The sequence below is a fragment of the Coffea arabica genome, chromosome 11c (genome assembly GCF_036785885.1).
Source record: "Coffea arabica cultivar ET-39 chromosome 11c, Coffea Arabica ET-39 HiFi, whole genome shotgun sequence".
Classification (NCBI taxonomy): Eukaryota; Viridiplantae; Streptophyta; class Magnoliopsida; order Gentianales; family Rubiaceae; genus Coffea; species Coffea arabica.
In genome coordinates this window covers 30,394,378-30,465,917 of record NC_092330.1, presented here as the reverse complement: position 1 = coordinate 30,465,917, position 71,540 = coordinate 30,394,378, and the positions used below count along the sequence as shown (strand labels likewise).

The following is a 71,540-nucleotide window of genomic DNA, read 5'->3' as shown; positions in this document are numbered from 1 at the left end:
CATTCCTCATGAAATCGAGTTTAAAACAGTCTATCGATATCAAAAGAAAGTGACAAGTTCTTGAAAACTCATTTCCTAAGAAATCGGAAAATTTCAGTTTTACGCGACAAACTTGGCAAAATCAGATCTTGAGTTCAGCATGTCCAAAATTGAAAAACTTTATACCGTTGGAAACTAAATTTGGAGTACTAAAAGTTCTCAGAAAATACTTTTCCAAGATTTCAACTAGAAAGCATTCATAATTCAGCTCAAATTTATAGTTCCAAGAAGATAGGTTTGCACCAGTCTTCGTTTTTCAGCAATCTTCGGAAATTCGGCAAAATTCACAGGAAATGAATCAGCCTCTAAAATTTATAACACAATAATAGTTCGAAACCAAGTTTCAAACACAACAAGAGGAACTAAATTCAGAGTTTTCAGCAACAAGATATAACAGTTTGAATTCGGCTGACTTTTGCAAACTGATCAGTGGATTTCTAGATTTGTAGAACAATTTTTGGGTCATTATTTGGGTATCAAAATGATATTGAAATTACACCAAATTTGGTACACTTAAACTTCCATATATGGACTACCTCTCTGTCAAATTATAGGCAAAAACACACGTGGGAAGGTAGTCAACAAAATGACCAAAATTTGTGAAATTTTCAAAGCTAATCTGCCAACTCATTCTTTCTTTCTTTTCAAAAGTTTTGTCCAATGAAATCAAACCCAATTCTCTCCATTTTTTGAAATCAAGGTTCCAGAAACATTTAAAGAGCAATTGATGGAAGAGGAAGAGGAACCTGTGCAATGCGCTAGACAAAGGAGGAAGGGGTCGCGTGAAAACGACGAAGTCATGCATGAAACGACAAAACTCTTCGCTCTTTTATTACTTATGTAGATAAAAGGAGAAGATCGAAGAGAAAGGGAAAAAGATGAGACATAAAGAAAGGTTTTTAAAAACTTTTGATAGAGTAAGGGGAGGAGGAACTGGAGCAATAGAGCGATAGGTATAGGGAAAGTGAGAGAAAAGAAGAGGAAAGGAAGAGGAAGTTTGAAGAAGAGTGGTGGGACATGAGAGGCGGCTCTGACTTAGGATTAGAAAAAAGAAAAGGAAGAGGAACCCATGCAATATGCTAAACAAAGGAGGAAAGGGTCACGAGGACGATGAAATCACACGCAGAACATCGGAATTCTTCACTCTTTTATCACTTATGTAGATTATGTAAACAAAGGAATTAGCCTCTACACCTAGTATTGTATGTTTGGTCAATAATTTAAAAAGTGAATTACAATTCTGAATGGACCAGAATGATGGGTGAAGTCTTGGGCTGGGCCTAAAAGTTCCAAATCCAATTGCACTCTCCAACAGCTCGGATCCCAACCGGGTCAAATAACAAATCGGATCACAAAGTAAGTCCTATCCCGCGATGTTCTTTCCTTCACAAAAAATCAAAGCCTCTTCCAGACATTGCAAATATAGGGTTTTTTATCTCAAGCTAACAAGGTAACTTCCCCTAGTTCCCTTTTGGTTGTTTATCAATTCACAGATTTTGAGATTTTCTGGTTGGAAATTTTCATTTTTAACGTTCTAGGGTTTGCTTTATTGGTATTTTTCAGTCTCTGAAGATTTGGATTTTCTTTCTTTCACCAGAAAATCAAGCCTCTTCTCTTCTATTCAGACACTGCAAATTTAGGGTTTTTAATAGCAAGGTAACTTAGTTGCCTTTCGGTTATTTACCAGCTCACAGATTTTGCTGAAGATTTGAAGATTTTACGAGATTTTCTGATTGGGATTTTTCATTATAACTTCTAGGTTTAGTTTGATAGTATGTTTCAAAACCTTAATTTCTTTCTACCATATTTATGCAGTAACAAAAAAAGATAGCTAGTTGCATTAGGAAACGTTATTTTTGTTGAGAAATCGACCTCGGCACATGCATTAGATAACAGTTTAAATGTTGATTGTAGCAATTTCTGGTTGTTGTATTTAATTTATTAGGGTTAAATGACTAATTCGACTATGAAAGGGATCTTCCTTTTTTTTTGGATTAATTACGATGTGCAAATGCAGACCTTTGAGTTGGTCAGTTTTTGCAGAACATTTGCAGAGCAGTAATAGAAGGGCAGATTGAATCTTGATAAAGGAGTTTGGAAGACAGAAGAAAATGTCGGGTATGGGAGATGGGTATGTGGGCACTGCCCAAGATGCTGTGAGAATCCGAAGGCTTGAGAAGCAAAGAGAAGCGGAGAGGCGAAAGATTCAAGAGCTGAAGAACAAGAGTGCTTCCTCTAAAGGCCAACCTGGCCTCCTCCAATTTGGCTCCAGCACCTCTGAGGTTGGCCCAATTTTATGAACATATCCATGGTTCAACTTTTAGACTCTTTTTTTTTTTGTGCAGAAAAATATACTTAACCTTTAATGAAAATATATGTTTTTGCTGTATAGATACTCGAGACAGCATTTAAGAAGGAAACTGTTGGGTTGGTGAGTAGGGAAGAATATGTTGAGAAGGTAAATATGACCTGGATATCTAGTATTAGTTTTTTTCCAGCCTTGAACAATTTCATGTTGTAAAATTGTGTTTGTATTCATGCAGAGGGTTAATATTAGGAGTAAGATTGAAGAGGAAGAAAAAGAGAAGCTTCAGAAGTTGCAACAAGAGTGGGTGAAATTCATTTATAACTGTGTTTCATTTTCACAGAATGAGAATATTTTGAAATTAAAGCACCTTATTATACAAGTTATACTGAACGTGTTGTGTTCTTTCCTTGTATTTTAGGGAGGAGGAACTTCAGCTACAGAAGCTTAAGAAGAGAAAAGTGAAGGTGGACCCTCGGTTATCCTTTTGTGATGATATTGAGAATTCCAACACAGATGAAGATGTAGAAAAAGGTAGGCTTATTTGATTGCTTGAAACCTGTTTTTTATATGATTTATTCAGCAGTTGCACTTGAAGGGTTGATATCTTCTAGCAGTACAAGGTGGGATTCACTAGATAGAGGCATCTCTGGTTTTTGGGGCAAAATATTCCAATTCTGGCGCTGTCTCCGCTGAACTGTAGATTGTTAACATATGAACCAAAGTAATGTTTGTTGTTGTGAGTGAAGATTAGGTCATACTTAGTGGATTTGGTAGGTTTAGTGACTTTTGGCTTGTGAGGGTGTAGATCATTTAGGTCTTATCGACCCTTCTCTGTTTTCTGTTGATTGTTTTGGGAGGGGATATTTTAGGCTTACTGAATGGTGGTCTTAGAAGACTTATTGAGTGGAAATCTCTTTCTTTTTGCTATTTTGCAGCACACAAATGCCTTGGGGATTGATTACTAATTATGCCTTGGGAAGTGATTACTTACTGCTATGCTGTCAAAAAATTACATTGTAATTGGATAACACTATAAGTAAGATGCAGTGTCTCCATACAGCTTATTGGAAGAATCACTGGCCATGTGCTAATTCCAGAGTCCATTACCCAGAGCTTTAACCTTAAACAACTGTTTAACTTGCTTCATCATTTGCCAGACTGACAAAGATTTGATGCTTTTTAGAATTATTTACCTAGAAATAGCAGTATTTAAGCAATATATATCTTATTTAAGCACATCTAGCCATTCTTGCAGATACAAATTGAGTTGTGCAGAGGTACTCTTTTGCATTTTGGTCATACTTTACCATATATCACCCTCTTTCATTGCTTGTGCTCTGTCCACTTGCACCCTATGTTCAACATTTCTAAAGATAGCAGTATCCCATAGAATTGGAATTTGGAACTCGTAAGTAGTGGAGAAGATTCCATGAGTGGGGATTCATCTGGCCTTGAAATGTATAGTAGGGCTATGAGAGCAGAAATAATTCTCATATTGGTGCTTAACCTTGATGAAGCACTTTTTTTGGCTTGTCATACTAGTTAAATTTCATCCTTCCTTTTGTTAGCTTTTACACATTGGATCAAGCAATTGCTACTAAAGGCTCCTGTGGATGTGACTTTTCAAGAACTTGTAGTTGTTTACAAAATCTATGGGTCACGGGCCACTTCAAGTTTCATAGTTACTCAAGGATCAGGGATACCGCCTGAGTTATTTTTCATTTTTTTTTTTTTTGGGTGAGAATGGTGGCTGGTGGGGACTTTTTTCATGTTCTAGGTTTTGAAGACTTGATTTACAGTGTTAGTGTCTTGTATTTGCTGTATTTGCGTAGTGACATACTTGTTTATTTTATTCCTCAGTTGGAAGGAAAGAATCAGAAAGGCTTGGATGTTGGAAATTCGGGAAGGATCCAACTGTTGAAACTAGTTTTTTGCCTGATAGGTGTGGCATCTCTACTTCTCTGCTTAACATCCCTTCACTATTTGATTTCCTTCTTATGCTTGTCCGTTGGATATTGAAGCACACTCTTTCAGTGAGAGAGAGGCAGAGGAGCAAGCTGAGCGTGAAAGGCTACGGAAGCTGTGGCTTGTTGAACAAGAACGTATTAAAAGTAAGTCTTTGATTCTAATGTCATACAGTAATCTCACGTATGAAATTATCCAGACTAATAATTTTCCCTTTGTAATTTCAGATGAACCCCTTGAAATTACTTACAGCTACTGGGATGGGACAGGCCATAGACGGGTTATCCAGGTAATTAATCATTAAATAGGTCTGTGTTTCATATGTGTCTCTGCTGCTTTCCTCTAGATGTCTATATCTTTCCTTTTACCTTTTATGAAAGGTTTTCTTTATTTTCATTCAATTATATTCCTTTCCTTTGATATTTATTTCAGGTTCGGAAAGGAGATTCAATAGGGGAGTTCCTTCGAGCTGTACAACAGCAACTTGCACCTGAGTTTCGAGAGGTCCGGACAACATCAGTGGATAATCTGCTATATGTGAAAGAAGATCTTATCATTCCTCATGTATGATTGAAGCTGTCACCAATGTTTGAGTTTTCTGTTATATTCAGCAGAGTTAAAACTATTTTTCTGATTATCCGTCTGTTTGTCCTTTCAGCAACACAGTTTCTATGAGCTGATTGTTAACAAAGCTAGGGGAAAGAGTGGACCGGTAATACTCTGTTTCTTTGAGTTTGTAATGCGTTCCAAGTGTGTCTGTTGGTAAATGTGATTATCCACTATAACCTTTAGTAGACTAAAAGAGCAGGCAGGCATATAATATTTACTTGTTATTTGCTAAATCTTTCAGTTTACCATTTTATGATATATTTTCTGATTGTTGCAAAATAAGTACCTCCTGTCTCTACCAAGTTTTGATGAAATTGGTTTAAAACTTATTATTGGTTTGCAATTTAGAATAATGATTGTTACTTGTTTGTTTATTTATTTATTTATTTAACTTTAGAGGCATTCCTCTTTTTGGAAACTCGGTTTCTTCATTAGGTTAAGCCCATACCAGTGTCATGATGGTGCATTTAAGTAGCACAGCTTTTCTTATCATCACTGTCTCTCTTTATTTCTGTAAAAGATGTCATATTTGGACATGTGGCTCATGGTTGTTTTCATTTCTTTTCATTTTCTGAGTTTCTTGCATTCATCAATTTGCTTGCATGTTAAGGGGGAATATTTATTGCTCTACGTTATTTACTTTCTGCTAGTTTCTGATTGAAACTTTTCTGGCTTGTCAAACATCTGTAGCTTTTCCACTTTGATGTGCATGAGGATGTGAGGACAATAGCTGACGCAACAATAGAGAAGGATGAGGTAAGGATTCATAGACTAGGAAATAAGTACTTTATTTTCAAAGTGGTCTTCTGTTTAAAATTTTTGCATGAAGGTTTGTCTGGCAATTTATAACAATCTTGCACATTATCTTTGGGGGATACTGGAGTTATTGGACAATTCCTCTCAATTATTTTGTCCAGAAACAAAGCTGTGCACTTACCATTCCAAACCTATATTTGTTTAAACCATCAATTTAAATCAACTTTTAAAGCTCATGACATACTTCGACAGAAATAAGTACCTTTTCAGTTACATGCTTTCATAATTCTTTTCTTGGGACCATTGGTTTATTGACTAGACATTCTTTTACGTGTGATTTGGCATACTTTCTGTCATTTGGTCTCAAACTGATTTTCTACTTTTCTAACAGTCACATGCTGGGAAAGTTGTTGAAAGGCACTGGTATGAGAAGAATAAGCACATTTTTCCTGCTTCACGTTGGGAGGTTCTCTCTCTCTCTCTCTCTCTCTCTCTCTCTCTCTCTCTCTGTGTTGTGTTTGTGTGTCTAGGAGCACGCATGCGCAGGTCGCGGTATACTTCTATAATACAAGTATCTTGCAACTTATTTTGGTGTTCAGTACTGGTTAACTCATCTTGGCAGCGTGGTAAATGTTAGAAATGTTTCCATATTTCATGCCTGGCTTTACTGTGAGCTTTGAATAATTCATGCTTTGTTCATCTTTTTGTAGATATATGATCCAACAAAGAAGTGGGAAAGGTACACTATCCATGGGGATTGATATGTTGAAGCCAAAATTACCCCTTCAGTGTTATTTGATTGCAGAACAGAAGTGCCTTGTAAAGCTAGAAATGTATCTTATCAATTCGACCGATATGATATAGAAAAACTTGTGCTTTTGTTTATTATTGTGCTAGAAACGTATCTTACAAGATCTGGAGTTGTATGTTCTATGCATCGTTTTGGTTTTATGTGCTGTTGCAGCAGAATTTCTCTTTTTGTTTGATCAGACCAAACCTGAGTGAAAGTGTAATAGCTGATTAGTGACTGTTGATAGAGACATGCATGTTCAATTTTCTGATCAATTGCTAGCATCTATTTTTGTGCAAGTATCAATTCTGGAAAGAATGAAAACTGTAAAAAGATATGTTAAGAGACGTGAACTATTCTCTGGGCCATTATACTCTAGCCTTTTCTGCATACAACAATTCTTTAGTTTCTTACCCAAAAAAAAAAAAAACAATTCTTTAGTGAAGAGAAGATGAGCATGCTTCATCATAAGAAATCTCTCGAGTTCGTAGGGAAGAGTAAAAATGGGCCTCTTATAAGAGCTATTGAATCACCTATGGTGCTGCTTTCTGCTGAGCAACCTTGTATTGAAACTTTACACTCAAAAATTATGGCACGTGGCTGTGTCCATTTGCCTCTGGTGAAATACAGTTATTCGAAGGAGGTGGGAAAAGGAGCATTTGTTGTTTATGGTTCTTTTGGGGCAGGGAGGCTTTTGAGTGTTGGACAAAAGGTTGGTTCATTTATCAGCCCAAAATGGTTTCTTGCAAATGGTAGGCCAAATCTCTGGTTTGAATTTCGGGTCCGACGTTATTTAATATTTTGTGCTGTCTAATTTGACCCATTGGATCATTAGTTAGTACTTGATGACAATTTTCAACTGTTGGATGCTTTTTTTTTTAACTGATAAATTCAACTAAATACTTTGTTATGATCGAGGGGTTTGAAAAAATGAACCAAATTGATTCAGTAAAAACCCGTTTGAATTTGATTGGCCAACTAATCAAATTAAATTTTAACACTTTGATAGATTTTAAATCCGACTCATACTCGACTCAAATTAAATTATTCAAATCAAATTTGGACACGTCATAAACTTTAAATTCAACTCGAACTTAATTCAAATTAGTATATAAGTAAAAGGAAAAATTGCACAAATCATCCCTTACTTATTAACGATGTGAAAATTTAGTTCTTGAGAACGAAAAACAGCATTTTTAGTCTATTACAAACAAAAAAGATCAATTTTGGTCCCTGTTAGCTTTTCCGTGTGAATTCTTGACGGACCCAATCATGGGAACATCACGTGACCAACTTTTGAGGGACAAAAGGGGCAAGTCACTCAGATCTTGACCAAAATGTAGAGGATTAGTATCTCTCTTCCTTCAAAGCGCTTCAAATCCCTAAATTTCTTTGAAGTTGCCATGGGAGAACCACCAAACTGTAGCTGCGGTATACCAGCCACAGTGAAGACTTCGTGGACAGCTGAGAACCCAGGAAAGAATTTCTATGGATGTGCCTATTATGAAGTAAGTCTTTGCTTCAGAATATTTTGTTTTCCTTTTTTGGAGAATCTGAGCTCCGTTCTCCATGACCAGCATAATAATGGCGGAGGTGGCTGTGGGTACTTCAAGTGGCATGAAACAAGCGGCTGTGAGAGATGCGATAAACTGGTGAGGCACACACGGAGGTTAACAAAGAAGGTGAAAGATTTGGAGATTGATGTGGAGAAAAGAAAACAAAAAGAGCGCAGAATGAATTTGATGCTATTCATGGCCATTGTTACTGTAATCTATCAATGGCTTTGGAAAAAGTAATTTGGCACTGGTTACATATGTTTGTCTGGGTTGTGAATTAGGGGCCTCTGGTGTAGTAGCTATTAGGTAATGTATAAAGATAATGCAAGGGATTTAGATAATTGTTAGTTGTATGGTTATGAATGTATTGTTAAAGTAGCATTGGAATATAATGCTTTGTTTAGCAATCTGCAAATTACTTCAGAGTTTGCAATGTTGCATGTGTTGTCCAAATGCATCGACTAATTAAATTGAAACATCCTCCAATCAAACTAAAATAGCACTTTAGACAATGTAATGTTGATTCCTGCTTTAGTAAAAATTGAGAACAGGTCACATAATTCCTAACAAAACTGAACTAGCAAAACAGGTCACATAATTACCCAACATTGACTTCCCATTTGTCCATGTCTTTCATAAAATACAAGTCAAAAGTTGAACATAGTCTCCTGAGATCAATTCCATTGCTGTAATAACAAAAACTGAACCAGCAAAATAAGTCACATAATTACCCACCAACAATTACTTCTCATTTGTCCATGTCTTTCATAAAATACAAGTCAAAAGTTGAGCAAAGTCTTCTGAGATCAATCCTAGTTAAAAGACACTAATTATTTCCAAAAACCAAAAAGTGAACGACACAAAAGGATATGAGAGCTCTGTTTATGCAGCAGTAGCTTCTTTTAGCAGAATCATTCAAGCTTTTTTTGCAGCAGTAGTGGTCTTTGTTGTAGTAGCAGCTTTTGCATTCTTATGTCTCTGAGCATAAAAAAAAAAAAAATCAACAATGAGAAAAAGACCACTAGATAAAATAAAAAATGTGAAGTTTAATGGTTAGGCAACAAATAGAACATACAGCCAAACCACGTGGTTCATAAGGGGCCCTCTATAAAGAACAGCCAGTGTAGAGTCACAATTACTTCGAGTGTGTCCGAATTTTCGACATATCCCACATCTGTACTTCACTTTCTTACCCTAACCATGATCAAGAAGTAAGGAAAAAGCAACTAACATTAGTTAATAACCCAATAAATCTACAAACTGAATTGGTACAAAGAGAGAGAGTGTTAACTGGACAGGGGCCATCTCGGCTCTGGGTGGTTGAGTAGATGGCTGACTACTTGCTGGTTGACCAGGTATTTGATTAATGAGATCAAGCAGAACCTCATCAGTCAAGCAGGCACTTGTTTCATCCATTGGTTCAGTTTTGAAACAAGTACTTGCGTCTGTACCAACAGTAGAAAATTGAGGCCGGTATACACTCTCTTGTTGTTGTGGCTGAAACTCTTCATTTCTTGGACCACTTGCTATCTCATGTTGACCACATGTTGCCATGTGTGGACCACTTGCTGCCTCATATGTGTTTGCAGCATCTCTTTGTTGTGTAGCTTCCTGCTCAGGTGGATTAACAATGACATGGTGTGTACTTGCTGCTGCTCTTCTATTGCCATTTGCTGCATCTGCATTTTCTGGACACTTTCTGCTGTTGCGGCCTAATTTTTTGCACTTTCAGCATTTATACTCCATCAACCTAGCTCTAGACAGCTTTTTAAGTTGCCCTCGACTACTTGTTGAAGCTGGGGGCTCATCAGGCTCTCTCTTTCGAACTTTCTTTGGCCTACCTAGAAGCTTGATATGCTCGGGGGGTAGTACAGGCCCCTTTTTCAGATCTTTCCATAAGTGCTCACCATTAAGAGGATATATGATAGGATCATACGCCCTCATATATGCCTCCTTGGAGTAACATTCATGCACAAAACTCTCTGGAGGTTCCTTTGTCAATGCAATAGCACTCATTGCATGGGAGCAAGGAATGCCATTAAGTTCCCACCTCCTACAACTACATGTCCTACTAGCCAAATTAACAGAGTATCTATCCCCATACATGCACCTTCCCTCATAAAACCAGTCATCCGAGAATGTAGCTATACAACTACTTGCTGCATTTTTTACTTTTTCAAGTTTCTTTAAAATTTTTGGGCACACACTTCCACTATACTTTCTCATCCACTCCTTCTTGGTCTCCATTCTAGTCATTAAATATAGCCTAATAGTTTCTAACATGCCAAGTATGGGCCTCTCTCGTGCTTCTAAAATGCTAGAATTAAAACTCTCACAGAGGTTGTTTAACAGGATGTCACACTTAGGAGAAATGTGGAAGTATGCTCTAATCCAATGTTGAAGTGTTGTATTATCAACTAACCATTTAAAGGCCCCTTCATTGAATTCCTTTAAAGCCTCCATCAATGCAACAAATAGATTCTTGTAGGGTGCTCTTGCAAGCGACCAAATTCTATCCTTTAGTGCCAATCCACTATGCTGTTTCTTGAAATTGTTGTACATGTGTCGTACACACATTCTATGCTCCACATCTGGAAGAATCTCGTGCAAAGCTTGGATCAGCCCCTTCAAGAATAAAGCATAACAAATATATTAAAAGACAGCTTTGCATTAAAAATGGACAAAACATATAGCCACATAAAAATCAGCTTAGTAGTTCACCTTCTGCTTATCAGTCATAAAGGTCCATTTACCCTCATCCTTTATGTCAAGGTCAGTCACCAATTCAGTTACAAACCACTTCCAAGTAAGCTTATTTTCAACTTTACCCACATCAAATGCAATAGGATATAACTGATCATTTGGGTCAATTCCCACTGCTGCAAGTAAAACACCTTTATGGGAACCTCTTAAATGACAACCATCTAATCCAATAATAGGCCTACAACTAGCTAGAAAACCTTTCTTGCATGCTGAAAGACACATATATAATCTCTCAAACTTATCCTCTCCCTCATCATCTTTAGTTACAGTCATGAACACATTTGATTCAATGTTTGCCCTTTTGACCTCTCTACAGTAGTTCCACAGCTTATTATATTGATATGCAAAGTCTCCTTCAATCAATTTCTCTGCCTTTTTCTTTGTCCTATATGTGAGACCCCAGTCAGTTCCTAAATTTGATATTAGGTGATATTCATGATTTGTGCAGTAAAATTGGGCTTTAGGGCTAATTAGAAAACTCTAATTTGGGTTAGGATTGAAACCCTAGTTTTATATTATTCATAAGTTTGGGTTGTATTGCATGTTTGGTATTTTAGTGTGTGTTTTGGTACAGGTAAGTATAGGAATAGATTTCTTTTATCAAGGTTAAGTAGGTTTAAGAAGGTTAAAAACCCTAAATGAGCAAAACCTCTAGTGTTATAATCGATTAGAAGTCCTAAGTTGGGGTTAAAACCCTAATTTTGCCTTTGACAAAAAGGTTGTTGTTTAATTGCTCTTATGTGGGATAAAGTATGTTTAAGTATAGGTGATTAAGATAGAAAAGTGATTAGTGAAGTAATTAAGTGTGATTACATATTTTGGACTAGATTAAGTTTAAGACCTATGGAGTAAATTGAAAGCTTTTCAAATGTTTAAGGGCAAGAGTTGATCAAATGCAAAGTGAAGGTGTAAGGGGCTAAGGAGCAAATTCCAATTTTTGTGTGATTGGTGGAAGTAAAAAATATCTTCCAAGGCTTTGACCAAGCTTATATATCATAGGATGGGCAAGATAATCATAAGAAACAAAACAAAATAAAACCAAAGGGAGAGAGAGATAGAGGGCCGAGAGCAAGAGCAAGAGAGAAAGGAAAAGTTCTTCAAAGTTCTTCTTCTTCTAGCTTCCATCTTGATCTTGGAGTTGGAGGAAACAACTTTGGCACTTGATTGTGGTAGATTCTTCACCTACAAAGCTTTCTTGAAGGTAAAACATCTCTCTCTTGGAAGTTAAAAATTAGTGATTAAGTTTTGAAGTCATGAAAGTGATGTTTTGTTATGATTGTGAACTTGTGTAGTTTATGTAGTGATTATTGAGTAATTTGATGGTTAATTTCAGTGATTTATTGCTGCCCAAATTTCGGTTAAGACTATGGAAGAATTAGGGCTTCTTGCTTTATACTTTCCTTAGTTGGTTTGGTTGAGTAATTGGCTTGTAAATGGAATTCTTGATGTGTTAATTTCACTTATATAGATGGATCCTAACCAAATCCAGTTTAGTTATGAAACCCTAGGTTAAGGGGAAATTAGTTTAGGTTAGTTAAAACTTGGATGGTTAGGGTTTAATGGGTTAAGTTTTGAAGTAGCTAGAGTTGGGGAGATTAGAATGTTTATTATGGTTAGTGCTCGGTAAGTTTTGGAATTAAATTGGGAAAGGAATTTTGGGTCTTTTGTGGAGTAATTAGAAGCTGGTATGTGTGTGTTTATTTGGTATGAGTTTGGCTAGAAAGCTTGTATAAGAACCATAGAAACGGACTGTGCGGTTGCGGCGCGCGAAACCGGCAAAACTGGAAACAGGGCAGTCCATAAATCCAAACTTGAGCTCTATTTTTCTTTATGTTGCGTGCTGATTCAGAAGTTTCTCAAAACATAAAAGTTGTAGCTTCTTAAGTGCTTGTTGTGCTTGCAAAATTTCAGGTCAATCGGATCTGTGTAGCCTGAGTTATGACTAAAACACTAATAGTTATGCAAAACTGTGGATTTGGTGACGTTTCTTGATTTGGCCTCTGACCATGCTCAGTTCGTCTAGATAACGTGCGAACTGAGTGTTGATTCCTTCATAAGAAATGTAGATCTTGGTTTTAGCTTCAAAATGGTATAAAGTGCATCCAAATCCGAGTTTCATAGCTTCAGTTATGATCAAACCAAGATCGGTTGTCAGAACTGCCTGTGAATTTGGACAGTTCTGACAGGAACTTTGGACCCATTTTTTCCCATGCTCTGTATTGATTCAGGTTTTGTCTAGAACATAAAAGTTTTAGAATTATGACATAGCTTTCCAACGCCTTTGGAATTTCTTGATTTGGATTTTTGAGCTGTGAGTTATGGTCCAGTAAACAAACCCTGTCCGTCACCCTAAATGCAAATTTCTGGTACTGTTTCCCATAATTTCGACCTGTTTCCATTCAGATCTAGATTAAGCTGTCTTCATGAAAATTGTAGCTTTCCTCTTAGCTTCGCAACGGTACCTCATGCACTTTGGTCCGACACTCGTAGTTTCGATTGTGTTCAAAACAGCTTTTGACACCAAAACGGTTATGCTGCCATTTTCGTTTCCGTATGCCGTTTTCGCACTTGCGTGTGCCAATTTTGCCGTTTTGCTTGATTTATGCATTTTAGTAGCCGTTTGTGATATATTGTGATGTAATCTTTTATTTCAGACGGTGGTGAGTTAGACGGTGCCAGTGGGGCCTACTAGTTGGGATACGTGGCGTGATCTTCACATTTTGCTATACTTACTTTTTGTATAAGTACTCAGGTTATTTGTTTGTATACATTGCTTATGTGTTTCGAGATGAATGTAAAAGTGTTTAGGCGAGAGTGTACTTTATCACATTCGACCTAAACCCTAATTTGCACTTGTGTACCTTTATGAGATGTGTATACATGAATTATTTTGGTGTTGAGCCCCTTGAGCTTGTAGTTTGGGGTGACTTTTGTGGAACCCAATCTCAAGACCTAGATGGACTATTCGAACCGGGCGGGGCTTGATCGAAATTAGTCCAACCTAGTCTTGAGGCCACCAAATTTGTAGGTTCGAGTTGTGAACCAAGTTTGTTGGTTCAAATTGTGAACCAAGTTTGTGAACCGTTCGCAAGCTCAATTTCGTTTCGTTCGCTCAAACAAGTTTGTGAGGTGACTGGCCAGTGAGGGTGGTAAGGTGTTAGGTGGGAGTACAAGTGGAGTTCTACGGACCTTATTTGTGGTCGACGGAGTGTCGGCAGGAGGTTACGCATGGCAAACGACTTGGCTTTGGAGCCAACCCGTATCCTACCATTGTGATGTTACACTTCTGTATTGATGTGAAATATTTAGATTTATATGTTTATTTGAATGTGTAATTTATGATTTTACCCCTGTTTACTTACTAAGCATATAATTTACCCCTTTCCCTTTGTTTTCCTTTGCAAGGGCCGACGCGGGGGACTCCTTTGGCATATTCACTAGTATAGTTAGGTTTGCTTATAATAGTTGGATAGTTAAGATGTTTATCCTTATTTTAGTGATCTGTATAAGGACCCTTCTTCAGGTATATTTTCTGATTTTGGTCATAATCATAAGGTAATATAGTGGTCTGAATAGCTACTTTTGGGGATATAAATAGAACTCTTTTGGAGTTGAATATATTGTGAATAGTATGCCTTTAGTTTATTTAGTTTTTATTATTTTGAAATTTTGAATCCTGGCGTGAGCTAGGCAGCCGTCCCGCCGATACCCTAGGGTTCGCCCTTGGGAGAAGCGGGAGTGTCACAGGTGGTATCAGAGCGCCTAGGTTAGAGGACTTGGGCAATTGGGACATACGCGATAGACACTAGGCATATTTGATTCTTTTAAAATGAATGATATATTTTAAACTGAAATGCCGGTGAACTAACGAATTAATGTTTGTAGGTATGGATCCGGGCAGTTCTAGTGGTGCGGGACCCAGTGGCGTAGGATCGGGACCTGGACCGAGACCTCCGAGTGCGGGGGGCCCTGTGAACCGGGTATTGCGTAGGCGGGAGATCTGATATCAAAGGAGGCTTGGGGAGCCTTACATTTCATATTCACCCTTTCGTCGGATGTTGCACCGATCCTGCGAGTGTCACCATACGTATGGCTACCCCAACGAGATCGTCCTGGCGGTGGATGACGAGCGACGTTACCTGGGGAAGGCGGCCGATCGCTTGGTTAGACAGTTGGAGGAGGCTAGAGAGATTAGCCACGGGCAGGCTAGGCGTATTAGGGAGTTGGAGCAGAACCTCCGAGTTGAGGTGGAGAGGACGGACGCTCTTCATCGTCAGTTTCATGACGCAAACCAACACCTCTTCGCTTTGAAGGGGCAGTTGAGGGAGAGGGCTCGGGGTATCATGCTAGACTGTGAGGTCCTATTAGATGTGGCCGCGGAGGCACCACCACGAGCTACCGGCCCAGAGCGGATGGATGAGGTGAACACTTTAGGTTCCGTTGGAAACTGGGGTCCTAGGGGAGGCGCATAGGGCCATTATTGGGATTTCCTTTTGACTATCTGACATGCTTGTTTTGTTATAACCAGTATGCCTGGTTTCTCTTGTTATCTGGTGGTTGACAACATTTTTGGAGCCGGAGTGCTAATGTAAATAAAGAGTTTTGTACCGACCAGATGTCGGATAATTCGTATATCTTTTGGTGTGACTTTGTAAATATATGTATATATTTGAGCATAATCTTTTGAACTTATCTTTTGCGTGTCTTTTGTGCATATGCTTTGTGTTCTTTATTTCTTTCATGGCTTGAATAATAAGTACACGTTATGTTTCAATTTATAGACTTTTGAATCGAAATGGACTCCGGTGGTAGAGGTAGAGGACGAGGAAGAGGCCCCGAAGGAGGAAATGAGAACGAACCAGATCAGATAGCTACAGCCATCCAGATACGCCTAGATCAGCGCGCTAGATGGCTGACCTGTTAGAACGTATGGTTGACCAACAAGGTCAGAGCCATGGGAATACTACAAGAAACCTTGAAAATAATCCAGGTAATCACGAGAGAGAGGACCGTGTTTTAGAACGGTTCCAAAAATTTGCACCTCCCAAATTTATAGGTGGACCTAATATTGACCTAGCAGAGGGTTGGATGGATCGTATGATGGATATATTTGCCGTACTTAGGTATTCGGAGGAACGACAGATATCTTTTGCTGTTTTTCAGTTTGAAGGGGCTGTTCGAACTTGGTGGAATGTGATTAAAGCCAAGTGGGAGCGAGAACAGACCCCCTGGACATTGGTTAATTTTACACGAAAATTTAATGAAAAATATCTGCCGCCTATTGTGCAAGAGAAACGGGAAGATGATTTTATTCGCTTGCATCAAGGGGCATCTAGTGTAGCGGAGTATGAAACCCAGTTTACAAAACTCTCTCGTTTTGCCCCAGATCTGGTGCTAACGGAGCAAAAACGAATCTGCCGCTTCGTTCAATGTTTAAATGTGGAGATCCAGGAAGCACTAGCGGCCGCACAGCTGGACACATTTAGCCAAGCCCTAGAAAAGGCATAGCGAATTGAGACCGCCAGGGGACAAGTCAAAGCCTTCCATGACCGGAAAAGAAAGCCACCTAGCTTGAACAACTTCACGGATGGACAGAACTCGAAAAATGAGCCACCCTCTAAGATAGGCCAAGGAACTGGTGGTCCACGAGATAATATGAAAAAAGGTCAGGTAGGGCAAAGGTTCCAGAGGAGTGGCCAGCATAGAGGGTCAACATTAGGAACTAAGCCGACCTGTGGTTTCTGTGGGGGCAATCACCCTGATGAGAATTGCTGGAAAAATAGTTCGGTACGAAAATACTTTAAATGTGGTAGTACGAAACATCTGATTGTCCACTGCCCTTAGATGCAAAAAGAGAGACTTAAGCTACCGACTGAAGGGACCATAACTAAGCCGTCAAATGTAGGGAAAAATCGACCCAAAGGACCAGTTAGAGTATATGCAATGGGTCAACAGGAGGTGACTGACCCTTCGGCAGGCATCGAAGGTACGCTCTCTCTTTTCGGCGCACCGCAAGTGTTTAATGGACCTAGGTGCCACGCTTTTTCCTTTGTAAACCCTGTATGTATGGTTCACAAACAAAGGCATTAATTTCGAGAACGAAATTGTTCTAAGTGGGGGAGGTTGTGAGACCCCAGTCAGTTCCTAAATTTGATATTAGGTGATATTCATGATTTGTGCAGTAAAATTGGGCTTTAGGGCTAATTAGAAAACTCTAATTTGGGTTACGATTGAAACCCTAGTTTTATATTATTCATAAGTTTGGGTTGTATTGCATGTTTGGTATTTTAGTGTGTGTTTTGGTACAGGTAAGTATAGGAATAGATTTCTTTTATCAAGGTTAAGTAGGTTTAAGAAGGTTAAAAACCCTAAATGAGCAAAACCTCTAGTGTTATAATCGATTAGAAGTCCTAAGTTGGGGTTAAAACCCTAATTTTGCCTTTGACAAAAAGGTTGTTGTTTAATTGCTCTTATGTGGGATAAAGTATGTTTAAGTATAGGTGATTAAGATAGAAAAGTGATTAGTGAAGTAATTAAGTGTGATTACATGTTTTGGACTAGATTAAGTTTAAAACCTATGGAGTAAATTGAAAGCTTTACAAATGTTTAAGGGCAAGAGTTGATCAAATGCAAAGTGAAGGTGTAAGGGGCTAAGGAGCAAATTCCAATTTTTGTGTGATTGGTGGAAGTAAAAAATATCTTCCAAGGCTTTGACCAAGCTTATATATCATAGGATGGGCAAGATAATCATAAGAAACAAAACAAAATAAAACCAAAGGGAGAGAGAGATAGAGGGCCGAGAGCAAGAGCAAGAGAGAAAGGAAAAGTTCTTCAGAGTTCTTCTTCTTCTAACTTCCATCTTGATCTTGGAGTTGGAGGAAACAACTTTGGCACTTGATTGTGGTAGATTCTTCACCTACAAAGCTTTCTTGAAGGTAAAACATCTCTCTCTTGGAAGTTAAAAATTAGTGATTAAGTTTTGAAGTCATGAAAGTGATGTTTTGTTATGATTGTGAACTTGTGTGGTTTATGTAGTGATTATTGAGTAATTTGATGGTTAATTTCAGTGATTTATTGCTGCCCAAATTTCGGTTAAGACTATGGAAGAATTAGGGTTTCTTGCTTTATACTTTCCTTAGTTGGTTTGGTTGAGTAATTGGCTTGTAAATGGAATTCTTGATATATTAATTTCACTTGTATGGATGGATCCTAACCAAATCCAGTTTAGTTATGAAACCCTAGGTTAAGGGGAAGTTAGTTTGGGTTAGTTAAAACTTGGATGGTTAGGGTTTAATGGGTTAAGTTTTGAAGTAGCTAGAGTTGGGGAGATTAGAATGTTTATTATGGTTAGTGCTTGGTAAGTTTTGAGATTAAATTGGGAAAAATTTTTTGGGTCTTTTGTGGAGCAATTAGAAGCTGGCATATGTATGTTTATTTGGTATGTGTTTGGCTAGAAAGCTTGTATAAGAACCATAGAAACGGACTGTGCAGTTGCGGCGCGCGAAACCGGCAAAACTGGAAACAGGGTTGTCCACAAATCCAAACTTGAGCTCTGTTTTTCTTTATGTTGCGTGTTGATTCAGAAGTTTCTTTAAACATGAAAGTTGTAGCTTCTTAAGTGCTTGTTGTGCTTACAAAATTGCAGGTCAATCGGATCTGTGTAGCCTGAGTTATGACCAAAACACTAATAGTTATGCAAAACTATAGATTTGGTGACGTTTCTTGATTTGGCCTCTGACCATGCTCAGTTCGTCCTGATAACGTGCGAACTGGGTGTTGATTCCTTCATAAGAAATGTAGATCTTGGTCTTAGCTTCGAAACAGTATAAAGTACATCCAAATCCGAGTTCCGTAACTTCGGTTATGATCAAACCAAGATCGGTTGTCAGAATTGCCTGTGAATTTGGACAGTTCTGACAGGAACTTTGGACCCATTTTTCCCCATGCTCTGTATTGATTCAGGTTTTGTCCAAAACATAAAGGTTTTAGAATTATGACGTAGCTTTTCAATTCTCTTGGAATTTCTTGATTTGGATTTGTGAGCTGTGAGTTATGGTCCAGTAAACAAACCATGTCCGTCACCCTAAATGCAAATTTCTGGTACTGTTTCCCATAATTTCCACTTGCTTCCATTCAGATCTAGATTAAGCTATTTTCATGAAAATTGTAACCCTTTCTCTTAGCTTCGTAACGGTATCTCATGCACTTTGGTCCGACACTCGTAGCTTTGATTGTGTTCGAAACAGTTTTTGACACCAAAACGGTTATGCTGCCATTTCTGTTTCCGTATGCCGTTTCCGCACTTGCGTGTGCTAATTTTGCCATTTTGCTTGATTTATGCATTCTAGTAGCCGTTTGTGATATATTGTGATGCAATCTTCTATTTCAGACGGTGGTGAGTTAGACGGTACCAGTGGGGCCTACTAGCTGGGATACGTGACGTGATCTTCACATTTTGCTATACTTGCTTTTTGTGTAAGTACTCAGGTTATTTGTTTGTATACGTTGCTTATGTGTTTCGAGATGAATGTAGGGGTGATTAGGCGAGGGTGTACTTCATCACACTCGACCTAAACCCTAATTTGCACTTGTGTACCTTTATGAGATGTGTATACATGAATTATTTTGGTGTTGAACCCCTTGATCTTGTAGTTCGGGGTGACTTTTGTGGAACCCAATCTCAAGACCTAGATGGACTATTCGAGTCGGTGGGGGCTTGGTCAAAACTAGTCCAACCTAGTCTTGAGGACCCCAAATTTGTAGGTTTGAGTTGTGAACCAAGTTTGTGAACCGAACTTGCGAAACAAGTTCAATTTCGTTTCGTTCACTCGAGCAAGTTTGTGAGGTGACTGGCCAGTGAGGGTGATAAGGTGTTAGGTGGGAGTACAAGTGGAGTTCTACGGACCTTATTTGTGGTCGATGGAGTGTCGGCAGGAGGTCACGCATGGCAAACGACTTGGCTTTGGAGTCAACCCGTATCCTACCATTGTGATGTTACACTTCTGTATTGATGTGAAATATTTAGATTTATATGTTTATTTGAATGTGTAATTTACGATTTTACCCCTGTTTACTTACTAAGTATATAGCTTACCCCTTTTCTTTTGTTTTCCTTAGTAGGGGCCGACGCGGGGGACTCTTTGGCACATTTACTAGTATAGTTAGGTTTGCTTGTAATAGTTGAACAGTTAAGATGTTTATCCTTATTTTAGTGATCTGTATAAGGACCTTTCTTCAGGTATATTTTCTGATTTTGGTCATTATCATATGGTAATATAGTGGTCTGAATTGCTACTTTTGGGGATGTAATAGAACTCTTTTGGAATTGAATATATTGTGAATAGTATACCTTTGGTGTATCTAGTTTTTATTGTTTTGAAATTTCAAGTCCTGGTGCGAGTTAGGCAGGCGTCCCGCCGATACCCTAGGTTTCGCTTTTGGGAGAAGCGGGGGCGTCACACTATATGCTTGCCATCTAGAGATATTAACATTCTTGTCATTTTTCACCTTACCTTTCAGATTACTTACCTTCATATCCGGAATAAGGGAGAGCTCCTTTTGGTATCTCTCAAGTAGAAATGTAGAGTTTACAAGTCCATGATCGAAGGTTCTCCCACATGTGCGTTCAACTCGCATGCTTTTCACTTGAAATGTCATTTTGTCAGGCATACTTGCAGTGAAAACTTTCTAACTGCAGTCATTGCAATATGCTGTAACTCTCTTAGTATCATTTTTGCTGAACTTTATTTTTCTTCCATGAGCCACCCCATGGCTCTTACATACCTTGATGAACAGTTTTTTTTGAAGTAAATGTCTAACCAACCTAAAATTTAGGGTCTTGCATGTCCGTATTAAGATTGAACCTTGGATACTTGACTCTCTTCCCTTGTTACATTTTCTATTCTTTTGAATCGCAGGCACTGTCAAAATTTTCTGATTCCGTAGCATCTTCATCAAATTCAGCTCCCACCGTTTCAAGTTGATTACTTGTCCCCTTAGTGGATCCACTGTTCTTCGCAATTTTGTCCCACTCAGCTTTTCTTTGTCTGACTTGTTGCACTACGTGCTCCTCATCACTAAATTGATAATCACTATCAATAAACCCCTCATCTTTATTTGATTCCTCCTTATTTTCAGCACATGTGTTCTTGTTGCTTCTCTTCTTTGTCCCTTGCTTCCTAGTTGTTGCTGTGGTTGGTGTTCTTTTACTTGTTATTTTGGTTGGTGCTTTTTTACTTGCTGTTTTGGTTGGTGTTTTTTTGCTTGCCACTGTCACATTCACTATTTTTTCCTTTCTTGAATTGCCAAATGAAGCTATATTCTCCCTTCCTAATTCAGCTACACTTTCATGATCACATGTCCCTTTATTCTGCAGGGCAAAGTTTGTTTCCGCTGTTTCTTCAGTACAACGCAAGGTCTCTAGACCTGGATCTGCTACGTTCTTATGCCCATCAGCTCCAAAATCAGTAGTATCTCTGTCAACAACTTCACTCTCAGCTTGAGTTTGACTAACTGGAATATTTGTCAACACTATTTCTTCTACACTAGGAGACCCTTGTTGGTTTTTGCAACGTCATCCGTACTTCCCTTATATGGATCGGGTTCACAACCACTAATGGAGTACAGCTTAAGGTGCACAACAAATACATCAACCATCCCATATTTTACTCCATTTCTGGCCAAATCTTGAGCAACATCTTCACACAGAACATAAATTAACCCATCTTCCATCGTCATCCCCAGTCTTAAGTAGGGGTTCTGTCAAGTCAAGCCGCTCGCGAGTAGCTCGCGAGCGGCTTGGTAAAAAGCTTGACTTAAGCTCGGTAAAATCGAGCTCGAGCTACTCGTTACATTTAACGAGTCGAGTTCGAGCTCCTAAAATAACTACTCGAGTGCTCGACGATCCTAATCGAGTTTTCGTATAATATATATATATTATATATATTTTAAGTATGGAGTGACTATTATGGGTATGTGTTTTAATAAATTTACATGAAATAATGTTTAGTTAAAAAAAGTGATGGATGGTAAAATGGTAATGTGATAAATCTAAAATGTAAAAAATTAAAAACAAGAAAAAAAAATCACTCTCGTTTACCTTATTGTCTGAACCCTAAACAAGAATGCACTCTCACAATCTCACTTTCAAAGTTCAAACCTTTAGTACTTCATCGCAGCTCGCAGGTGAGCAAAAACCAACATCGCCGTCGTGCTTTGCTTCTCCTTTTGGTTTCAACTTCACAAATCACAACATGGTCCCGCTGAGCTGCTGATTTTCTCCTCTGCACTTGTAGCATGACTAGCGGCGAAATGTCACTCAATTGTAAAGCACCTTGCAATGCAGCTCATTTGAGGTAATAAACGACTGACCTTGGTATTTGGGTGTGAATTTTTGAGTCTAAGTTCCCATTCTGCTTCAGAAAATGAAAACCTAATTTTGGGTCTTTGGTAAAAATTGTGGGTTTTGTTGACAGTGAATAGAAGCTATTAAATAAGCAATTTGCGGCTTAAATTTAAGGTGGAATCAAAATGGAGTAAAAGCTATTGTAAATTTTTGGAGAAAAAATGCAAAGTGACACTGACCCTTCTACTGGTGGTTCAAGATTAGCTGCTGTACCGCAGGGACTAGGTAACCTACTGATTCATTCTGCACTTTGTCTCTGTTCTTTCTCCACGAGTCTCAGGGACTAAGAGTAAAAAAAAGAGATAGGAAAGAAGCTTTCTTGAAACTGATTTCATTTCCCCCGTGGATATAATCTTTGTTTTTCATTGTCAAGCATTATATAGTGTGCTTTACTGTACTAGTGATAGTGGATTGTGCACTACTAGCAGTGGGACCACACTTCACCTAAAAGCATTTTGCTATATCCCGTATGAATTCCTGAAAGCATTTTGCTGTCCTTGGCATTTTGCTTTACTTTACTAGTGATAGTGGATTGTGCACTACTAGCAGAGGGACCACACTTCACCTAAAAGCATTTTGCTATATCCCGTATGAATTGCTGAAAGCATTTTGTTGTTCTTGGCATTGAATTAGTGGCCCCCAACAAAAGATTTGTGCAAAAGACTAAGTTGACTGCTTAGATTTTGGCTCATTGTTTGGTTTTGAATGGACCTTGCCCCTATGCAATTGGCTAAACCGACATGTAATGTAATTTGGCATGTTCTTGGTTGATGAAAAACCAACATGTAATCCTTGTAGTTTAGGACTTAATGATTCCTGTGAGATTAATGTACTAATAGTTTAAGACTTAATCAAGTTTATGGTTTTTTTTTTTGGCAAATTGAAGGTGGATGGAGTCCACCTGAGATTTCTTCTATCCCTCAGCTATCAAATGCTGGTTCATCCTCTCCAATATTGCTCGATAGTCCTGTTTTTGTTAGCAACAACACAACTCCAAATCCAGAAATACATGTGACTGATCAAGGAACTGAAAAAACTCCAGTTGAGAATGAAGTGATACAAGTGAATGCTATGGAGAAAAATGTAACAGAAGGAGAGCAAGATAAAGGTGATGATGAATTTCATATTCCAAAAAGAAGTAAAACATCACAAGTTTGGGATGACTTTGAAGAAATTGAAGAAAATGGCACTTTCTATGCCACGTGCGTCCATTGTAAGAAAAAACTTTCAAGGGGCAAATCTAAGCAAACTTCAAGCATGTTAAGGCATAGGATTTCATGTTCAGCTAGAAAAGTGCATCTTAGAATGGTAGCACAGCAAACAAAACTAAATTTCCAGCCAGCTGATGAGATATTTTCGACTTTACCGGCATTACATACTGGTAAGTTTGATATGGAGGCAATGAGAGAGGCTGCTGCACATTGGGTGTTAATGCATGAGCATCCATTCACTATCTTGGAGGAAGAAGGTTTTAACATCATCATGAGACGGGGAATGCCAGAGTGGCAAAAGATCTCTCGGGGAACAGCAAAAAATGATTGCGTGACAGTCTATGAAGTTGAAAAGAAGAAGTTGAAGAACAAGTTGAAGCATGTGCAAAAAGTGAGCATCACAACCGACCTTTGGAAATCTAAAAATCAGAAAATAGAGTATATGGTCATCACTGGACATTGGATTGACTCAAATTGGAAGCTTCAGAAGAGAATTCTCAATTTTGTTCACATACCACCACCTCGACGTGGGGTGGAGATTGCTGCTGCAATTTTTAAGTGCGTGAAGGAATGGGAAATTGATCACAAGATACATACTATATCAGTCGATAATGCCTCCAATAACGATGTTGCTATCCGACTTTTGAAGGATGACTTCTCTAGATCAAAAAAGCTGCTATGTGGAGGCAAACTTTTTCATGTTCGATGTTGTGCACACATCTTGAACCTTGTGGTTCAAGATGGCCTTTCCAAGATAGTGGACATCACCAACAATATTAGGGAAAGTGTGGAATTTGTCAATCGCTCCGAGGGAAGAGCTTTGCTGTTTGCTGAAATTGCCCAACAGCTCCGAATACCTGGAAAAAAATTGCTTTATGATTGTCGGACTAGATGGAATGCCACATTCGAGATGCTGAATTGTGCCATCAAATTTAGAGATTGTTTTCGCCGCTTTCAAGATAAAGAGCCACTTTATGATTTTTGCCCATCTCCTGATGATTGGGATAAAGTAGAAAAGGTTTGCTCTATCTTGGAGAAATTTTGGACAGCCACACATATTATGTCTGGGACTGATTATCCTACAAGCAACTTGTTCCTTCAAGAGGTGGCAAAAATTAAGAAAGTTTTAGATGCTCAAGTCAACAATGAAGACGACTTCATCCGGGCCATGGTAACAAAGATGAAATCCAAGTTTGATAAATATTGGGGTGACTGTAATTTGCTAATGGCAATTGCTGCCATTTTAGATCCGAGACAGAAAATGCGAGTTGTAGAGTTCGCATACCCTCAAATGTATCCTCCTTTCCAAGCTCAAGAGCATATTTCAAATGTTCGAAAAGTCCTATTTGATCTTTATGAGGAATATGTTGCTTTAATGGCAAGTATAGAAGGAACAGCAATGGAAGATTGTTCTTTAGAAGGGCAGCGAAAAAATGCACCAGTTTCTTCTTCTTGGGATGATTTCGATGTCTATTGTGATGAAGTTGAGACTAACGAACCCCTTAAGTCGGAACTGGTTGATTATTTAGATAAGCCTCGCCAAAAGACTGGAGCAGACCTGAAAGCATTTGATTGCTTGGAATGGTGGAAAATAAACCGAATTTCCTATCCAGTGTTGTCTCAAATGGCTTGTGATATCTTGGCCATTCCAGTAAGTACAGTGGTATCTGAGGCAACGTTTAGTGCCGGAACTCGAGTAATAGACTCCTATCGAACTTCACTTCACCCGGAAACTGTTCAAGTATTGCTGTGTGCCGGAGACTGGTGTAGAAATCTCCATGGAATCAAAAAGAAAATGAAGGTAATATTCAGTATTTTAGTATTCGAGACCACTATTTGTGCATAAGTTACTCAATTTATTATTTTCTAAATTATTTCTAACTTTTAATGTTTTGTTTTCTTTCTCTTTCTTCTAATATGCAGCAAGTTAAGATAATTAAAGAAGTTGAGTTGCCGAAAGTATGAAAATGTCTCTCAAACAGCCAGGTTTAGTAGTATGGTCCTTATGGAATCTTGTAGTTCTTAATTGTTTTTTTCTTACTTTTGTCCTTTAAATTGATACAACTGCATTCTTGATGGGACTACAATTTTTGAATCTTGGGTTGGCCTCTGATGCGTACTGGGATGCCAAGCAGACTAGCACATTTCTTTTGTTAAACAAGCTGTGGTTGCACTTGTCCTTTTGAATCTTGATGCATACTGGAATCTTGTGTGCTTGTCTTGCGGTGTTGTTCATTTTTTGATATCTTGATGGACTGATCAGTGGTAGTTCAAGCTGACTTGTTACTTTTGTATTTTGTAATGCTCAAAACTTTTGACACTAATTTGGGATGTTAACTGATCAGTGGTGGTTCAAGTCTATTTCGACATCTTGTTAACTTTTATTTGTGAGGATGTTAACTGATATTATCTGTACTTTGAGATGAATTTGAAAAGGCAAACCTGTTTCATTATATACACTTGTTAGTCATGGTTTATATTCGAAGTCTGGAAATCTGGAATTCTGGTTTATATTGGAAAGGCAAACCTGTTAACATGAATCTGGAATTTGAATTTTGAGAAAATAGGAACTCGAGCTCGAGTAGTTTAGGCTTGATATTTACTCGAGCCCAAACGAGTCGAGCTCGAGTTTAGTTTTCATTTTATCGAGTCGAGCTCGAGCTCAAATTTATATACTCGTTCGAGCTCGAGCTCGAGTTCGAGTAATATTGCTTGAGATCGAGTTCGAGCTCGAGTATGGTGTTACTCGAGCTCGACTTGGCTCGATAGTAGCCCTAGTCTTAAGTAATAGTAACTTGCAGTAAACTCAGGAAAACCTAACTTTTCTGCTATCCTATCTAAAGTACAAATTTACCACATATCTGGATTACAATAATCAACAACCTTGACTTGCCCCCCAACATATTTTTTGGTTGACAAATCAGTGAATTCGCCTCCGTAGTGAACCCTAATTGAAAATAGATTACTATTACCTGCCAACCATTTAGGCGATAATCATCAACCAACAAAATAAAGAAAAGGACCCAACTAACACAGAAAAGGATCCAAAAACGACAACACATATGAGAGACCACAGCTACTAGCATGTATAAAAACCATTTCAGCAATCCTAATAAACATATAATAACACTTCTTACATGCGCTAATCACGATTATTATTACTTTATTCATTGGATACGTTTGGATTGGTTAATTTGTATTGCTTAATTTAGTGTGCAAAATTTAATTTCAAATCCTTGTTTGGACACGTCTTTTTTTTGCATTTGGTTTTCACAAGCAAAAGCTAAGTTGTACCCATCAAATTAAGACAAAAGTGGTGTTGGAGTCAGGGTTCACGTGGTAAATGGACCCATCGTGTTTTATTCAATTCTCACCCAACAACTTTATTACCTTCGTATTGACACAGTAACCAAACCCACTCAAATCTATCCGTTGTTGTGAGACCCAGAGAGGAGAAAGAGAACAAACCATCGAGCTTAGTCACAAATTCTATGAGTTTCTGTTTGCTACTTGAGAGATATACTCCAGCCACCGCTGCAATACGTATACGCCTTCAACCAAGAAATGGTTAACACCAAAATGATATCTGCTATCCGTGCTTGCTATTGCCTGTTGACGTTAGTTAGAGTTCCGTAAAAGCCACCAGTGGAGGCAGAAATAGACAGCCAGATCTGGGGTAATTAACTTGCGAATGCCAAGCTGAATACCAGAGTTGTATTCGGGAGAGCTTGAGCTTAAGGTATTATTCTGGAGCTTATTTAGAGGAAATTCAAAGGTGATACCTGAAACAATTTTGCCAATCCGGTTTCAGAACCCGGTTAGTTGCAAATCTTTTTTTTTACAAGTTTTTTTCATGCATTTGCCCAATGTATGAATCAGCCCTAATTGGAAATCATGTAGTTAAATTTTACGCAGTCTGAAATTTTGGGTTGCTACCCGCGTAATTGCCTTCAGAGTTTGGCATATCGAACTGCCATTAGGCACCTATAGACACGGAATTTGTAAGTTAGGATGAAATTGCAAGTTTATTTCTAAATCGAGTTAAATATGCATTAGCATTTGCCCGAAAGAGAATAATGCCTGCTGATCTAAATTAGACTGATTCTTAGAGTAATCTTGATTGTCGCAGATCCTCTATTTTTTGTTAGATAGACTTCATCGAAATCTATAACCAGAATTTGAATGTTGCTGAAGTATAGTTGCTATTTGCAAAATGATAATAGATTTTCTATTGTTTAGAAATATGATGAAGTAGGCTTAACTTGTTTGTATGCTGAAGTTTATAAATATCTAAGTATGCTGAAATATGATTCAAACCTGTTACTTCCCTCTCCGGAGAAGTAAAATAGATGTCTGTTGTTACTTGAAAAAGATATAAAAGTCTAGGGATAATGACCTGTTCCCTGTTATGATGATGTTTTATATCCTTTCTGTCCAGAAGGAAAAATACAAAGTATTATCTAGATGTGAGATTCAAAATGAGTTTCCTAGAGCTACTCAGATACCTTATGCTTGGTCGGATGGTTATTGTGCAGCTTCGCACTAGATAATTTGTCTTAACAGTCTGACTAGAATCGAGAAGCAGACTTTAAGAAAGAGAGAGAGGCACTTGCACCATTTTACTAGGGAAACCAGATGAAAACTGTCCTGGTATTTTAGGAAATTAGGGGTGAGCTCTCAATGACCACAAATGTATGTAGTAATGCTGTTTTAGAGTTAATTTTTGAACAATTGGCCAAAAAATGAAAACGAGTTAATGTTGGTTGTTTTTACAGAGAAAGACCATAGACAAGTTCCCCAGGCGGTCAAATATTTCCCTCCCCCATCCGGTAACGAAGATTGAGAATAGAAGATAATTTGGAACCTTCCTATTTTAAACTACTTGTATCGAGTGTGGCAATCTCATGAGTGGAATCCTCTTAACACACCCTTACATGGAGTAAATGCCCAACAAGCACAGGCTATCATTGTTCGGTCCACCTACCCCCGACCGTGCATCCGAGATTTCTTCTGTCCACTCAGTCACAGCCTCAAACGACTACATCGAATCCCTAGTTAACTACTTCAAGGTAAGTCCATCCAAAAATTCATTTCCCAATGCAAAAACTTTTTTTACTTTCCATTTTCATGCTGCTGTCTTCAACCTTTGGCCCAGTTTAAGCACCTTCATACATCCATTTAATATCATTCTTTGGTGTACTATATTGAACTTGGCTAATCATACTCCAACTAAACCTGTTTACTCCATTCAATTTCTATCCTGGCACGTGCCATTTTACTTGATAGTTTGACGTATGCTTGGGTTCAAATTAGCACCTTGATGGCTGATTTGTTCCCTTCTGTCCTTATGCATTGTCCATCTTTTATATACGTTATTATTTCAAAAGTGCTACAACCACTTGGAACGTCTATTGGCCTACAACTACGGGAAGGTGGTTTAGTTGCCTTCGGTTATATCACTTGGACAGTTTACTTTTCGTTGTGCACTGCTACGAACTAATATGCACGTCCTTTAGTCTTTAATTTGTAGATGCCTCGTGACCACACCATTCCAAAAGCTCATTGGGATGAAACATGGAGATGCACTTCTGCATGAATTCGTTGAGTGGAAAAAAAGTGGGGAGTGGAATCCAAACATCTCTACCAAGGCAAATTGGATGAAATTGGCTGCCCACCTTAATTCCGCCTGGGGCAAGTAGTATGTGTGGACTGTCTACCATTCGAAGTTCACGCGTTTGAAGAGGATTTGGCGTGCATTTGCCAAATTAGAAGGTTTGCGCCTCTCAATCGAAACTGGAATTGGGTGGGACGACATTAGGAGATGCTTCTTGGCCGATAAATCTCAGTGGACCAATTTGCAAATGGTAATCTGCCATCCAAACAAAGAATATTTGGACAACACAATTTGTTATCAATTATATTTTCCTTCAGTTGCTTAATTCATTAATTCATAACTGGCGGGCTGACTTGTGACTTGTTACTTTACTTGCAATGGAATAATTTTAAAATGCGACTAGTGCTTGGCTGCTATGGTAGAATAGGATGAATAGGTACTCGTGTGCTAACTAATTGTATGTTTTCGCTTTATTTTGTGGTCTTTAAATGCGGCTTGAAGGATTTTTTTTCTAATTTGACAGGAGAATAAAGACTACAGCCAATTCCGATACCACCAGTGCGTCGACAAATATGAGATACTATCCGAGGTCTTCGAAGGAGAAACTGCCACTAGAAGCCAGGCAACTTCAACCTTTGCTTCTCCATCTTCGCGTGGGCCTCAATATATTCTAGCTACTCATTTCGGAGGGCAATCAAGTTCACATTTGAGCGGGGAATTGATTAGTGGTGACCCAGATGTGGCATGCTACGATTGTGCTCCTAAAGTTGAAAGAAAGAGAGAATCGGCCAGCGTAGAGGCAACGACCTCGGGATACGAATCCCGCCAGAGCAAGTCGAGCAGAAGTTCCGACAATCCATTTGTTGAGTGTGCCAACTCGCTCAACAACCTTGCCTCAGTGAAACTGCAAATTAAGGATCGTTGCTCCAACGACTCTGAGAAATACAATGGCAAATCAGGTTGTCGAGTCCTTCGAAGGCCTGTCAAAAGGACGCAAATTAGCGGCTCTTTTACAACTTCAGGATGACAAATGGCATAAGACTTTTCTGACTATGGCTCGCGATCTTCAGGAGTACTGGATTAGAAATCTGGAAGTTCTCCCACAGAAGGGGTCAGATGAAGAGTAGTTCATATTTGGGTTGATTTCTGTTAAGTGAGCAACAAGATTTTATGTATTAAGTCTTCGGAATTTTAGTAGTTCCTATTAACTCGCTGCATTTTCACTTCCAGTACTGGATTAATTTCTGTTCTTATGTTATATTATTGGTCCAACTTGGTCCTTGGCTGTTGTTATATTATGAAGGTGGTTTTTCAATGGTGAATTTCTGTTGTTATACCTATAGTATGGTGGTATTGAGATTTTGCATAAAATAGGAATGAACTTCGGCACTTGCTCGTGGTTGGATGATAAGTTATATATAAGTGCCTTATTACAGCTTTACAAGAGCCTTATATTAGTGGTTATATATGAACCACACAAATTATATTAGTGCCTTACATGTATACCAAATGAAGTGACGGCTCCTTTCAACATTTTAGCTTACCAATCACGCACTTGGGTTCATAGACAGGAAACTATATTGTGCATGCTAGGCAAATGTGAGATGCAGTTCCCTTGTACAATCGAAGTGGATGCGCAATTTTCGAATCCCTAAAAAAATGCATAGTAACTGACTAATAATTAAATCCACTTTACTCACCATTTCTACTTCAAATGGCAAACAACAGCCTATAGGTTGATATTTTGTAATTATTAAAAGTAATTTTTTTGAGAACCAACAAAATTTATTTCAATTGTATGCTTAAAACAAGAATTGTGGTAAAAGTAAATTGCATATTTTAAATTGTTCCAATATGAACTTTTTAATTAAGGAACTGCTTATATGTGCAACTTTAGTATGCTTATCATAAGTTTCTCTATTTTTTATTTTGTGGTCTTTAAACGAATGATGCATCTGGTGCTTCTTTAGCATTTGCTCAGGCAATGGAAAGTTTAACATAACGATTTATTGGGCAACATAAACCTTTAACTTTAACCCTTGCAGAACAAAAAAAGGAAATTGAAAATTTTCATGCATGAACACACACACAGGACCCCAAATACGAATGATCCCAATGTGCCAAGCATTTGTCCTATAGTATTGCAAATGGAACATGGGGTGAGCAGATAGATGTCCTTGGTATAAGTTAGAATCCATTCTAATATTATATTAAGAAATTGGACAAGTACCTTGTCCATAGCTTCAGATCTTCCTACTAAGTGATGAGCTGATAGATTTTCAGTAGTGATTCCACTAGCGTTGGTGGGGACTACTATGTCATATGAAGGGAGTCCATGTATTGTCTTCACTATTGACTCTATCCATCCATCAAAATTTCTCACATGGATTTTTGCAGACTAAACTACTATATTCGCAGAGGAGAACATGGGGTGGACAGACAAACTGACAAGCGTCCTTTAATATTTGCCATAGTTAGATGTACCAGCGATGCTTTTATAAGTATTCACCGGCAATACAAACCAAGCACTCCTACCCTCACCATTCAAAATTTGTAAAGAGTCCCTCCCCACAACCTATATACAAGTGTGTTATTTTTCACACATAGAGGAGAGTACTTCGTATTCTGTGCTTAACTTTAGCATGTATGGGGATGCGACTAGTTCCTCCTCAGACGAAGACGATCTTCTATTTGTAGCTGGTGCAACCCTGTTGTTCGGTCCAGATGCTGAACCATTCGGAGGTCCTATCCAAAAGGTTCCATGCAGGACATTAGCTTTAACTGGCAGAGCCTGGGTTGAAGAAGTGATGTCAGGGTACCACACCCGAATTATGGATGCAACAAGGTTAACCGTAGATTTATTTATGAGATTGTGTGACATATTGGCCGATTGTGGATTTGTTCCCCAGTATCAGCAAAAAAGGGTGACGATAGAGGAGGCACTTGCGATGACTTTAGTTATGATGAGTCACAACATGCGGATGCGCATGATTGCGGACCGATTCAACCACTCGCTTGAGATAGTGCATCGGAATATTCATGAAATTATCAAGGGTCTATGTACATTTGCACAGTTCATCATCACTCCAAGACGCTAGGATGAAGTCCATCCAAAAATTCTGAATGATAGTAGATTTTATCCATGGTTTGAGGTATGGTTGGCTAAACCTTGACGTGGATGCATGGTGCATGGAATTTATAGATTGAGTAGTTCATCGAATCCCTATATAAATTCGCTATAGCTGAAAATCCACAGGCCAAGCATTACGCTGAAAATCCACTGGAATCTATCTTTGTACCCTAAATTCCACCTCAGTCTTTATTTGTTGACTCGTGCTATTGTTGTAAGAAAGGCACTAGTACCACTTTTAAAAATGGTAGACTAATTAACTAATTGCGTGTATGAGATGAAACTTATATCAATTAGTGTATGAGTTGACTATCATGGAACTTATCCTTGCCTCATGAAGTAAAATAAGAAAATAGTTGTTAATGGAATTGTTATATGAACTATTTTAAGAAAAAAGTCAAAACAGTCTATATTTTATTAGATTTAGGAAAAAAAAAAGTCCAAGTTACACTCTATATTTTAGAAAAAAAAGTCCAAGTTACACTCTATATTTTAGGAAAAAAAAAGTCCAAATTACACTCTATATTTTATTAGATTTTCTGCTAAGATACCAATTAACATCACAATTATTCTATTTATATTATGCAAAAATAATTAATATTTATATTAATTGTATAGTAATTGATAATAATGGGATTTGTATAGCAAATGAGAATAATGGAAGTGGCAGATCCAAAGTAGAAGCTACCAACCTGGTCCGTGCCCATTATTCACAAAAGTCCATCTTGGATAAGTAACGCCCTCAATATTTTGGAAGTCCAACACAGGAAAGGCAATCTCATGGGCTTGTGTGACATCATGAAATAGGCAAGTACAAACGCTTGCGCCAATGGACCAAAGATGTAGATAAGAAACACCGCAACCCTCAAAATTGATGAACTATTATTGGTTCAACGATTAATGAACTGTTTCATCAATTGCTTTATTGTACGCATTTCATCATCTTGTTTGTTCAATTGCTTTAACTTGGTTGCCTTTTTTTTTAAGCATATTTTGTTTGTAGGAAAAAACTAATAATACCTAATTCATTGGGTAATTGCCTTAATTCGTTATTAAATTCGTCAAGCGGAAGAGATTTTTTTTTTTAAAGGACGTAGTTGGGGCTATTGACGGGGCACATATACCCGCTTCTGTCCCGAGTGGACAGCAGGTGGCATACACAAATAGACACGGAGTATAGTCACAAAATGTGTTGGCTGTATGTGATCATGATATGAGGTTTGTATACGTGTATGCAGGTTGGGAGGGAAGAGCCCATGATGCTCATGTTTTGGATGGGGCTCTAACGGGCCCAAATCATTTCCCAATGCCCCCCAGGTATGCGAGTTACACCATTGTTCTTTCTATTTAGCATTAATTTCACACTGCTAATTGCATATTTTTTAAAATACATTTGGTATAGGCAAATACTATTTGGTTGATTCCGCGTATCGGAACTTACCCGGTTTCTTACCACCCTATAGAGGACACCAAGCGGATGTTAGTGGTCGTAGAAGGGGGAGATTTGCCACGGCCAAGGAACTGTTTAATTACAGACATTCTATTCTATGAAATGTCATAGAGCGAACATTTGGTGTCCTTAAGAGGAGATTTGCTGTCTTGCGGGGTGTCATACCCCACTATATGATGACTACTCAGATAAACGTTGTTATTGCCTGTTGTGCTGTGCACAATTTCATTAGAGATCAACAACCGAATGACTATTACTTCGCCAACCCCGAAATAAGAGATCCAGACACAAATGGTGCAATTTCTCCCTATCCGGAGATACAGCCACTACAAACCCTGTTAAAGTGATTAACCAATGGATTGGCATGAGAGATGCAATGCCCAATCATATGTTCAATACCTATAGAAATACACGCCAACGGTAATTCAGATATGGGTGAATTATATTAATCTTTTTTTTGTTTGCCCGAAAGTTATAAAAAATCCCGTTTTAGTAGTGTCGATTTTTGCTAATTTTGGAGAAAGGGGTATGCTGTGCCTAAGTATTATGCATATTTAATATCGTTTGATTCCTATTTCCCTTCCGTTTGAGTTGTTTTACACCTTGTTATATAGCTGTAACCTCCTGTAAGCACTCGGTAGGTGTGACTTCAAACCTGTATTTTCCATCACACAAATGGAGGCGCCAGCCAAAAAACATGCTCATGCTTGTTTCTTTAACCACCGCGTTGCTTTATTATATGTTCCATGTTCAGTGCGCAAATCAGGATTTCAAATCGGACGCCTAACTAATTTTCAAATTGAAGGCCCCACTTATTTGACCAGGTAAGCAAATTGGGTCAAATTATCTATTTCAGCCTCAAATGGGTCCCGCATGTGTCCATAGAATTTACCATCCGTCAATCTATCCTTTCTGCCAACTTTTTGTAATCATAAATGCAAGTCATTTAACAACAATAAATGAGTCCCTTATGTTCCAATAAACTTAATCATGCAAGTCAAAAATCTGAGGTAAATTATGTAAAATTGGCCAATCCAAACGTATCCATTGTATTTAAACATATTTTTCAATCAATTAACAAACACCGCATCCTAGGATTCAGAGATACTAACCATAAGCCGGGATTTGACGGTCGTCCTCTCCACTCATTATCAAGTATATCTTCTCTGATCACTGATTTGCTTCGTCACCTTTGTTTGCTATTGGATTTGCGATTGGATTTGGTTTTGATTGAAAGCATTTGGTTTATCTTTGGTCCCTCACTTTTTTGTTTCTAGTCCATGTGCTTTGAAGGAAGAAAGATACTGGTCCTTTATATTTTGGTCAAGATCTGAGTGACTTGCCCTTTTTGTCCCTCAAAAGTTGGTCACGTGATATTCCTTTGACTGAGTCCGTCAAGAATTCACACGAAAAAGCTAATAGGGACTAAAATTGATCATTTTTTGTTTGTAATAGACTAAAAATACTAGTTTTTGTTCTCAGGGACTAAATTTCACATCATTAATATGTGAGGGATGATTTGTGCAATTTTTCCTAAGTAAAATTTACAATTTTACATGTAAAATAAAAAGTTTATTTGACCTTAACTTAAGAAGTAAATTCAAATTAGTACATAAGTAAAATTTACAAATTTACATGCAAATAATTTTGCTCGATAAAAAGTTGGTTCCACCTTAATTTGAGAAGTGAGAATTAAACAAAATTAAACAAAATTTCAATTTCATCAAAATAATCAAACAAACTTGAATAAGCCTGTTTACATAGATTTGATTGAAAAGATGCTTCTTAGTTCTTACGGCTCAACCTCCATGCTCCTGTATTCTCTGTCACATGAAAACGGCTCACTCTTTTTCACTGTACTCTCTCAATCTCAAACCCTTCACTGATTGTATTACCTCGACTATGGAATTGATCGGTGCTTTTTGTTGTGGCCTTATCCATAATCCCAAGTTTGCAACCCACGGTGCCCTGCAGACGAGCCTTGTTCTTCTAGCTTCCTTTGGTATGGCTTCTCCTTTTTGCTCTCATTTTTTCATTGATTTTTTTTGGCCCTGCTTGATAATGGTTGATTTTGCTTTTTACTCTATTTCCCTTTGGTCTTTTTTTTTCCTTAGAAATTTTTTGGCCGAATTCACTTAATACTCCATCTCTGAACACATAGAAACTGCCAATGTAACTTGGTGGTTTTACTTCATATTTTGCTTACTAAGAGAATACTGAATTGGAAGGGAAAATTTTTTTTGCATGAAATCTACCATGTTGGAGTAGTTAATAAGTTAAATTTACATCAACAATACTGAAGCTAGAATCATGTTAAGTAGGATTTCTTGTCAGCTTTTGTGCTTTTCGCTATCATTTTGTTCATTGCTTTCTTTTCCCCCCTTGTTGACAGAAGTTATTAAGTACATTGTGCTTTTGCTGTTTAGTTTATTTTCTTTTGGTCCTTTTTCCGGAATTTTTTGGATGAAATCACTTACACTTTGTCTCTGATATGTGCTTTAATTTTATGCCAATTTTTTTGCTAATCTTATGGCATTGTAAAATTGTGCTTGAAATCTAGTATGTTAGAGTGGTTAAAAAATTGAAGATTGTTTTGAAGCTGAAACATGATAAACAACTAGATTTTGTTTTCAATCTATAATCTTGAAGCTTATAGTATAAAAATTAGTTATTAATCTTGAATCATTTCATCTCAGGTTTTTGGACCTCTACATAGTTTGATCTTGCTGATTGGCTTTGCTTTTTTCATGTATTTTTTTCAAATTCAACTAAGTTATTGCATGTTAAGTTACGTTTCTAAAACAGTCTGTTCCCTACACCTTTTTGTGTTTAATAGAAGTCCTTTTTGGCCTTTTGAGATGTTTTAGATGTATCATGTACATACATGCTCTTACTATTTGCACACGTAGTAACTTGGTGGTCTTTATTTTATTTCTTATTCTCTGCTGGCTAAGACGGTACTAAATTTGGAGCAAGAAAGTGAGTTGAAACCTAGCAAAGGTGATTCATAATAAGAACGGAAGAGCACTTAACAAGTTAGACTTGGCATATGGAGAGTGGGTTGCTAAATTAAAAGTGGAATCATGTTAAGTACATCTTACTTATTAAAACCACATGTGTGCAAATTAAAACCACCACAGCAGTCGCAATTAAAACCACTTTGTATAAGTCTTGAAGCTGGAATCATGTTAAGTACTTTTTTTATCAGTTTACTAGCTTTTGCTCTCATTTTGTTCATTGCTTTTTCTTCCCCTGTTAATAGTGGTTGTGTAGAGTGGTTGTGTAGTATATTGTGATTTAGCTGTTTGCTTCGTTTTCTTTTGGTCTTTTTCAAGAATTTCTTGGACGCAATCACATGTACTTCGTCTCTCACGGATGCTTTAATTTTATGCCAATTTTTTTCCTTCTTAATCTTTTGCCTTCCTTTATACATATAGTTATTGACATTGTAACCTGGTGGTTTTGTTTCTTACTTTGCTTACTAAGAGCTACTTCAATTGACAGGAAGAACGTGCTTGAAATCTAGCATGTTAGAATAGTTAAAAAGTTAAAGATACATGAAGATTTTTAAGCTAGAATCATGTTCAACAAGGAAATTTTGTTATCAATTTATAATTTTGAAGCTTATGTTATAAAATCGGTTGTTGTACTTTCTAAATTTATGAACCATTTCATCTCTAGTGTTGGACCTCTGCATGCTTTAAGTTTGACTGAGAAGAGGATGGTTACTGCCCTTTATGTGTTAAGGCTTTCATTATGACTTTTCTTAGTTTTGTTTTCTGCAAATTGAAGTTGGTTACTGGATGCTGTGACGATGGATGTCTATTTTTGTTAGAGAACTGTCATTTTTTGTGTTTTTGAAAAGTTTCAATTTTATTATCTATTAGTTACTGCAATGGTTTGATTGTCTATTAGTTACTGCAATGGTTGGATTAGTACCATTCCCTGTGTTTTGAGCCTTTTATTTTGATTTTCTTGGTACATAAACGAAGACACAAGAAATGCAGCAGAATAGCACAGACAATGAAGTAGTTCATGAGCAATGTAATCATGAACTGATGATACAGTGAAAAATTGTTTACCCTGATATCTTAACCACGAGGGTAAATCATTTAAGCCATGAGAGGTTGCAGGAACACTGTCCTTCTGCAATGGACTTTATCATGTGGCATGCTCTTAGTAGATCTGGTACTGTATTTCCTCTATTTCATAGTAGTCATTCTATGAATATGGAATTAGTCTCATGAAATTTCTATTTCTTTTGTGAAATGTCTCATTTCCTTTTCTTTAATGAATATGAAATTAGTCTCATGCTTTATCTTTTCAGATAACAACGCTGAGGCGCTACCTTCCAGTGCTTGAAGTTCGTGAAAAGATGAGGGGATGGACTGTGCTTGTGCAAGTGGTTGAGGCTGGAGATGTGCAGCTTACTTGTGAAACACCACCAAGGAACATTATGCACTTCCTCTTGACAGATTCTTAGGTAAAAATAACTGTTATTACAAGTCAAACAATCTGAGACACATCTTGAGACACGTGGTAAATTTTTACTTACATTTTCCACTTTCAAATAAACAGGGAACTACAGTTTCAGCAGCCATACATGGCAGCGATATTCGCTACTTTGCTGCAACCATTTAAGAGATATTACATCTCTAATGCTTCTGTTAAACTACAAGAACCAAAATACCAAGTTAGTGACTATACCTGCTCTTGGGTGATCAACAATTACACTCTGGTGGAATAGCATCTTGAACCAATTCCTCCAAATCTGCCGTGCACCTTCCAGCTGAAGAGATTCTCTGATTTCTTCAGATTTGCAGATCAAGACAACCTGCAGGGTAAGTAATTTCTTTTACAAACTATACTTAAAACTTAATTTGTTTGTTTGGATTCATGAACTTAATTAAGCTGAACTAATATTCTTCTTTCTTTGAATTGAAGATGTACAAGCTGTTGTCATCCATGCTTTTCCTGCAAAGGAACATGGACTAATTTCACAAGAGATGCCATCATTGTTGATCAAGAGTGAGGCACAGAATTTTGGCTGTTTTGCATATTTTCTAAAGTGTCTGTCATTCGACACAATGGAATAAATTTCATATGCTTTCTTCAGGGGTAATATGATGGCGCTTACTCTGTGGAATGAGTTCAAACAGAATGAGGGAACTCTACTTGCAAATACAATTGCAAGTGGCAATGTTCTTATTGCTATGAGGCTGAAAGTTACCACTTTCGGCTGTGAGTTAAATCTTCAAACATATTTACACTAGCATTATTACTTGTTATACTAATTCTTATTGCTGGATTCTGAGTTGTTCTTCTGCAGATCTATCCCTCAGTGCAAGACTTTCAACTTGCTTATTAATTAATCCTCCAAGAGAAGAAACAAACAGCTTGAAAGCTTGGTAAGATAATCCTTTTAAGCTTTTTGACTTTTTCTGGAGTTTTGATATTTTTGGCTTAGTTAAGGTGATAATGCAGGTACAATGTTCACAGACGAGAATTGATAAAGTTGGTTGAAGATGCTGCTTATAAAGACTCCAACAAACTGCTGCCACCTCCAAGGGAAGAAGACATAATTGACACTGAGAGTGCAATCAACACACTGAAGGATGCAAGTGTTTCTACTTCTATTTAGAAAATTCATATTTTAGTCTATATCTTATAAGACAACTTCAACAGACCAAGACATCGTGGATAAGAGGAAAAACCAAATTGCTTCCAGGACAATCAAGATTCTGGTACACTGCATATTTCAACTGCCAAAAATCAGTCCATGCAGATATAGACTTGATTATCAAGTGTCCTTCATGCAAGGAAGAAACAGAGATTGAGGCTAGATAACTATAATACACAACTTTCTAATCTTACAGTCAATAAATCACTTCCACTAAACAAATTTTTGATAAAATGAGTTGATATTGTAACATATAACAGATGCCATATTGGGATTGTTCTGGATGATGGAAAAGAATTGCTAAATGCAGCAATACTTGGTTTGGATGGAGAAAAGCTAATCCCCTTTACTGCTGTTCAACTTAAAGAAGCTGACAACCATGTAAGACATCTTTTTTTACTGCTTTGTAGCCATCTTAGTTGTACTTCCACTCTTTGCCACTGGAAATTGAGATGCTTATTAGCTGTTGCTTTCTGGAGCAACTGAACTTTTTAAAACTTTTCATTACTTTTCGTTGTTGATAAAAAACAGAATAATGATGTCCATCAGGTTATTAAGATTTGGTTGATTCTTAATTGCATAGCAGCTTATCAAGTTTTGACAGGCTACATAGTGAGCCTTTAACGAGTTGAAACTTTGCATCATAACAGTGTCTGAAATTTCAAGCCATTGCAAGATTTGTACGATGTACCAAATTATTTGATATCTGTTCATCCCCAATTTGCTTCGTCATTTCGATTTTATAAATCCTGAAATTTCGAGATGCTAAAGAGGAATTGTGGTTGTTTACTTTTCCAATTAGCATCATAGTGCTCGTATTGTTAGGACGTCCTAGATGAAAAAAATTCAATCAGCTGTTTGCCTCTTACTGATTCATCAATCTATGTTGTTGAATTATGATTAGCAGCCATAACATTACTATCTATTAGTATTACGGGCATGAGTGGGCAAAAGATGGAATTGCCTGGTCTTGCTAAAAGAAGCCAAATAGATGACTTCTATTTCCTCTGTTGAAAAGAAAGGACACAGAAAATGCTTACTCAAATGTTAGTTATTACAAGATGATCAGGTCTTTCCTCATAATTTAGATGCAAGATACAATTTTAAGATGATGCTGAGCATTTTCGAATTCAACCTCAAAAATGTTAGTTGTGAAAACACTAATCTCTTTTCTACACAGGTGTTAACCTCAGACTTCCACTGTCTTTTGATCAAGAGCTGTGTACCTCCATCGCTCTTTCTCCACAAAGTCTGCATCCAGAAATTGAGCTATGAAAGCCCAAAACCTGTACATGTCTTCAAAATTGGCCAGGAAACTAAGTGCAGCTGTAACTATTTGTATTTTTTGATCAGCCTTTCTACTCTTGTTTCTTGCCTTCTCCTTTTCTTGACTCTTTCTTGTCTCCAGGATTTTATCCTTCTCTTGTTCATGCTTATCTGAGAACCAAATGTTGTGTAAAAACCCAGTGCTGAGAGAAATATTATTGCGATCTGCAAGTTTCTGCACCAGTATAGGGTCAACCTTTTCTCCTTTCCAGTCATATATATTAAATGACAATGCAGGTCCTCGGTCAAATTTAATCCTTGGCCCATAGATTTTTACCAGGGGAAAGTTATCCAACCTGTTAGGATGCTGAAGCTTGACTATCGCACTAACCAGCCAATTGATCAGGTATCTTCCTCTGCTACTAATCAGCATCAGTCCCAATGAGTCCACGTGATCCAGACACCTAAATTGCATGCCTGCTCCTTCATTTTCAGGTAGTTTAACATCGCTGTTGTTGTATGAGACAATGGCCCTTTTAGATTTCATAGTTTCTGAATCTCCCAGTCTTTCTGCTTTTGAGGTAGTATCCATTTCTCGTGTCGTAGCAGTCTCACTTTCAGTTGGCCTTTTAGTTTGTCTACCTTGAGAAACAATAAGACCTGAAGGAAAAATCTCTCTATCCATTTCTTCTTTTGCCTCAGGTATGGATATCTGTTCTAGTTCTGTGTCTGTACCAGAAGAATCTTCCTGAGAGGGTTGATTTGCTGCTACAAGACTTACTATTCCGGTACCCGTGGAAGCTTCCAGAATTTGAACTGTTGATCTTTTCACACAGAGGCATCCGAATCCGGTTGGGTTTTCCCCAATAACCTTGTAGAAGGAGCAAATGAGGAAGTCAGGACGGAAGAGTGAAAGCCCAAAGCTGCCCATGTCTTTTGGTCCCAATGCACAGCCGTCAAGCAAGACATGCCAGCCATTTTCTTGTGCGATACTCATCCACTGATAAGAGTAACTGGCACCAGTCATTCTCGACTGGAGGGGCATGACAAATAGACCCTGGTGTTTTTTCTTTTTATTCTTCCTGCCAATCATTTTCCTGAGTTTTGTTGAGTGAACCCTTAGCCGTGGCCACTTGAACTCAGCTGACATGATTTTGGCTCCTCTTCTCTCTGATGTATTCACCATGGTCTGCAGTGCTTCACTCTCGTAGTCATAAACTGTGAGAAGGTTTCGGCTGTGTTGGAAAGGGTAGGATTCTGCTAGTAGCTTGAAAGCTGATGATTTATTTGCAGTAAATACCATACAGTAATCATTTTGAGAAATATTAAGAAAATCCATGATCCTTTTCCTGATGACAGATTCCAGATGTGATCCTTGGCCTCCATGAAGTAGTTGCGACTTGAGGTTAACTGATTTGTATGATAGATTGAAGAATGAAGCATCAGAAATTCTTGGGGGCGGAGAAGAAGATGATGTTACTGGGACTGCTGAGGAAGACTGAGACTGAATTTGTAAGTAGGAAAAGAGACCAATACCAATGTAATCCAGGCAGATGTGTTTGGAGAGTGATAGATGATAGTACTCTTCAGCTCGTATTTGGTCCACCTGGGACGTCTCTGAATATCGAGGATATGCTTTGGTGAATTGGACAAGTGATTCTTGCTGAGAGGGGAGATTTTCATGGTTGGTGAAGTGTGTGTTTGGGAAGAAAGTGGAAGCAGTTATGGCAGCAAAGCCTTGCCGGCAACTAGCCAATGTGCTTTTGGACTTGGAGCTCGTCTTTTGGGGCTCCTGGTCCTCACTGGTAACAAGTAGAGGACTGGTGCAGCAACCGTACAGGCATACTCGTTCAGCTGCCTTGAAGCAAGGTGATTGCATACTCTCTGATGTCTTCACTCAACTGCTTGGTGATATTTTTATCTGTAGTACTTGGCCTGCTAGGGCTCTCTTGTTGCCTTCTTTAGATCAGCCCGTAATTCTTTAATAGGGATGCTTACTTGGGAAGAAAAGTTTTAAAAAGGTGGACCAGAGGATGATTTGAACAGCTACTACTGCCTTTTTGTTTTTCTGTATTGGACATTCAATGATGATAGTGAGTCATTGCTTTATGGCATTGACCTCTTCTTTATATATTAACGCAATTAGCTTTTCTTTTCTTCTTTTTTGCCCTTTTCATGTCTTTATTCTTTTGCTTAAATTGCTTTGATATTTTTCCTAAAGTTGAGTTGGCTTTACGGAACATGTGGGGAAAGGCAAGCATTTGATTTCTGCCCACATTGCAACCTTAGCCCCTAAGGCCCTTAAGTCACGGCTAACTGACCTGGCATTTGGGAATCGGTCTATGTTTTCCATAGTATTAATTGTACTTTTGCTGTCGTTTCAGGTAGCTGAGCGCAACGGTTGAATGCGGGTTTGGATAGGAATTAATCGTAAAAAATTATTGAGTAAATCTTATATGCGCTATAAATTATCACGGTTGGATGTACGATGTATATGTAAAATTTGAATTTCAAATTTAAATTCAGATTCTGTGTTATATATGGCGAAACTACTGTATACATTGTCAGTATATGGAATATTAATTTAAAATTATTTGTTTGAATCACCAATACATTTTTTGATACATTTTTTAAATCTTTTTAATCACTTTTTTTTTTATCAGATATACATTATATAGCAAAGTGTTATATGTAATTATTTTAAATAATATTTCAAATAATCTCTTGTTCAATTTGCTTTGGCTATTTGGCTTGAAAGAAATTTCTACGTGTTACAAGGGCTAGTGACCGTGCCGACCCCCAGCCTCCACCAAAAATAAATAATAAAAAAATATAACACGCACACATGCACCAACAAATTTTTTTTTTTTTGAAAAAAAGAAAGCTTTTTCAACTTAATTAATTTCTTTCAACAAAAAATGTATAACTTGCTGAAACCTTCATTTTACCAACCTTAAACGCTAAGACACATGGGGATGCTGTTTTCCGAGTTTCTTTTTGTATATGTACTCACTTTACTAGGAAGCATCCATCTGCTAATTGCGAGATGGAGTACTAATTAATTGTTTCTCTGGAGAAAAAGATGTTCAGCGTTGGTTGGCACCACCCTGTAGTGGCGGAGCCCCACCATGTTGAGGGTGGTCAATTGCCCTCCCTTCCTCTCAACTTTACAAAATTTAAAGAGTAGCCTTGAAAATATTAAAAATATTTATGTTTTTGTCATAACTGCATCCCCTCAATTTTGAAAGGAAAATTTACCAAATTGGTCCCCGACATTTTCAAAATTTTTTTTTTTAATCCATAACATTTACAATCAGATAGAATAGTCCCTAATATATAAATTATGAGTCGGTTTGGTTCTAATGCTCGTAGTTGCTCATTTCTTTGGCTAAAAATGGCATGCCTCTCTCACATGAACATAATTTCAAGGGTAAAATTGAAAAACATACTTCGCTCCCCCGGATGAACATGAGAATGCTTAGAAAACTTACTTTATAATTTGGGCAGGTATAGAATCTTCTTCCCGGATTTATAGGTTTCCAAGAATTCCCAATAATGCGTTCCTTTTCACAAAGATATCGTTTGTTGTTCAGATCCATTGTACTCTTCAATAGGTTAGTTTCTTTGCATTTTTTTGTTATTCTTGCTCAATTGCACAGTCATCCAGTTGCAGCTGCTTTTTTCCTCTTCAATTTTGGTTTTGATGCGAGACAATTAGGGTTTAATTGGGGAAATATGAAAGAAAGATGGAAACCAGAAACGAAGTGTGTTTTCCAGTTTTGCCCTTGAAATTATACTCACATGAGAGAGACGTGCTATTTTTTACCGGAGAAATGGGTAAATACGAGCATTAGAACCAAATTGGCTCATAATTTATATGTTAGGGGTTATTCTAATTGATTTTAAATGTTAGAGACTAAAAAAGTTAGGAACCAATTTGACAAATTTCCCATTTTGAAAAGTACAAGTTTTTCCTTTACATTGCCCCTTGAGAAATCCTCATTCCCTTTACATTATCTTCTTAACCAACCAATTTTTGAAACATCTCTCCCACAATACAAATGTTTTAAAGCTATTAAAACATAAAATTGTTTACTACTTGAATAAGAAATAAATTCAATAATTTCTCAACACAAAAAACTCATAATAAAAAGATTATCTTTAATTAAAATTCTCTTTGCATAATAACGACATCATTTTATGTAGATAATATTGCCGCTACTGACCATAAGTCCCGACTCCATCACTGTCACCATGGATGTTGGCTGAAATACGTCTAGTGCTGGCAACAATACAAACATGTCTTACAGTCTCATTCTTATTTTCCGTAGTACCCAGTTCAGTTGGAACTTCGAGCCAAAAAAAAAAAAAAATGAAGACAACTGCAGGCACAAGCTATAAATTAATAACAAGTTGATCATACATGTCGCAGTCAAACTAGCCGTCATCTAGTTATGCCAGTTTGCTCGTGTCTTGCCCGGCCAAGAGACTTGACTTTTCAAGTCTTTCTAGTGGCGACCGGCGATTTGAGTCAATGTTCTGAATGACTGAATCTTGAAAGCATTCCGATTAAAAATGCAAAAACGATAGATGTAAAATAACTTTAAGCACACAAAAAAATATGAAGATGGCCTTGAATGAAACTTTTGTAAAATCATTGGGGTTGGCTTAATGATTAGGAAAGGATTCTTAAAATCCTCATCACTGTCAAGTTTAGAGTTTAAGAATTTGAATTTTATGTCTAGCAGTTGAAGATAGATAGGGTGTGAGAGTAAAAATACAGAAAATGTATATTGGTGTTGCTACCACGATAATTTGCTTATCCTAGCCAAAATTTATTGCATCATTTGTCACTCAGTGGATAATAAATTGATTTAGTGAATAAATATCTAAGTATTTTGTGAATATCCCATAGTAAACATCATGACCGCTACTTACCATTACTAATTAAGCACACCGTACACGCAAGAAATTAATTTCGTCAAACATTGAATGTTTCTTGAATTTCAGATCAACACCTTTCTTGTTGCTTGTATACTTTGATTTGTCTTCTTGTCATTGTCCATCATCTACCTGTTTTTTCTCCTACATAAAACAACTAAAAATGTTGAACTTATTCCATGATTTATATCATGCCACATGCTCAGTGTTGACTAATAAGAAACTTGCCTCAGTTGAAGATTTCTTTTCTATATATTTCCACCATTTCTTGGATCCATTTGATTACTAACCTTCAGGAACTGCCTGCTCTGTACTTTCTTTTACTTAACACTTGGCAGCAAACCTTAGAAGAAAACAGATCCTCAGCACTTTTGTTTTCATTCTAGCTGTACAAAACAAGGTTAATCTTCAAATTCCTTATAGGAAAATTAAATGTTATCCTTTTCACTTTGGGACAAGACCAGCTTTATTTTCCAGGTCAACAACACCACATTTGTTCACAAAAAAAGGTCAACAACATCACATTTCTGCTGAGCTTACAACTAGCGACAAGTTTATTGATATGTTTTGTTCGACCTAATTTAGATAATATCTGTCGCGTATTGTGTTTAGCAATTCGGATACTATGTAGGAAATGTATATACTTGTTTTACCAAAAAAAAGAAAGAATAAGTAATAAAAACATATACACATAAATTTTCTTTGATTTTACTCTTTCCCCTTGTTTCTTTATTAAAAGTCTAAGTTGATAAACAAATGTAGAAAATGAAGCCGTAAATTATTCTTGTCTTTCGCAGGAATCTGGTCTCCCAAGTTCCATTTCAAATATATGTAGTCGATCTGTTCCTAAGGTGTAAGCAAGTTTTTTTTTTTTAGGCAAAAAACGAATTATTTTATTGATATGCAATTTAACTGTACAATGGAGAAAGAACTCCTACTACATCTGAGATACTGCAGTGATCTACACTACACACCAGTTTGTCTATTTTTAGCTACTACTGCAACTAATAGACCACGCACTCCATTGAGAACCTGGTTCAATCATCAACTGCCAATTCGCTTGTGTTCGAGGAGATTTAGGCCATGAAATAATCACCATTTGGACCATTCTACTGATGGATGTAAGGACTTGTGCACGGAGCAACATGTTGGAAGATCCTTCTATTCCTCTCCTATCAAGGCTGCCAAACAATGACAGCTGAAGAGAGTTCCGATCTTAGCAGCAAAGGAGTTGGAACCACCATGGTGACACCACCAATCTAATTCTTGTTCCGAGGTCAGTGTAGGAAATAGTTAGTAATGAGTTCCATATTGAAAGTGTGTGACGAATGGAAGAGGTTTATAATTAAGTCCACACCTATTCAAATAAGTTTGGATGGCGGGAAATTTTGAAGGGAGACTTCAAATTTGCACGTACATTTGTCACGTTGACTATTAAATTAGAATATAAATTTATTGGTCAAAAGATTGGCACTTGGGTCTTAAGAACTGAAATTAATTTTAATTAATTTCATTTTAATATTTCTTCTTAACTAAACGGTATTCTTTTAGCAATTGTGTCTAATGATACAACTCTTAAATGTCTGTTAAGTATCCATTCATTTTAAAAGGACATGACATTTCGTTTGGGGTATCTGAACGTTATAAATAAGGATGTCCATGTATCAGAAAACTCACTTTTTACTTTTAGTTTTACTATTCTTCTATTTCTTTCAAAATGATGTTCTCTAAAACCGTTCTAGGGAGAATTTTTGCATACTATTGTGTAAAAATTCTGATGGACTTTGTTATTCTTGGAGGGAATTGCCGCAAACCTGGTAGTAGAATAGTGGGGGCAAACTTGCTTAAGGAAAGTGAATTTTCGCGCCAAAGCTATTTTCTATAGTTGTAGTGATTACAAATTCTTAACAGTCAGCACCCCCTATATAGCAAGCACAATCTATGCACTTTTTCCCACACACCTGGAGAAGGAACACTCAAAAAATAGATGTTTAACAGATTCATCCTCTTGATCACATAACACACATCTAGGAAGTGTATCAGTTACACTCCACTTGGGGTCTGTTTGGTAGGACGTAAAATATTTTCTTTGGGAAAATAATTTCATTGGAAGCCGTTTTTTTTGGAAAAAGTTTTGTTTTCTTTCTAATTTTCATTTGTTTGGTTACTTTTGGAAAACATTTGTCCTCATGAGTAATTAATTCAATTCCTCACCCTATCAAGAAATTCTCTCCCATCGGCTGGCTCCGCCATTTCTCTTTCGTCTTCACCACAAAAAACTTTCCTCCATCACATACACTACTCCTGCCATCATTCTTTGACCAAGAAGAGATTAAAGCAATAGACAAATGAATGATCAATATTAGTTTTCCAACTCAACCATAATCAGTCATAAGACATTGAAGATGACAATGAAATAAAACCAACTCTCACAAGAATATTTTTTACCGCTAAAATTCTTTCAAAGATCTAGAAGATCTCGGATTGAAATTTCCAAAGCAAAAGCTGGACATTGTTGGTGATATATAGAATTAGTTCACCTTTCTCCTCCGTGGCCAATCTTAAAAGACTTTCTTCCTTCTGTAAAAGTTCCTCTGAAATCTCTTCTTTCTTTATGCTGCCAATCTCCTTGTTTTGTCTCTCTAGATCCTCCATATTTCTGCAGTTCTTAATTGTTTCTGTAAGTCCGACGCAGATGCAATGGGATGTGCGATAGGTTGGATTGTGTTTCTGTGAGGGAAGGAATAACATGGAATGAATAGAGGAATCGATGATGTTTTGTCGAGAGATATCGGACAATCCCACCGAAACTATTTCCTATGGCCTTTTACTTCTTATGTTGATGAATGTAACTTAGGACAAAAGGGACAGGATCAGAGAGTCGAAAATAACTTCAATAAGTTTATAAGTGAAGTTATTTTACACCCACTTAGGGAAAAGATTTTACAAGAGAAATCATTTTCTCAGCGCTAAATTGAACCAAATAGCAGAAATCACAGAAAATATTTTCTGGAAAATCTATTCAGTCAAAACAAACAGACCCTTGATAGGCCTATTTTTAGTCATCAACTTTGCTGTATTATCAACCTCAAAATAAAAGCATACTTGAGAACAAAACCTTTTCCCAAACTAAAGAATTCCATTTCACTTTTCTGTCAACTAGATAGAGTTTCTTCAAAGCAGATTTAACAGAAAAGACCTTCATATGATCCTCTCCGTGCATTTGCTGTAAAATAGAATTAGGAGTAGACTCCTGAAACTGCTGCGTTATTACATTAAACCTCCTTTCCTTGGGCCAGGCCACCTTCCATCCTTCACCAGATCGCTTACCTTAGATGCAACAGACAATCCGAAATCTTATAATGGCTCATGTGCATGCCAATTATCAAACCAGAAAAACTTGCTCTTACCATCACCAATGTCACTTTTAATCCATGACTGAGCAAAGTGCCTAAGTTGTAACAACTTTCTCCAATACCATGAAAAATTAGCGGGAATTTTCACTTCCCATAGACTGCCCTTTCAACATCACAGAATGCAACCATCTAACCCATAAAGAATCTTTTTTTTTTTTTTTTGACAGAGATTCCAAATGAGCTCAAAGATTAGATATTTATTCCAGTTAGCTATGTTCTGCACTGCTAATCCACCATCCTTCTTTGGTCTACAGACATCTTCCCACTTTACAGGTTGACTAATTACAAGTTAAGAAGTTTTATTTTATGTTAATAATCTCTGCAAATTACAGGTTGACTAATTGAGGATTATTTCAACCAAATGTACATAGTTGTCCAACTATAAGAAGTTTCTAATAAGCTCCCACAAGAACATAGGTGATATTTGTATTCATTAATCAATTTTATGGGGTTACAAACTTAGTACCCATGAAAACACGAGAGAGTATGATTTCTGGGTGACTACTACTAATTAGTTATTTACTTGCCCGCCATCACTGGAAGAAATAATCCATCAAACTTTGGGGATTGCTTGAAGAGCCAGTGCCACTAATAGCATTTTTTTTTATAGTAATTGGAGTTTTCATAGCATAATATTTAGCATAAATTGCAAAATGGTCACCCGTTGTGAATGATTTGAGAAAATTGGCAGTTCGGATCCAATTCCAATTTCAATATTTTGTGGCTCAAATAATTTACTTGTGTTGATTTTTTGTACATGCGTTGCCCCAGGTTGCATCCAAATTGATTGTGTTTGTCCCAGGCATTGGAACAGCTGTCAACATTTTCAACACTATAACTTGGTAAAATTAAATTGTATTTTGCAATTCTATCCTTTTCTGGACACCAAATGTGCGTAACCTCTGTTTCATCAACTAGAATAAAATGTCTTTACTGCCCAGAATCGATTTAGATGTTGCTCAATGAAAAGAAAAACACCTGTTGACTCCATTTACTTGAATTCTACAATTCTTGAGTTCAATTTGGTGATTCCTTTAATTGCATTTTTACATGATTTGATTTTCTTTTTCAAAAGGATTTTCTGCACTTAATTTGTCCATCCAAGTAGTGTAAAAAGTTAGCATGTGTATGTTTGTCTGTGTGAAAGTATGTTAGTGTATGTTTTAGTGTGTATGCATGTGTGAAAATAATGTGTTACCATCCAAGGAACTTAAGAAGTGAGTGTGTATTTGTATGTGTGAAAGTATTTTGGTATGTGAAAATATGTTTATGCATGTGAAACTGTGTTTATATATGTAAAAAAAAAATCATTTTATATGTGTAAATGTGTTTAAGAGAGTATTATGTATCAAAATATATGAAATAATATGTTGGATTACAATTCGGTCATGGGTTTGAATTGACCTAATATGACACAATCTAACATCAACCTAATTTGTAGTTGTGCGGGATGGATATAATCCATCCAAATGAAAACCGAGCACTAATCAACCCAAAAACTGCTCAACCTGCTCAATTGCCAAATTGGCACTTTGAAAATATTAAACACAAGGTTAGCTCCCAAAGGAAGTATAATGTGCTGGTCATCTTGCAAGTTTTTTTTTTTCATATTTTTTTAAGCAGCGAAAGGACAGATTTAAGAAAGAAAGGGGAAGGAAGATTAGAACCAGGACTTCTAAACCTGGAGACCAAAATGGTATTCTTTCAAGTTCAACATCTAACTAATTAATGCTCATTCTATCTAATCTTTCATTGCATTATGCCACTAAAAGGAGTTCGTTTAAAGTAGTAGAGATCAGGTATTTAGAGCAAAATCCTTCAGTGCGTATAAATTTGCGCATTTGCTCTTCAAAATTCCGCTCCTTGTGGACAAAGAATTGGACTCTTGGGGCTCTATTATTTTTATACAGTGATTTGTAATATTAGCTATATGCAAATATATAGTTTAAGTTGTTAGGAAATTGTAATAGTTAATACTTATTATTATTTTGATAAGAGTTGGGCAGACGTTTTATTGGATTTTCTGATTAAGGATTAAATTATAGAATGACATTATCATCTTCTTTCCTGTTTTAATCAAGGCGTGACTTGTTGGAGTCTGCATTTGTCGATCAGACAAGAAACCAACATGATGCTTTTGTCAAGCAATCATAAAATTCAAGGTCTTTATTAACCATATTTATTTAGCTCCAAAATCACCTGTCGGCCTTGCCTGATATCCATTTATCCAGTACGGGGCATCTGTTTTATAGGGTTTATTTGAATGAAAAGGATAATAATCTGTGCAATAATGACAGAAAGTAGATCAAGCAAGACATAGATACGTACAGATGTGAGAATCAATCGAGACAACATGTCCTTATAAGGTCCTTCAGCAAGTAGGTTAAAAGGAGTCGTAGGTATTGTTTATTAAGAAAGGTGAAACTAAATCTAAAATGTGTCTAAAAATGCAAATGGGATAATAAATCTGAATATAAGCAAAAATAGTAAATTAAATCAGATGTATAAACCATGTACCTTTACTTTAAACAAGTTGGCAAATTCTAAGGAACCTCCAAGGGTGGCTCGACGGCCTTCTTCACCTGGTTCCAAATACCAAAATGCATTAGGTAGCGAACAATAAAAGAATTCAACAGTAGATGATCTTAGATGTTTCTCATTTGTACATTTTAGGACTTGACTAATCAAATCCAAAGCTTTATAACAAGACAAAAGGTGGCCATTTTAATCTCATAAATGCCACACGAAAGGGTTATATGAACGAACACCTTCAAGTCATGAAGGAAATGTTTACTAAAATGTTTGCACCATGTGTGAAATTTCTGACTTGGATAATCTTCTGTGTTCCACTAGATAATGCTTTATTGCTTGAGTTCACTTTCATTAACTTACCATTTCTATGCTGTTACTAACGACTAGTAGTATATCAATTAGCTCTTTCTATTCTTACCATTTGTTCATTTCCGTGTTGTGATATGACTGGTTCCGTGCTCAGCGGGTGATGCAATATCATGTGTGGGTGATACAGAACTTTGTCATATTGGTACTTAACCTCTTACATGTCTTCTAACACAAGGAATGAGAAGGAAAGGAGGGTACAAAGTTTAGGGTGCACTTGATAAAATTAAAATTTAAAATCTAAAACTTGAAAATTGAAAGAGTTAGGTTTCATTTTTTGAGTTTTACCGTTTTCCTTGTTCAAGAGGTTTAAGCTCCTTTAACTACCATCTGTGCGACCTGCCTTTGAAGTTCTGTTTATGGGTGACCATCCTATCTATATTTAGGAAAAGAAAAATTGGAAGAAAAATGTGGTTTAAAAGTGTCACTAAGATGGATCCTGACCAACATTTGAAACTTCAGTTATCCTGACCATTTGCTCAAAATAATGAACGCACGTGCCTCACTAAGTTATGTAATGATTTTAGGGTAAATATCAGAAACCTCCCCTGAGGTTTCTTCTAATCATATCTAGTACCCCCCATATTTTTGAAATCATACTTAGCACCCCTGGCAGTAGGATGTGACAGGTTGTCCTAATCAAAAGGTGAGAAATTACCCAAAAACCACCAACACCAGGCAAATTTTTAAGCGGGGAAATGTTGGAAAACCAATGCTGCTGTAAACAAGCAAGGTATAATTCCCTTTGTACCAAATGCTCAAGCTACTCTAAATGGTGAATCTCAAGCCGAAACTTCTGTTAGCATTAATACTGCTGCAATAGTGGCCTCTAACACTATTACCAGCAGTTTCTCTATGATGTTTTGAGAGAGCTAAAGGTTCCCCGCAATCCTTGCTTTTGGTATCTGAAGTAGTTTAGGTACTAGTCTTCTTAGCCCCCAGCAATACTGAAGCAATGCTAGCTTTTGTGGACAATTTTTTGATAAGTGGTGCAATGTGCATCTGATTTATATTTCCTGCCACTTATGGTGCTGTTTGACTAATCTTAGAACTACTTGTGTATAGTTTTGTGCATTGCAATTCTCACCATCTAAACAACTAGTTGTAGATAGTGTGTTTTGTTCAGAATTGGATTGCAATATAAGACTTACGTATCATGTTACTAGACCGATCCAATGTAGTATCATGGACTATGTAATTAGTGGAGAAGGGGCAGGGACGGTTACTGCTGTTAAAGGTAGTATAATTATTCGCTGTTGTTCTAGTGTTACAACGTGTACAAATGATGTTACACCGTGTGGGACGGTTACTGCTGTTAAAGGTAGTATAATTACTCGCTGTTGTTCTAGTGTTACAACGTGTACAAATGATGTTACACCGTGTGAGACGGTTACTGCTATTAAAGGTAGTATAATTATTCGCTGTTGTTCTTGTGTTACAACGTGTACAAATGATGTTACACCGTGTGCAAAACGCACACAAGCTTCCGGAGTGCAACCGTTCCGGCCCCAGGTCCATAATTAGTTATGCATCTCTATATCGCCAAAATCTCTGATAATTAGTTATAACATTCTTTTTATTACACTTTTACACCCTCAGCTTCTAAATTAATATCATATGCCAATTTATTTCTATTTTTATCTTCTAAAATTCACTAATCATTTTGGGCTTTGGGTAAAAGTGGAATAAAAATAAAGTCTCTCTCCTACAATTCATTTTTTACTACCATTTTCAAATAGAGGGGCTGACAAAATACCAAAGTTGTCATTCCAAGAGTGCTAAGTGTGATTTTAAAAACATGGGGGTGCTAGATGTGATTAGAAGAAACCTCAAGGGAGGTTTCTGATATTAACCCATGATTTTATGACCCATACGGCCATACGGGCAACACTTTATGGCCGTACGCCAACTGTTGATGGTCCATGTGGCCCAACAATTTTAAGCTCTTTTCTTTTTTATTGTGTGCTTTTTTATTGTGTATATTGAGCAGATTTTCCTGCTTTGAAGTAGAAATCTGCCAAAAATGGTCCTTGCCCTTCCCTTTGGAGGACTAATTCAGAAGGTAATCCATCAACCTTTGATGGCAAGCTACAGTAATTTTGGTATTAGCAATCTAGGATGAAACAATTGACCAAATGTACTTAAAAAGTAAATAGAAAAAGGGTTATAATGTGCTAAATAATGGAAATTTTGAAGTTTTTATCTGTTCTCATGTTTTCACTTCTTCAAGTGGAAAATATGATCCGAGGAAAGCCCACATCTAGAATACAACATTTTCTATCGAGCTAGAAACACTAGAGCTATTCTTACTGAAATTATGGGTATGAAGTCACTAGGCATTGTTCCTTCCCATGCCAGCATTAGAGTAATTGGATTAAAATTGAATGCAATGTTCATGCTGCGTGCTCTTGTTTATTTTTGAACTGATAGAATATGTTGTTAGGTCTAGTTCCAGAAAATTAATCAACAAGAATAATATGGTTCTTGACAACCTAATAAAAACAATAACAAAATAAATAAATCAAACAAAGAGACATAGAATTTTATTGATTCGTTCAAATTGACCTACGACCACGGACGAAGGGGTAGCGGTTGTATTATAATATAAAAAGAGTATACAAGAGAGAATACAAAACTTAGAAAATAATTTCAAAATCCAAAAGGCACCTAAAATTGAAAACACAAAAGAGTCTAAATAACACAAATTACTTAACAGTCCAAAGTCCCATAACTTGGTCTTTTGGTTTGATGCCTAACCAAAACTCCTCTTAAATTGGGCCGTAGGCTCCCTAAAATTCTCTTGGATTGGTGTATATAGTACTTGGACTGGTGCCTTTAGCACACATAAACTCACTTAAACCCACTATTTATAACCACCAAGAGGAGATATTTCTTGGTAAAACTTTTGATGTGCGATACAAAGGCAAATTCAATAAATCTCCACTTTGACGTGTATTCAACATCCAAATAGCAGACAAATAACAAACAAGTCCTACCTTCTTCATAAAAATTCCAACGGATCCCAACTAGCCACCAATGAACCAAGATACAAAAGGCTTAATGGGTTCCAACGGGTCAAAACTAACAAAAGATTCAACAAATTCCAACAGGTTAAAAATCATGAATATAGTAATCTTACTCCACCTTCATCTCAAAACTCTCAACAAGTTCCAATGGGCCAAATAGCTCTTCTTCAAAATCCAATTGAACTCCAATGGAAAAAAATTTTTCTTCACTTTTTGTAGTGCCCAAAATTGATATTGATAGTTTGTTATTGTCATCAAGAATCAAAACCTGAAACTCTGATACCAATTTGTTAGATCTAGTCCTAGAAAATTGACCAGTGAAAATAATATGATTCTTGGAAACCCAATAAAGACAATAACAAACCAAATAAATCAAATAGAGAGACAGAATTTTATGTGGTTCGGTCGAATTGACTTATGTCCATGGACGAAGGGATAGTAGATTTATTACAATAGAAAAAGAGTACAATACCTAGGAAATAATTTTAAGGCCCAAAAAGGCACCTAAAACTGAAAACACAAAAGAGATTAAATAACATAAATTGCTTAATGGTCCAAAAACCCATAATATGCTCTTTTGGTTTAATACCTAACCAAAACTCCTCTTAAATGGCACCTTAAAACTCTCTTAAACTGGTGCATACGGTACTTGGATTGGTATCCTTAGCACCCATAAACCTATTTAAGCCCACTATATTTATAACCACAAAGAGGAGTTTTTTTTTTTTTTTTTTGTAAAACTTTCGATGTGGGATACAAATACAAACTCAACATATGTTTTCATAGTTGTATCATTTCACCTAAGCAACTGTAATAGCAGTTGTTGTGAATAAATTGTTGATTTGTCAAATTACTTGATGAACTTTAACAAGCAAACTTACATGTTTTAGGACTTCATCCTTAAATTTAAAACTGTTTTCTGCTTGTGGAGTTTCATTGAATTTGATTTTTGCCAGAACAGATTATGTTTTGACATCTTTTGTTGACTCTTCATTAGTTCCCCAATTTCGAGAAGACGTGTTTTCTGTGTTCCGCTAGATAATGTTTCGATGCTTGAGTTTTTTTCATTAACTTACAATTCCTATGCTGTTACTGATGAATGCGGGGTATGTATATAACAATTAAACTCAATCCACAGTCAAATTTTACATTTATAAATTTCTAAATATCCCACACACAATTTTTCACAAGTATACGGGTCGTGAATGAGTATAGGTATTAAGAGTCCATCTCTCAAGGAAGACGGGCAACTACCGGTACTATTAAAACTTCTCTATTATTTAGACTATCATTAAATTAAAACAAATAAACTAAACTAGAGATGGATAGATAAATACAAATAAAGCTCCTTGGGTAATGGAATCTCTACCTATTCATGCTAGTGCAACTCCTTAACCAAATGAGTACCAAAATTTCGACTAAATTATGGCGTAATTTTCTAGTATATGTGATACCTGCTTTCGTCGGTGTACCAATTATACCTATAGTTAACTCATACCTATTTTCATGGTCATAAAATCAACTACAAGTTCATTAAATTCTATGAAATTACATGAAACAAAACCACAAAAGTCACAAAGTTGCGCCTCTACTTTCATAAACGTACTCCATAGGTTTAACAGTTCTATGAACTGGTATCAAATTCTAATTTTCATTGTAAATCGAACGTCTTTAAATGATCATAATCAATGGCCAGTTAATCATGATTATAAGAGCAAAAGTGCTAAATAACTCAAACAAGATAATAGTATCAATTGGCCAAGAAATCAACACCAAATAATCATAGAAAGTTCAGCCAAATACCCAAGGTAAACTAAAATAACATCACAAACACAATATCCAAATCTTGCATCAACAAACTTATAGTTCAATACAATGATAAAAGAAGTGAAGAGAAGAAAACCCTTTGTCACTAGGGCTTCTTGAGCCTCTCTTTCTTTATCTCCCTTGGCCTCCTTGTTGAGATAATACAAGAATGGATAACAATAACTAGATTATCCTACACCAACCTATACTAAAATAAGAGAAAATAAAGAGAGTTACATTTGTTAAGGGCAAAACACAACCCTAACTAGGGCAAGACACAACCCTTTGGTTGTTCTTTTTCTTCTCCAAACTCTCTCTTCTCTCAAGTTAACTTGAACTAAAACTCTCTAACTACTACCTAAACTAGAAGAACTAGGTAGTATATGTTCTTGGACTTGCATTATTGGAGCCAAAAGGTCAAAAAGAGAAGCTTTTAGAACCTCTAAATTAGTACAAGTTGTCTCTTTTTGTCTTATCAAAGATAAAGAAAGAAGCAAAAAACATGCAAGTTGGTAGTTTGCAACTGCCAAGAATCCCTTGGACAAGTCCCTCGAGGGATTCTCCCAGGGATTGGGCAGAACAAGTCTTTATTTGATTTTCTCTGCGAAATGAAGTTGCTGCTCACAAATCGTAGGATAAACCACAGGTGGATTCCTCGAGAGTTTCTTTTTTTTTTTTTCTTTTCCTTGCACCACTTCTTTTAGCATTTGTTGTGACTTCTCAAGTTTCTATTCTTGCGCATTTCGCTTCCAATTGAGCTTGATCATTTCACCTACCAAACAACGAAATTTTACCAGTAAAATGACAAAATCACAAGTAATTCATTTATCAACTTAAGGTGCAAATTAGTGACCTAAAATAGACAGCTTATACAATTTAATCTTACAAATGACTAAAAAATAATGTGAAACACATTCAAAAATATCATAATTTTAGCCATTATCAGTTACTAACAAGTAACTGTCATATTAATTAGTTCAAATGCTCATTCTGTTCTTACCATTTATCATCTCTGTGTTATGATATAAGTGGTTCATTATTCAGTTGGTGATGAAATATCATGTGTAGGAGATACAGAACTTTGTCATATTGGGTACTTGAACCTCCTTCATGTCTTCTAACTCAAGGAATAGGGGGAGTACAAACTTTAGTTTTTCATTTTTGAGTTTTACTGTTTTCTTGTTCTATAGCCTCAAGCTCCATCAACTATGACTTATGAGACCAGCCTTTGAAGTTCTGTCTATGAGTAAACATAAAAATTAGAAGAAAAATATGATTTAAAATAGTAATTAAAATGGATCTTGACCATTATTTGAAGCTTCACTTATGCTACAACAAGATCTCATGCGTGTTCTTGTAGTTTGAAGTAATGCCACTAGATTTTGAACTGATATCATTTGCCCAATAATGAACATGTGTGCTTTCACTTAATTACATAACGACTTTATGGCCTATATAGCCAACGGTTTATGGCCATGCTGCCAATTGTTTATTGGCTATATAGGGCAACAATTTTGATATCTTCTCATTTCTTTGTGTATTTTTTGGATTATGTATCTTATGTGTTAATTTCCCCGCAATATGTCCAACCTAGAAATTTAAGAAAAAATCTACCTATCCAGCTGCCTAGAAATCTAAGAAAAAATCTACCTGTCGAGTTTGAGACAAAGTACATTTGATGTGATTATTTTTACATTATTTGTTAAGAACTAACTTTTGTTTTTTGTTTCCAGACTGGACAAAAGGTGTATTAATGCTATCATTGTCTCTAATAGGACCCTTCCTCCTGTGAACTTTTTTATCACTACCGGGGTAAATAGTGTCGCTTCCCATTTTTTAGAAAAATAATTTAAGTGTTTTAGAAAAAAATGTATTTTTTGATCAATTTTTATTCAAAAATTAGTTTTTTATTTGAGAGGGTAAATAAAAAAGGGCCTAAAATCTTTACTATACTAAAAGCGTCAGTTGCTTTGCTACAGTGAAAATGGGCCGGTTATAGCGTGATTTGTGTGAGCTTGAGGGGCAGTTTGGTCTTTTGCCATTCAATGGCAATGGTTCTACTGGAATTTCACGCGGACGATTTTGGCAATCAGCAATTTTTGCTCACAATTTTGGCAGTCAGCAATTCCTGCTGGTTTGTGGGCGGTGGGCGGTCAGCAATTTCCTTTGTTTTCTCTTAGCTTTCTTCTTCTTCTTAGCTTCCATTCTTTTTTAGTTTTATTTGGCAGCTTCGGAACCGATTACCTTCTTTGCATTCTCCGTTATCCTCTCTGTGCGCCCGCCCCTTGCTTTCACCATCCTCTCTGTCCTTCTGTCCTCTTAATGAGTTTATCCCTTTGAGAAATTTTCCTCTTCCCTTTCACCCTCCTAATCCAACAAAAATTCTATATCCAAACCGCTTCTCATGGAATCTGTTATAGGAAAATTCATAACGCAGGCTATAGTGTTATTTTTGTTGTGGTTCATGAATTAGGCATGGAGGTTATGGACCCATTCCATGGTAGGGCAACTCGGATGGCAGATCTGAGGTTGGAACAAATTTAATAGTTTCCCTCACTTGCATGCAACTAGGTTGCGGCCATGGTACCAATCCTCCCTCTTGGCATTGAATGCTGAGCCTTTTCACGCATTATTTTGCTAATTTCCCAACTTTATTTTGGTATGTTGATAAAGTTTAAAATTCAAAGCAAGGTGTGGTGTAATTGTATGATTTTTCAATTATTAAATTCACTCTGTTTTTTAATATAAATGATAGGATTGTAAAATTATTGGTGACTATCAGTTCATCATGACGGCTTTTGTGAGAGTTGTGCTTCCAAGATCCATGCATGAGTAGAACAATTAGTTAAACGGTCATATGATTTCATTAGAGTCGACTGCTATACATTTGATGCAATCCTCATCTATGAAAATTGAGTGAACTTGTACCAGTCAAGTTCAGTACCAACATGAGCTCAGTCGCAGGTTCATAATTGTTTTAAATTACAGCAATTGCGGAGTTATTAGGCATATTTTGACTTTCCTGTTGTTATAATGTTGCTGGAGTTTTTCAAGTTAGTTGATCATTGAACTTCAACAATGATAAGCTATCACTTAGGATAGCTCTGCGTTCTCTTTTCCTCTTCTGTCTCTTATTGTATTAAGAGTTGAAAAAGCATGGACATTGTATAAGTTGAGAGCTTTCATATCTGAATAAAAACCAAAGTAGAAAAAACATGGCCTTTGCATTCAGGAAAGCATTTGTGCTAGCAAGATTGGAAAGTACATAGCAATATCCATCTGCTATTCTATATTTTATGATTGCCCAGCTTTATAATGATATGCCCTCGATATTGTTGAAGAAATATGATATATTCAGTTCAAGCTATTGCAAATTTGGAAAAAAAAAATCATTAAACCAACTAAGTTTGCATATTATTTTTAGCTTTTAGCATAGTAGTTAGCTTAGAAGAGAAAAGAAGATGAACTTTTGATCTTGTTTGGATTTAAGAAAGAAGTCAAAGGATTTAGGACATTAGAGATGATTCAATGCTCTACAACCAGTGTTTCAAATACAAACTGGGCCTTTTTGAGAACTTATATAACTGCATAGTAGGTTTTCTCTTACTTTCTTTATTCAGGTTGTATGGAGAGATTTCCTATAGTTTTTTTCTCAAAATGTTTTGGGAAATTTAGAAAAGAATGTTATTGAAATAGAAGAATTTTACATTGTTTTGCGGGAAGTTTTGTTACTTCCTCTTTTTCTGTGGTGGATTCTAATTAGTAGCTAAAAGATGATGTGTTGAATTGGAATTTAATATAGTCATGATTAAAGGATAAGACACTTTCAAATGTAATTTACTGGTCAAAAGAAAAATTTTGGAGATGGGATTTGCAGTGTGAGATTCAAGCTCTTGATTGCCTTTGTGCAGCAATTGCAAATATGATATATTGAAGGGACTAAACACGTTGCAGGCCTTCCCTACTCACATTGCAGAGAAAAGATCATACTTGTAGACAAGGAGAATGATCCTTTATCTTGCTGTAAAACATGCTTCAATTGTTTTGATATTTGGAAATGCAATGACAGTTTCTTGCTTTCACAGTTTTTTTTTTCTGGGAACAATTTTGCTCTTATGAGCTGCACATGGATCGACTAACTCTACAAGGAAGTTTGTTCCTTGCTTATGATTAAGTATATGTGATTACAATACTACTGCAACTTTTATGCAGAAATGAAACATGCCTAACATTTCATATTTTACGAAGGCTGTCACACAGTATCCTTTACCAGATCTTGTAAGCTCGGTTCCAACTATTGAGCTTCAGTGAAATTCACTTATGTCCGCGTGGGGCTCTTGGATGGAACCTTGCACCAATTACAGCCACACAAATAGAGTTCAAGGGAACCTTGCACTCTGCTACAAGCGGCTGCCCAGTTGTTTTTTGAATTCTTAGAATGGTTAGAGGGTCCTTTTAGTTTTGCCTAATTTTAAGCATTACTTACTGATTAATGCTATATTAAGATGTTAGATAACTTGATTTCAAGGTCATGTTTATCTGTGTAATTAGGAAAAAACACACACTCACACGCATGACTACTGTATCTCCGGAAGATGCATGCTTTGTAATTTATTTGATCTTTGTACCTCTTTTGTTTGAGTCATTGTTGCCCCTTGTGATCCGGAGAGGTGGGCCACCTTAGCTATTTATGAGTATTAGTTTAGCCTTAGGTGTTTGCCATATTTTCCAATCATGCCATTTATTTTTCCCTTCATTCAACATGTATGTTATATTTGCTTGGTTGTTTTGTAATTTTGTTATTTTTTGACCCTAATTTTTGTTGACTTATTGATCTCTTTTGTGGACAGCAATTCCTCTCGTTCAATTCTTGGTTCTGTTCTTGGTTTTCAGCAAGTATAGAGGGATCCCCGTGTAAACATTTTTTTTTTTTTTTTGCAAAAGGACAAACTTTCTTCATAAAAAAATTATGCAATTTAAGAAATGGATTATAATTTTTGAACTTTTACAATAGTCCCAATTTTTTCTTTCAAGTATGAAAAAATGATTCTAGAAATACATATTTTCTAATTTTAAACACGAGTTTGTCACCCCATTTCTAAAATAGATCCATCCTTTATTTCTTAGCATTTTATTTCAATCTATCCTTAAACACAAGTCGATTTGGAATTCACCATTTAAAGATTCCAACTATCTCATAGTTTTGAATACCACTTTTATTAAAAAAGAAAAAGAAACAGAGAAACTCACCTATTTTAGCACATGATTTAAGAATACAAAATAACCTATAATTTTGCAGCTTATGATACAGATTACAAAAAAAAAAAAATCATCAACCAAGTTATCGAAAGAATCATCAAATGAGTAAGAATTATAGATCCAAAGAACCTAGAAAATAGAAATGAAAATTTTTTAACTCAAGAAATCGTTGAATATTGTATATATCTAAGCCATTATCTTAGTGAAAATTCAAAGAGATTCTTCCATGCTTGTCGTACTCACCAAATATCAAATCCAAAATCATCAAAATCTACAAAAATAAACAAAGAATAGACAACCAAAAAAGGGGAAGAAAGAAAGAAAAATAAGAAAATATGTATATTTACCCCTGCAAGTTGAAGTCGTTCAATATTGAGAGTCCAAGACTCATTTTCAATAGATGATGTCTTGTCTAAAGAAACCATTGTTGCTCCCTTCATTCTTGAATACTTTTAATCTATCAATCAAACAATCATCTGAATTGCAACAAACAAAAAAGGTTCCAATATGAAATCTTGATTAGGAGAAATGATAGTATATATAAACCGAGCTCATGGTGGGATAGAGTTGAATAAAAATTATATGTCATGCATCCAGACCTATTAATATAAAAGAAAAAAGCCATTGAATATACAAAAAAAATTAATTTAATTTTACATTGGTCTAAAAATATTTTTAAATATGTTTGAAAGCTCATTCAAGTATAGCAAACTATAGAAAATGATAAATCCATTTTATAATGTTAGGCATTATTTAGTGATTAATGCTACATTAAAAAGGTTAGATAACCATGCCTTATAATTCTACTTAATTTTAGTCATTACTTACTGATTAATGCTACATTAAGAATGTTAGATAACCTAATTTCAAGGTCTTATTTATCAGTGCAATTAAGAAAAAATACACACTCACACACATGACGACTGTTAGATCATTGATAATTTATTGCAGATATGAAATACTAATATATCGTATCGATATCTCATATTAAGTCAATTAGTAGTCCAAGTCCAGTAGGTACAAAAATCTCTTCAATTTCATAAATAAATTGAGTAAACGAATAACGATAATAACCAATTTACCTAAAGTTAAATTCCTCATAGTTACTAGCACCCATCATATATTTAATATATATAACTATTTTATATTAATTCACTTGTCTTCATTTTAACTTGTTCAACACAGACTCAGGGCATCCTCACGCATCGCATGAGGCTGAAAAAACTAGTGGGATTTAAAATATGCAACGATTTGGCCCCAAAATAATAGTCTAAAAAGGGTTTTTAAGAAAAAATAAGAGTCACCACTTGGTATTAAGTTTAGGTATACCAAGTCATCTAAACTTGTATTTTTAATAAAAAAAAATAGATAAAACTCTTTTTAGATGACTCCAAGTCTTTGAAAATAAGAAAAAAGGATTCGGGAGTCATGGTTGAACAAAGGGGAAGATAAGATTTGATCTAAGGCACTCTTTCAACCTAACCAAAGCTAGTTGCGAGATTTAGTTAAATATTTTCCTAATCTAACCTATAAACTTATCACATTTGGATGTTTCTATATGGATACAAATCTAGACCTAATAATGAATATCAAGAGGGCCGAAATGTATCTTCAAAGTTTAATTGGCACAAATCACATTAATTATGATGCCCAAAATGATTCTTAGAAAGGGTCACGAATATGCAAAATATGAGACTTGAAGAAAAGAAAAATTGTAATATATAAATATATGTGATCTAAAAGAAAGGAATGCAATATAATGAGTATGGGAAACTAAGATTCGTGCCTCAATTTTTCTTTTTATAGAGGGGATATAAGCGTGCTAAGATTATGAGACCATACTCGTTTATTTCCCATATTTGAAGGACGACTTCCTTAACCTAGTCAAGCAAATAGACTGTCCTACTTCTGATTTTCTAAATGGAATGCAAGTCTAAATGTCATGTTTCACACACATAGGGATAAGGGAGATAATTTATAAAGGAAAATTGTGCAAGATAAGAAAAAGGATCTTGAAATAAAAAATATGCATGAAACGTAATGAATGTCACACAAACATGTGATTTTAGTGCGAAAACGGCCTAAAGGGTCTAGCATTAGATTAGTCTATATTTATAAGTTCACACTAGCGTTGGACTAGTGAGAAATCGGAAAAAAAGCCACAACTAATGTTGGACTAGTGTGGTGACGTCATGCATTTATTATAAATTAATAAATCATATAAAACATAATTAGAGCAAATAAACAGGTAAACACATAGAGCACATAGTGCATAAACATAATATTTAGATGCAAAGATTCTAAAGAAAGCGAGTAAACACATAAGCACACAACAAAGAAACGTGCACGAAAACTTAAGTATTACATTTGGGACCCTATTTACAATCTAAGGGAAAATTTTAAAAAAATAATAACCTAACCATTACATTTATCTAACTAATTACATTTTTTGCAAAATTAAAATCTATCTATTACATAACCTAACTAAATACATGTCCTGAGCACCTATCTATTACAATTTGGCATCATTTAAATGCCTCTCAAATAATCATCAAAATCAAATTAAATACATGAAACTTGAAATAAATAAAATGAGTAAATAAAAAAACACTTAAAAACATGCAATTACACATCAAAACACATAGGAACACATAAGGGAGTTAAAATAATAAAAGAAGATATCTCTCTTGAAGTAGTGGTTAATTGGGGTTGGATTTGGCCTATTTATACTCCAAAATCAACAAAAGGGTCAAGGTACCAATTTCATTAACAAATAAAAGAAATAACATGTAAATAATAAGGGGTGGGTACGGGTCGGGTACCCTCCCCGAATGTGATATGGCTGACCCGACCCTACCTTATCGGATCACTATTTTTTTGACCTTAATCCACTCTGCTTGTCTCCGGATATCTGATCCTTAGGTACCCGAAAAAAAGGGGGCGGGTTATAGGATACCCATCCCTATAATTCTTGTTTACCAGTCCAAGAGAAAAACACATTACTAATAACCATTTTTCAAGCACAACAAATTTCAAGAAACTACAATCTCAAAACTGTTTCAACAACCTCAAAAAGATTTCAACAACAAATTTTTCAACTAAAAATACAATTAAAAACATTGAACATCAATACCAAAGGTTCATCCTTCTACAACACATTAAGGAGAATGATCCATACTTGGGCTTGCAACTATAGTTGTTGTATTATCTTCCATACTTGACATCTGAAAAATTCAAAAAACTTTAATTACTACACATCTGGAAACGAGAACAGATATTACGCCTTAAACAAGAAAAACTGATTGTTCAAAATGTAGCAATTCGTTGCATTTTCTGGTTAATTAAGTTTAAGGAAAAATGAGGTACCTTATGTCAGTGATTGGTTTTTACATGTTTCTTGATTGGTTAAAAAACTGTGGTCCATTACACTTATTCCAACAAACACTTAAAGCAGAAAGTAACACTTAACCAAAGCATTAGTAACCTTTGTCAACTTTGTACATTTTGCTTTGGATAATTCAGAAGTCTGATTTTCTCAACTATGAGATTTTAGAATAAAAAATGCATGATAAATATAATGGTGCAGGGGAATGTTATGATGAAATGCATAGGAGAGGATTCTGACTGCTTTTGTCTTCTTTGTATGTTTTGCTTCGTTCAATTAAAGAGGATGAAAGTGATCCTTCTCTTGTTTTGGATAATTGAGGAGCACTTTTGGGCATATATAGGGAAGTTTGAGACATTATAACCCTTGATTTAATTAAATTGTGAAATCAAGTTTTAACTTATAAATAATTGACGCATTAAAGTTAATTGGAGGCTCAAATAATAGTTTTAGTCAATATATGTTAACACATGATTTTGCATTATACAAGAATGGCTATGTATTATTGATAAAATAGTATTAGAAATCAAAAAATATACAAATGAATCAATCTCAGAACTACGTTTTAAACCCACAAAAGATTTAAACGCAAGCCCAAACTTTCAGATCTAGTCAGACGGTTTGAAAGCTAGGTTTGCTTGGATTTGTTTATAACCCTTTTTTTTTTTTTGTCGACACAGGGTGTTCGGGTCAATCCTTACGGGGCCCGACTAATCCCCTGCGACCCGGGCCCGGCGCCCCAACCCGACCCGAACGCGATAAGTGTGCGGAGAAACCCAGCGGAGCGGAGACTCGAACTTGGGATCTTAAAGGTCACCAGTGAAAGGCGCTACTGCTGGACCATTCACGCGGGGGCAACTTATTTGGATTTGTTTATAACCCGATTCGTGGGTTCAGGCATCGAAAATATTGTAGTATGATTCATGCATTATCTTCCAGATATCAAAAAAATAAAAATTGTGGGATTCACTTACTAGGTTGAGGGCTTGCTTTGAAGGTTCGGCGTTTGATTGAAGGACTGGCGTTCGATTGAGTGTCTGGCATTTTGCAACTTCTGCTTGAGGGATTGCTTTGAGGAGCACCAGCAAATCAAAAATGGGTTGTGATTCTCTTATGATTCGAAGACAACCATATATTTGTAGTACGATGTGGTGAAAATTGAAGAGCAATTTGGAATTGTTGTGATGAAAATTGAAGAGAAGGAGAGGAGATATTACTATGAGTGTGAAGACGTCAGACAGAGAGAAACAAAAGATTGAATGTCGATGGATTTAGGGATTTAGGGTTAATAACTTAAGAAAATTATAAAATTGACCTTATATTTTCTAATATTTATATAATATACCCTGATTGGGTGCTCGCGGGTTTTTATTGTATGACCCGTATCTGTATCCAAATTTTATGGGTACTCGACCCTCATCTGCTCCGCTTATTAAAATCGGATCGAATATCCTAATTTTCGATGCGAGACGGGTCGGATTGGTCGGTTTTTCGGGTTGACAGGTTTTTTTGCCCACCCCTAGTAAACATAGTGCAAATTCATTTTATCATCATAGTGAAATGAAAATAATCATAGAATCTACCAATTAAAGCATTTAAATGAAGTATAAATAACAATTAAAGAAGATAAACAACTTATATTGAAGAAATTAAAGCTGCTACGGACTTAATTATAAAAATTATAAGTTTGGAGGTCAAAATATAATTATTATAAAATTTAGAGGCCAAAATTAAAGATAAATAAAGTTTAGGGACCAAATTGTAATTAAATTAAGGACCGATTGAAAGAAAACTAAAGATTTTAGGGCCATATTATATGTATTCAAAAGTCTAGGGACTAATTTGCAAATTTTGCGTCAGACTCTCTTAACAAACCAGGCCATTGGGCCAATTTATTATTTTCTTAGGCTAGAAACCACCTGTCCCAACAAAAAGCCTTAAGAAAAAGAGCGGGCCAAACCTTCTCTTTTTACCAAATCAACCCAATCAAATTGTATGGGCTTCCATCCCTAAACTCAAGTCAGGAAACCCAACCAAAACAAAACAAAACCCACTATCAAAAAAGCCCAGCCAAATAACATTACCCAAATTATAAACCCTTTACTAAATCCAACAGGATAATAAATCTTTCCAAAAATTATTAAACCCTAGATACATCTTAAATCCTAGAAATAATCTGCATGAAAATCTACTAATAATATGAAAAAGAGGATTAAAACTTAAAAGAGGCAAAATTGGTTCAATTTTCATATTTTTGGGCCATAGTGGAATTATTTAGAAAGTCAGGGGTGAAAATGCAATTGTTCAAAATTTCATGCAATCTAATTCGAAACCTGCTGCAACATTCTTTTGCAGTTCATCAAACATAGCGATACAACCCAAACGTTTGCCAAAATTTCAAAACCAAATATGCTAGATAGTGGCATGAGATTCAAATGCGATGTTTATCACAAAATTGTGCAACAAAATCTGGACTATTATCTCACAAAATTAGGCAAAAAATATAGCAGGAAAAGGGAAGAACAAGAACAAGTGCAGCAGCCCAGTTTTAACACATTCAAAGCCAAACTAAGTAAACACCAACGAAAAGGGGTGAAAAAACCTTTAATGTATTATGGAACCAAAGAAACATGGAGGGTTTTAAAAAAACGCATCCAAATGAGAGACTCGAAGTAGCAAATTTCTGCCAAAGAATGTCCAAGAGCTGACAATGAGCAAACTTTGAGGTGAAATTTGGAAGACCTGGAGACATTTTTTTGGGAAGTTTTCTAAACAAAAGTTGTTTGGTGAATGTATCTGGTGCAAAAACAAAAATATCACCTAAAGAACTAAAATATAATTCAAATTTTGAGCAGAAAATAGGCTTGACGATCAGCCCTGGCTCAAAATTTTCCCAGAAGATTTCTGCACCTTTTTTCTCTTTATCTCCCTATTTTTCTCTCCTTTTCTCTCTTTTCTTCTTTTTTCTTTGTCCGTCGCCTCCCTCTCTCAATTCTCTTACCTAATGGCTACGTTTGGAGCCTTTTATAGGAACAAAACCCCTCTCAAAACCTAGGAGCAATAGTGGAGATTAGAACTGGGTTTCTTGGCAACTTTGAAGCCATTGGATGGCTTTGATCCCAGATTTTTCTTGATGACTTGGAGGGAAAGAAAAATGCAAAAAAAAAAAGTGTGTGGAAATGGATGAAAATTGTAGCTGCAATGGTACTGTACTGTTTATCCATGGCTTCTGGTACAAAGCCATGGAAAAATGGAAAAAAAAAATTTTATACAAAAACTGATTTCTGTTTCCTTTTTTTTTTCTTTTCTTTCCTTGTGTTTTCTTTCCATTTTTCTTTTCTTTTCTTTTCTTGATTTTCCTACAAAAGATGATTTTCCTAAAAATAATAATTAAAGGGTTAAAACAATAAAAAATAAAGGTAAAGAAAATAAAAACAAATTATCAAAATTTTGGTGTCTATGAATAGAATACCAACATGAGAGTTTTGGATAAGCATTTTGGATTCAAAAACTACTAATCAAAAGATAATGTTAAAAATTTGAAGATGTTCAATGGCTGTCTAAACTACTTCTAGAAGGACAGGTTGACCACAAAAAAGTGTCGGATATGTTGACCCCAAAAATTATAATTGTCAAAACCCTAATGGGCTCTTATTTGACCCAAGCTACTATGGACACTATGAGTATGATTCCTTAAAACCCTTGTAAAAGTGATTAATTTCAGACATGCATATATAAATAGATAGAATCTTTGAAAAGTAAATAGATTCTTTAAAGTTTTGAAATTGATTTTTATCATTCCAGTAGTCTAAGTAGTTGTGCCTCGACTATCTTTGTAGTAGCCTAAGTAGTTGTAGCTTGACCATTTCTGAGATAGCATCTTTTGTGTGAGGTTTGGGAAGATTACTATCTTGCTTTTTCTTCCGTTTTCTTTCTCTTAAAAGTTGTACTACAAATTCACTCCACCTAAGTGTAGCCATTTCAAAAATTTTGAGTATACAATTTTAGAATGTCATCTTAAATCTCAAAAGGTCTTACTTCCTAAAGTTTGAAAGCAAGATCAAGAGACTATAAATGTTGCTATATAAAATAGCAAGTAGCAAGGTGGAATTAAAGTTCAAGTAACTGAAATAGGAAAGAAACTTATCCAAAAATTGGACTTTATTCATTGGAAGTTGTTTCAGTTGATAATAGGAGACGAGTTCAACATATCAAAGAAAAAAGAACAATTTAGTAGAGATGGTTTTACGTTCAAGCTTCGTGCTTAAATCCGAAAGCCCCTTTTAGGAAGACAAACACAAGTTTTTCATCATTAAACACAAGACTAATAAGGAATTTGCTAAAAGGAAAATGTAATGTTAGGACACTAGCACCTCCCTAGAGTTGCCATATATGGCTAGAAGATGAGGATATGATTGAATCAATATAAGATTAGAGATTCTCTTAGTTTATGGGTTTTGTAAAGGTTACAGATGATTGTAAAGGAATAGCATCTTTTGTGTGAGGTTTGGGAAGATTACTATCTTGCTTTTTCTTCCATTTTCTTTCTCTTAAAAGTTGTACTACAAATTCACTCCACCTAAGTGTAGCCATTTCAAAAAATTTGAGTATACTATTTTTGAATGTCCTCTTAAATCTCAAAAGGTCTTACTTCCTAAAGTTTGAAAGCAAGATCAAGAGACTATAAATGTTGCTATATAAAATAGCAAGTAGCAAGGTGGAATTAAAGTTCAAGTAGCTGAAATAGGAAAAAAACTTATCCAAAAATCGGGCTTTATTCATTGGAAGTTGTTTCAGTTGATAATGGGAGACGAGTTCAACATATCAAAGAAAAAAAAAACAATTTAGTAGAGATGGTTTTACGTTCAAGCTTCGTGCTTAAATCCGAAAGCCCTTTTTAGGAAGACAAACACAAGTTTTTCATCATTAAACACAAGCCTTATAAGGAATTTGCTAAAAGAAAAATGTATTGTTAGGACACTAGCACCTCCCTAGAGTTGCCATATATGGCTAGAAGATGAGGATATGATTGAATCAATATAAGATTAGAGATTCTCTTAGTTTATGGGTTTTGTAAAGGTTAAAAAATCCTTGCACTAAGCAAGACTAAAAGAAGACACAATTCTATGTAAGGGCGGCAATTTCAGACATGATGACGAGCGCAGGGTATGCTTACAAAATTAAGTTCAAATTTTGAAGAAAATAAAACTAAGCTAAAATTTGCAAGAAAATAGCAAATGAAAACTCCATAGATCATGGCATCCCTAACTACCCATGAAAGTACAGTTGTTGCATCATTGCTACTATTTTGGTTAGTTATGGTGAATTTTTCTTATATATGTGAAACCTATTTTCGTAGTAAATCAACTATACCTCTAACTAATCTATACCTACTCTCATGGTTATAAAATTAGCTCCAAGTTCATTACCTCTTTGAAATTGCATGGAACAAGACCACAAAAGTCACAAAGGTGTACCTCTATTTTTGTAAGTGTACTCCTTAAGTTTAGCACTTCATTGAATTAGTATTAAATTCTAATTCTCATTGCAAATCTAATACTTTAAGATTATCACAATCAATAGTTGGATAATCATGATTGATACGCAAAAATGCTAAATAACTTGTTCAAAATAATAGCATCAAATAGCCAAAAATCAATACAATACAATTATAGAAAGTTCAATCAAAACCCAATGCATAAACTTTAGAAAGACATGCTAAACATAAAATCCAAAACTTGTATATTAACCAAATATAAGAATCCAATACAAAAGATAAAGAGTTGGAAAAGAGAGAACTCTTGTCACATAAACTTCATCCCCTCTTTCATCTCCATTTTCATCCTAATGTAGCCAATGTAAAAGAGATGACGACAATTGAGACACTATACTATCTAAACTATACTATACTAATGTAAAACTAAGAAAATATAAGAGCTACATTTTTGTAATGTGTTCTTGCACTCTCCAAGTTCTCCCTAAATAAGAAGGCACACGCTTGTATTCATAGAGAAATCTTTATCCCTCTTTTTGTCTTCAAGTGTGCACATTGATTTCAAATATCAATTTTTGTGAATTCAAAGCTAAAATACATAATTATTGAAGAAATAAGGCTAAGAATTACTACTAGAATCTCCACTTTATAGCCACAACTTTTCTATGAGATGTCCCTCAAATGGTGTGAAATAATGAATTTGAAATCAAGTTGCAAAAGTTGTAACCACAGTGTTTGACTAGAATCCCTCTAGCAATCCTTTCAGAACTCCAG

At 36.2% G+C, this 71,540-nt stretch overlaps 3 protein-coding genes and 3 long non-coding RNA genes across 27 annotated transcripts; 4 read left to right on the top strand and 2 right to left on the bottom strand.

The window, feature by feature from the left end:
* The first annotated feature begins 1,352 nt into the window (after positions 1-1,352).
* On the top strand, positions 1,353-6,742 carry LOC113717349 (protein XAP5 CIRCADIAN TIMEKEEPER). 3 transcript variants are annotated; one of them, XM_027242154.2, is made up of 14 exons: positions 1,356-1,489; positions 1,603-1,695; positions 2,083-2,321; positions 2,432-2,497; positions 2,583-2,647; positions 2,766-2,878; positions 4,208-4,289; positions 4,382-4,458; positions 4,540-4,601; positions 4,745-4,876; positions 4,971-5,024; positions 5,612-5,677; positions 6,069-6,143; positions 6,388-6,742. In XM_027242154.2, exons 3-14 carry the CDS (start codon positions 2,151-2,153, stop codon positions 6,436-6,438), a joined length of 1,014 nt encoding a protein of 337 aa, XP_027097955.2. In that variant the 5' UTR covers positions 1,356-1,489; positions 1,603-1,695; positions 2,083-2,150; the 3' UTR covers positions 6,439-6,742. The 3 variants fall into 3 exon arrangements, with proteins under 3 accessions (XP_027097957.2, XP_027097955.2, XP_027097956.2); XM_027242155.2 differs by having other exon boundaries at positions 1,398-1,489; positions 1,637-1,695; XM_027242156.2 differs by lacking the exon at positions 1,603-1,695 and having other exon boundaries at positions 1,353-1,489.
* A 1,077-nt stretch (positions 6,743-7,819) lies between these two features.
* LOC140016664 (uncharacterized) lies at positions 7,820-8,201 on the top strand. Its single transcript, XR_011822870.1, has 2 exons — positions 7,820-7,975; positions 8,045-8,201. It is a non-coding gene; the product is annotated as an uncharacterized lncRNA (long non-coding RNA).
* Positions 8,202-35,253: 27,052 nt separating this feature from the next.
* On the top strand, positions 35,254-42,697 carry LOC140016753 (uncharacterized). 20 transcript variants are annotated; one of them, XM_072070474.1, is made up of 13 exons: positions 35,254-35,597; positions 37,588-37,783; positions 37,923-38,078; positions 38,174-38,436; positions 38,540-38,623; positions 38,712-38,836; positions 38,925-39,003; positions 39,080-39,212; positions 39,324-39,656; positions 40,456-40,603; positions 40,839-40,947; positions 41,378-41,790; positions 41,901-42,066. In XM_072070474.1, exons 6-9 carry the CDS (start codon positions 38,719-38,721, stop codon positions 39,384-39,386), a joined length of 393 nt encoding a protein of 130 aa, XP_071926575.1. In that variant the 5' UTR covers positions 35,254-35,597; positions 37,588-37,783; positions 37,923-38,078; positions 38,174-38,436; positions 38,540-38,623; positions 38,712-38,718; the 3' UTR covers positions 39,387-39,656; positions 40,456-40,603; positions 40,839-40,947; positions 41,378-41,790; positions 41,901-42,066. The 20 variants fall into 20 exon arrangements, with proteins under 20 accessions (XP_071926575.1, XP_071926573.1, XP_071926571.1 ...); XM_072070472.1 differs by having other exon boundaries at positions 41,037-41,790; XM_072070470.1 differs by adding an exon at positions 41,037-41,122 and having other exon boundaries at positions 40,456-40,947.
* LOC113716814 (uncharacterized) lies at positions 40,286-42,420 on the bottom strand. Its single transcript, XM_027241293.2, has one exon. It carries the CDS (start codon positions 42,418-42,420, stop codon positions 40,465-40,467), a length of 1,956 nt encoding a protein of 651 aa, XP_027097094.2. The 3' UTR covers positions 40,286-40,464.
* A 16,075-nt stretch (positions 42,698-58,772) lies between the features above and the next one.
* LOC113716635 (uncharacterized) lies at positions 58,773-61,444 on the top strand. Its single transcript, XR_003454169.2, has 2 exons — positions 58,773-59,211; positions 60,540-61,444. It is a non-coding gene; the product is annotated as an uncharacterized lncRNA (long non-coding RNA).
* A 3,180-nt stretch (positions 61,445-64,624) lies between these two features.
* Positions 64,625-66,542, bottom strand: LOC140017078 (uncharacterized). Its single transcript, XR_011823399.1, has 2 exons — positions 66,247-66,542; positions 64,625-65,111 (listed from the first exon to the last, which is right to left on the bottom strand). It is a non-coding gene; the product is annotated as an uncharacterized lncRNA (long non-coding RNA).
* Between the last annotated feature and the right edge of the window lie 4,998 nt (positions 66,543-71,540).

Excerpts from the sequence above, each read along its gene's own strand:
- LOC113717349 (XM_027242156.2), top strand. The coding sequence starts at position 2,151 with ATGTCGGGTATGGGAGATGGGTATGTGGGCACTGCCCAAGATGCTGTG. Across the intron at positions 2,648-2,765 it reads CTTCAGAAGTTGCAACAAGA|GGAGGAGGAACTTCAGCTAC; the intron begins GTGGGTGAAATT and ends CTTGTATTTTAG. Across the intron at positions 4,290-4,381 it reads ACTAGTTTTTTGCCTGATAG|TGAGAGAGAGGCAGAGGAGC; the intron begins GTGTGGCATCTC and ends ACACTCTTTCAG.
- LOC140016753 (XM_072070454.1), top strand. The coding sequence starts at position 38,719 with ATGATGGCGCTTACTCTGTGGAATGAGTTCAAACAGAATGAGGGAACT. Across the intron at positions 38,837-38,924 it reads GAAAGTTACCACTTTCGGCT|ATCTATCCCTCAGTGCAAGA; the intron begins GTGAGTTAAATC and ends GTTCTTCTGCAG. Across the intron at positions 39,004-39,079 it reads ACAAACAGCTTGAAAGCTTG|GTACAATGTTCACAGACGAG; the intron begins GTAAGATAATCC and ends GTGATAATGCAG.
- LOC113716814 (XM_027241293.2), bottom strand. The coding sequence starts at position 42,420 with ATGCAATCACCTTGCTTCAAGGCAGCTGAACGAGTATGCCTGTACGGT.